The 70,047-nt window shown below is 45.5% G+C and overlaps 6 protein-coding genes across 10 annotated transcripts; 3 read left to right on the plus strand and 3 right to left on the minus strand.

Moving 5' to 3' along the window:
• Window positions 1–22,811: 22,811 nt before the first annotated feature.
• On the minus strand, window positions 22,812–26,036 carry LOC125536182 (Chaperone DnaJ-domain superfamily protein). Its single transcript, XM_048699352.2, has 5 exons — window positions 25,670–26,036; window positions 25,262–25,336; window positions 24,322–24,461; window positions 23,689–23,826; window positions 22,812–23,626 (listed from the first exon to the last, which is right to left on the minus strand). The coding sequence occupies exons 1-5, from the start codon at window positions 25,911–25,913 to the stop codon at window positions 23,402–23,404; spliced, it is 822 nt and encodes a 273-aa protein (XP_048555309.1). The 5' UTR covers window positions 25,914–26,036; the 3' UTR covers window positions 22,812–23,401.
• A 185-nt stretch (window positions 26,037–26,221) lies between these two features.
• Window positions 26,222–30,474, minus strand: LOC125536181 (uncharacterized). Its single transcript, XM_048699351.2, has 12 exons — window positions 30,201–30,474; window positions 29,991–30,078; window positions 29,605–29,704; window positions 29,445–29,518; window positions 29,173–29,241; window positions 28,982–29,059; window positions 28,562–28,686; window positions 28,059–28,131; window positions 27,609–27,667; window positions 27,141–27,518; window positions 26,821–26,923; window positions 26,222–26,734 (listed from the first exon to the last, which is right to left on the minus strand). Exons 1-12 carry the CDS (start codon window positions 30,302–30,304, stop codon window positions 26,522–26,524), a joined length of 1,464 nt encoding a protein of 487 aa, XP_048555308.2. The 5' UTR covers window positions 30,305–30,474; the 3' UTR covers window positions 26,222–26,521.
• A 3,246-nt stretch (window positions 30,475–33,720) lies between these two features.
• Window positions 33,721–38,586, minus strand: LOC125536180 (uncharacterized). 2 transcript variants are annotated; one of them, XM_048699348.2, is made up of 6 exons: window positions 38,448–38,586; window positions 38,066–38,144; window positions 35,741–37,395; window positions 35,139–35,327; window positions 34,898–35,049; window positions 33,721–34,521 (listed from the first exon to the last, which is right to left on the minus strand). In XM_048699348.2, the coding sequence occupies exons 3-6, from the start codon at window positions 37,377–37,379 to the stop codon at window positions 34,045–34,047; spliced, it is 2,457 nt and encodes an 818-aa protein (XP_048555305.2). In that variant the 5' UTR covers window positions 37,380–37,395; window positions 38,066–38,144; window positions 38,448–38,586; the 3' UTR covers window positions 33,721–34,044. The 2 variants fall into 2 exon arrangements, with proteins under 2 accessions (XP_048555305.2, XP_048555306.2); XM_048699349.2 differs by having other exon boundaries at window positions 38,312–38,569.
• A 174-nt stretch (window positions 38,587–38,760) lies between these two features.
• Window positions 38,761–43,085, plus strand: LOC125536179 (Ribosomal protein L12/ ATP-dependent Clp protease adaptor protein ClpS family protein). 4 transcript variants are annotated; one of them, XM_048699343.2, is made up of 2 exons: window positions 38,761–39,303; window positions 42,944–43,085. In XM_048699343.2, exon 1 carries the CDS (start codon window positions 38,801–38,803, stop codon window positions 39,287–39,289), a length of 489 nt encoding a protein of 162 aa, XP_048555300.1. In that variant the 5' UTR covers window positions 38,761–38,800; the 3' UTR covers window positions 39,290–39,303; window positions 42,944–43,085. The 4 variants fall into 4 exon arrangements, with proteins under 4 accessions (XP_048555300.1, XP_048555301.1, XP_048555299.1 ...); XM_048699344.2 differs by lacking the exon at window positions 42,944–43,085 and adding an exon at window positions 41,983–42,197; XM_048699342.2 differs by lacking the exon at window positions 42,944–43,085 and adding an exon at window positions 40,461–40,816.
• A 2,169-nt stretch (window positions 43,086–45,254) lies between these two features.
• TIM44-2 (translocase inner membrane subunit 44-2) lies at window positions 45,255–51,459 on the plus strand. Its single transcript, XM_048699341.2, has 14 exons — window positions 45,255–45,605; window positions 46,485–46,591; window positions 46,811–46,885; window positions 47,022–47,097; window positions 47,721–47,765; window positions 47,852–48,262; window positions 48,338–48,439; window positions 48,525–48,589; window positions 48,833–48,901; window positions 48,973–49,045; window positions 49,557–49,661; window positions 49,879–49,950; window positions 50,044–50,106; window positions 50,944–51,459. Exons 1-14 carry the CDS (start codon window positions 45,543–45,545, stop codon window positions 51,076–51,078), a joined length of 1,461 nt encoding a protein of 486 aa, XP_048555298.2. The 5' UTR covers window positions 45,255–45,542; the 3' UTR covers window positions 51,079–51,459.
• Window positions 51,460–66,517: 15,058 nt separating this feature from the next.
• Window positions 66,518–68,794, plus strand: LOC125536176 (heavy metal-associated isoprenylated plant protein 23-like). The gene is made up of 2 exons (XM_048699340.2): window positions 66,518–66,966; window positions 68,160–68,794. Exons 1-2 carry the CDS (start codon window positions 66,783–66,785, stop codon window positions 68,462–68,464), a joined length of 489 nt encoding a protein of 162 aa, XP_048555297.1. The 5' UTR covers window positions 66,518–66,782; the 3' UTR covers window positions 68,465–68,794.
• The last annotated feature ends 1,253 nt before the right edge of the window (window positions 68,795–70,047 follow it).

A 70,047-nucleotide genomic window follows, 5' to 3' on the forward strand; every position in this document is an offset into this window, starting at 1 on the left:
GATCCAAATCACCGATGACCAAGCGCCGAACGGACGGCACCTCCGCGTTCAACACACGTACGGGACGGGAGACGTCTCCTCCTTCTTGATCCAGCAAGGAGGAAGGAGAGGTTGATCAAGATCCAGCAGCACGACGGCGTGGTGGTGGATGCAGGGCATCACAGTAGCAGGGCTTCGCCTATACTACGAGGGAGAGATGTAACGGGGGGAGAGGGAGGCGCCAGGGGCTGGTGTATCAAGTCCCTCCTCTCCACCACTATATATAGGAGGGCCAAGGGGGGTGGTGCGCAGCCTAGGAGATCCAATCTCCTAGGTGCGGCGGCCAAGGGGAGGTTTCCCTCCCCCCCAAGGCACCTAGGGGTGCCTTCCACTAGGTGGACTCCTCCCCCATGGAAACCCTAGGCGCATGGGCCTAGTGGGGCTGGTGCCCTTGGCCCATCTAGGCCAAGGCGCACCCCCTAAAGCCCATGTGGCCCCCCGGGACAGGTGGCCCCACCCGGTGGGCCCCCGGGACCCCTCCGGTGGTCCCGGTACAATACCGATAACCCCGAAACTTGTCCCGATGGCCGAAACAGCACTTCCTATATATAATTCTTTACCTCCGGACCATTCTGGAACTCCTCGTGACGTTCGGGATCTCATCCGGGACTCCGAACAACATTCGGGTTACTGCATATACATATCTTCACAACCCTAGCGTCACCGAACCTTAAGTGTGTAGACCCTACGGGTTCGGGAGACAAGCAGACATGACCGAGACGACTCTCCGGTCAATAACCAACAGCGGGATCTGGATACCCATGTTGGCTCCCACATGCTCCACAATGATCTCATCGTATGTACCACGATGTCGAGGATTCAATCAACCCCGTATGCAATTCCCTTTGTCAATCGATATGTTACTTGCCCGAGATTCGATCATCGGTATCCCAATACCTCGTTCAATCTTGTTACCGGCAATTCACTTTACTCGTACCTTAATGCATGATCCCGTGACCAGACACTTGGTCACTTTGAGCTCATTATGATGATGCATTACCGAGTGGGCCCGGTGATACCTCTCCGTCATACGGAGTGACAAATCCCAGTCTTGATCCGTGTCAACCCAACAGACACTTTCGTAGATACCCGTAGTCTACCTTTATAGTCACCCAGTTACGTTGTGACGTTTGGTATACCCAAAGCACTCCTACGGTATCCGGGAGTTACACGATCTCATGGTCTAAGGAAAAGATACTTGACATAGGAAAAACTCTAGCAGACGAACTATACGATCTTGTGCTATGTTTAGGATTGGGTCTTGTCCATCACATCATTCTCCTAATGATGTGATCTCGTTATCAATGACATCCAATGTCCATAGTCAGGAAACCATGACTATCTGTTGATCAACGAGCTAGTCAACTAGAGGCTTACTAGGGACATGTTGGTGTCTGTTATTCACACATGTATTACGATTTCCGGATAATACAATTATAGCATGAATAAAGACAATTATCGTGAACAAGGAAATATAATAATAATGCTTTTATTATTGCCTCTAGGGCATATTTCCAACAGTCTCCCACTTGCACTAGAGTCAATAATCTAGTTACATTGTGATGAATCGAACACCCATGGAATTCTGGTGTTGATCATGTTTTGCTCTAGGGAGAGGTTTAGTCAACGGATCCGCTACATTCAGGTCCGTATGTACTTTACAAATCTCTATGTCTCCATCTTGAACATTTTCACGAATGGAGTTGAAGCGACGCGATGTGCCTTGTCTTCTTGTGAAACCTGGGCTCCTTGGCAAGTGCAATAGCTCCAGTGTTGTCACAGAAGAGCTTGATCGGCCCCGACGCATTGGGTATGACTCCTAGGTCGGTGATGAATTCCTTCACCCATATTGCTTCATGTGCTGCCTCCGAGGCTGCCATGTACTCCGCTTCACATGTAGATCCCGCCACCACGCTTTGCTTGCAACTGCACCAGCTTACTGCCCCACCATTCAAAATATACACGTATCCGGTTTGTGACTTGGAGTCATCCAGATATGTGTCGAAGCTAGCGTCGACGTAACCTTTTACGACGAGCTCTTCGTCACCTCCATAAACGAGAAACATTTCCTTAGTCCTTTTCAGGTACTTCAGGATATTCTTGACCGCTGTCCAGTGTTCCTTGCCGGGATTACTTTGGTACCTTCCTACCAAACTTACGGCAAGGTTTACATCAGGTCTGGTACACAGCATGGCATACATAATAGAACCTATGGCTGATGCATAGGGGATGACGCTCATCTCTTCTATATCTTCTGCCGTGGTCGGACATTGAGCTGAGCTCAATTTCATACCTTGTAACACAGGCAAGAACCCCTTCTTAGACTGATCCATATTGAACTTCTTCAATATCTTATCAAGGTATGTGCTTTGTGAAAGACCTATGAGGCGTCTCGATCTATCTCTATAGATTTTGATTCCTAATATATAAGCAGCTTCTCCAAGGTCCTTCATTGAAAAACTTTTATTCAAGTAGGCCTTAATGCTGTCCAAGAGTTCTATATCATTTCCCATCAAAAGTATGTCATCTACATATAATATGAGAAATGCTACAGAGCTCCCACTCACTTTCTTGTAAACGCAGGCTTCTCCATAAGTCTGCGTAAACCCAAACGCTTTGATCATCTCATCAAAGCGAATGTTCCAACTCCGAGATGCTTGCACCAGCCCATAAATCGAGCGTTGGAGCTTGCACACCTTGTTAGCATTCTTAGGATCGACAAAACCTTCCGGATGCATCATATACAATTCTTCCTTAAGGAAACCATTAAGGAATGCCGTTTTGACGTCCATTTGCCATATCTCATAATCGTAGAATGCGGCAAGTGCTAACATGATTCGGACGGACTTTAGCTTCGCTACCGGTGAGAAAGTCTCATCGTAGTCAACCCCTTGAACTTGTCGATAACCCTTAGCGACAAGTCGAGCTTTATAGATGGTCACATTACCATCCGCGTCTGTCTTCTTCTTAAAGATCCATTTATTTTCTATGGCTCGCCGTTCAACGGGCAAGTCAGTCAAAGTCCATACTTCATTTTCATACATGGATCCTATCTCGGATTTCATGGCTTCTAGCCATTTGTCGGAATCCGGGCCCGCCATCGCTTCTTCATAGTTCGAAGGTTCACCGTTGTCTAACAACATGACTTCCAAGACAGGGTTGCCGTACCACTCTGGTGCGGAACGTGTCCTTGTGGACCTTCGAATTTTAGTAGGAGCTTGGTCAAAAGTATCTTGATCATTATCATTACCTTCCTCTCTAGTCGGTGCAGGCACCTCAGGAACATTTTCTTGAGTTGCGCCTTTTTCCGGTTCAAGAGGTAATACTTCATCAAGCTCTACTTTCCTCCCACTTACTTCTTTCGAGAGAAACTCTTTCTCTAGAAAGGACCCATTCTTGGCAACAAAGATCTTGCCTTCGGATCTGAGGTAGAAGGTGTACCCAATAGTTTCTTTTGGGTATCCTATGAAGACGCATTTTTCCGACTTGGGTTCGAGCTTTTCAGGTTGAAGTTTCTTGACATAAGCATCACATCCCCAAACTTTTAGAAACGACCGCTTAGGTTTCTTCCCAAACCATAATTCATACGGTGTCGTCTCAACGGATTTCGACGGAGCCCTATTTAAAGTGAATGCGGCAGTCTCTAAAGCATAGCCCCAAAAAGATAGCGGTAAATCAGTAAGAGACATCATAGACTGCACCATATCTAATAGAGTGCGATTACAATGTTCGGACACACCGTTACGCTAAGGTGTTCCAGGCGGCGTGAGTTGTGAAACTATTCCACATTTTCTTAAGTGTGTACCAAATTCGTGGCTCAAGTATTCTCCTCCACGATCTGATCATAGAAACTTGATTTTCCTGTCACGTTGATTCTCAACCTCACTCTGAAATTCCTTGAACTTTTCAAAGGTTTCAGACTTGTGTTTCATTAAGTAGATATACCCATATCTACTTAAATCATCAGTGAGCGTGAGAACATAACGATAGCCACCGCGAGCCTCAACACTCATTGGACCGCACACATCAGTATGTATGATTTCCAATAAGTTGGTTGCTCGCTCCATTGTTCCTGAGAATGGAGTCTTGGTCATCTTACCCATGAGGCATGGTTCGCACGTGTCAAATGATTCATAATCAAGAGACTCTAAAAGTCCATCTGCATGGAGCTTCTTCATGCGTTTGACACCTATGTGACCAAGGCGGCAGTGCCACAAGTATGTGGGACTATCATTATCAACCTTACATCTTTTGGTACTTACATTATGAACATGTGTAGCATCACGTTCGAGATTCATAAAGAATAAACCATTCACCATAGGAGCATGACCATAAAACATATCTCTCATATAAATAGAACAACCATTATTCTCGGATTTAAATGAGTAGCCATCTCGAATTAAACGAGATCCCGATACAATGTTCATGCTCAAAGCTGGCACTAAATAACAATTATTAAGGTTTAAAACTAATCCCGAAGGTAGATGTAGAGGTAGCGTGCCGACGGCGATCACATTGACCTTGGAACCATTCCCGACGCGCATCGTCACCTCGTCCTTTGCCAGTTTCCGCTTATTCCGCAGCCCCTGCTTTGAGTTACAAATGTGAGCAACTGCACCGGTATCAAATACCCAGGAGCTACTACGGGCACTAGTAAGGTACACATCAATTACATGTATATCACATATACCTTTTGTTTTGCCGGCCTTCTTGTCCGCTAAGTATTTAGGGCAGTTCCGCTTCCAGTGACCGCTTCCCTTGCAATAAAAGCACTCAGTCTCGGGCTTGGGTCCATTCTTTGGCTTCTTCCCGGCAGCTTGCTTGCCGGGCGCGGCAACCTCCTTGTCGTCCTTCTTGAAGTTCTTTTTACCCTTGCCTTTCTTGAACTTAGTGGTTTTATTGACCATCAACACTTGATGTTCCTTCTTGACTTCTACCTCCGCTGATTTCAGCATTGAGAACAACTCAGGAATGGTCTTTTGCATCCCCTGCATGTTGAAGTTCATCACAAACCTCTTGTAGCTTGGTGGAAGCGACTGGAGGATTCTGTCAATGACCGCATCATCCGGGAGATTAACTCCCAGCTGAGACAAGCGGTTATGTAACCCAGACATAGTGAGTATGTGCTCACTGACAGAACTATTTTCCTCCATCTTACAGCTGAATAACTTATCGGAGACTTCATATCTCTCGATCCGGGCATGAGCTTGAAAAACCATTTTCAGCTCTTCGAACATCTCATATGCTCCATGTCTCTCAAAACGCTTTTGGAGCCTCGGCTCTAAGCTGTAAAGCATGCCGCACTGAACAAGGGAGTAGTCGTCAACACGCGTCTGCCAAGCGTTCATAACGTCTTGGTTCTGAGGGACGGGTGCTTCACCTAGCGGTGCTTGTAGGACATAATCTTTCTTGGCAGCTATGAGGATGATCCTCAGGTTCCGGACCCAGTCCGTATAGTTGCTGCCATCGTCTTTCAGCTTGGTTTTCTCTAGGAACGCGTTGAAGTTGAGGGCTACGTGGGCCATTTGATCTACAAGACATATTGTAAAATATTTTAGACTAAGTTCATGATAATTAAGTTCATCTAATCAAATTATTAATGAACTCCCACTTAGATTAGACATCCCTCTAGTCATCTAAGTATTACATGATCCGAGTTAACTAGGCCGTGTCCGATCATCACGTGAGACGGACTAGTCAACATCGGTGAACATCTTTATGTTGATCGTATCTTCTATACGACTCATGCTCGACCTTTCGGTCTTCTGTGTTCTGAGGCCATGTCTGCACATGCTAGGCTCGTCAAGTCAACCTAAGTGTTTGCATGTGTAAATCTGTCTTACACCCGTTGTATGTGAACGTCTGAATAAAACACCCGATCATCACGTGGTGTTTTGAAACAGCGAACTGTCGCAACGGTGCACAGTTAGGGGGAACACTTCTTGAAATTATTATGAGGGATCATCTTATTTACTACCGTCGTTCTAAGTAAACAAGATGCAAAACATGATAAACATCATATGCAATCAAATAATAAACGTGACATGATATGGCCAATATCACATAGCTCCTTTGATCTCCATCTTGGGGCTCCATGATCACCTTGTCACCAGCTTGACACCATGATCTCCATCATCATGATCTCCATCATCGTGTCTCCATGAAGTTGCTCGCCAACTATTACTTCTACTACTATGGCTAACGCGTTTAGCAATAAAGTAAAGTAATTTACATGGCGTTTCTCAATGACACGCAGGTCATATAAAAGAATAAAGACAACTCCTATGGCTCCTGCCGGTTGTCATACTCATCGACATGCAAGTCGTGATTCCTATTACAATAGCATGAACATCACATATAGATCATTCATCGTTCATCACAACTTTGGCCATATCATATCACAAACCACTTGCTGCAAAAACAAGTTAGACGTCCTCTAATTGTTGTTGCAAGTTTTACGTGGCTGAATTAGGGTTCTAGCAAGAACGTCTTCTTACCTATGTTAAAGCCACAACGTGATTTGTCAACTTATATTTACCCTTCATAAGGACCCTGTTCATCGAATCCGCTCCAACTAAAGTAGGAGAGACAGACACCCGCCAGCCACCTTATGCAACTAGTGCATGTTAGTCGGTGGAACCGGTCTCACGTAAGCGTACGTGTAAGGTTGGTCCGGGCCGCTTCATCCCACAATACCGCTGAAGCAAGATAAGACTAGTAGCGGCAAGAAAGTTGACAAATCTACGCCCACAACAAATTGTGTTCTACTCGCACAAGAAGAACTACGCATAGACCTAGCTCATGATGCCACTGTTGGGGAACGTTGCAGAAAACAAAAAATTTCCTACTCGTTTCACCAAGATCCATCTAGGAGTTCATCTAGCAACGAGTCATCGGATGCATCTACATACCTTTGTAGATCACGCGCGGAAGCGTTCAAAGAACGGGGATGAGGAAGGCGTACTCGACGTGATCCAAATCACCGATGACCAAGCGCCGAACGGACGGCACCTCCGCATTCAACACACGTACGGGACGGGAGACGTCTCCTCCTTCTTGATCCAGCAAGGAGGAAGGAGAGGTTGATCAAGATCCAGCAGCACGACGGCGTGGTGGTGGATGCAGGGCGTCACAGTAGCAGGGCTTCGCCTATACTACGAGGGAGAGATGTAACGGGGGGAAAGGGAGGCGCCAGGGGCTGGTGTATCAAGTCCCTCCTCTCCCCCACTATATATAGGAGGGCCAAGGGGGGGTGGTGCGCAGCCTAGGAGATCCAATCTCCTAGGTGCGGCGGCCAAGGGGAGGTTTCCCTCCCCCCCAAGGCACCTAGGGGTGCCTTCCACTAGGTGGACTCCTCCCCCATGGAAACCCTAGGCGCATGGGCCTAGTGGGGCTGGTGCCCTTGGCCCATCTAGGCCAAGGCGCACCCCCTACAGCCCATGTGGCCCCCCGGGACAGGTGGCCCCACCCGGTGGGCCCCCGGGACCCCTCCGGTGGTCCCGGTACAATACCGATAACCTCGAAACTTGTCCCGATGGCCGAAACAGCACTTCCTATATATAATTCTTTACCTCCGGACCATTCCGGAACTCCTCGTGACGTCTGGGATCTCATCCGGGACTCCGAACAACATTCGGGTTACTGCATATACATATCTTCACAACCCTAGCGTCACCGAACCTTAAGTGTGTAGACCCTACGGGTTCGGGAGACAAGCAGACATGACCGAGACGACTCTCCGGTCAATAACCAACAGCGGGATATGGATACCCATGTTGGCTCCCACATGCTCCACGATGATCTCATCGGATGAACCACGATGTCGAGGATTCAATCAACCCCGTATGCAATTCCCTTTGTCAATCGATATGTTACTTGCCCGAGATTCGATCGTCGGTATCCCAATACCTCGTTCAATATCGTTACCGGCAAGTCACTTTACTCGTACCGTAATGCATGATCCCGTGACCAGACACTTGGTCACTTTGAGCTCATTATGATGATGCATTACCGAGTGGGCCCGGTGATACCTCTCCGTCATACGGAGTGACAAATCCCAGTCTTGATCCGTGTCAACCCAACAGACACTTTCGGAGATACCCGTAGTCTACCTTTATAGTCACCTAGTTACGTTGTGACGTTTGGTATACCCAAAGCACTCCTACGGTATCCGGGAGTTACACGATCTCATGGTCTAAGGAAAAGATACTTGACATAGGAAAAACTCTAGCAGACGAACTATACGATCTTGTGCTATGTTTAGGATTGGGTCTTGTCCATCACATCATTCTCCTAATGATGTGATCTCGTTATCAATGACATCCAATGTCCATAGTCAGGAAACCATGACTATCTGTTGATCAACGAGCTAGTCAACTAGAGGCTTACTAGGGACATGTTGGTGTCTGTTATTCACACATGTATTACGATTTCCGGATAATACAATTATAGCATGAATAAAGACAATTATCATGAACAAGGAAATATAATAATAATGCTTTTATTATTGCCTCTAGGGCATATTTCCAACAATAACATGTATATCACATATACCTTTGTTCACCTTGCCATCCTTCTTATCCGCCAAATACTTGGGGCAGTTCCGTTTCCAGTGACCAGTTGAGTCAAGTGATTGCAGTACCCACACATCTTGAGTATATGCTCACTGACAGAACTATTCTCCTCCATCTTGCAGCTGTAGAACTTATTGAAGACTTCATATCTCTCAATCCGGGCATTCTTTTGAAATATTAACTTCAACTCCTGGAACATCTCATATGCTCCATGACGTTCAAAACGTCGTTGAAGTTCCGGTTCTAAGCCGTAAAGCATGGCACACTGAACTATCGAGTAGTCATAAGCTTTGCTCTGTCAGGTGTTCATAACATCCGGAGTTGCTCCTGTATGGGATTTGGCACCTAGCGGTGCTTCCAGGACGTAATTCTTCTATGCAACAATGAGGATAATCCTCAAGTTACGGACCCAGTCCGTGTAGTTGCTACCATTATCTTTCAACTTAGCTTTCTCTAGGAATGCATTAAAATTCAACGGAACAACAGCACAGGCCATCTATCTACAACAACATAGACATGCAAAATACTATCAGGTACTAAGTTCATGATAAATTAAAGTTCAATTAATCATTATTACTTAAGAACTCCCACTTAGATAGACATCCCCCTAATCATCTAAGTGATCACGTGATCCATATCAACTAAACCATGTCCGATCATCACGTGAGATGGAGTAGTTTTCAATGGTGAACATCATTATGTTGATCATATCTACTATATGATTCACGCTCGACCTTTCGGTCTCAGTGTTCCGAGGCCATATCTGCATATGCTAGGCTCGTCAAGTTTAACCCGAGTATTCCGCGTGTGCAAAACTGGCTTGCACCCGTTGTATGTGAATGTAGAGCTTATCACACCCGATCATCACGTGGTGTCTCGGCACGACGAACTGTAGCAACGGTGCATACTCAGGGAGAACACTTATACCTTGAAATTTAGTGAGAGATCATCTTATAATGCTACCATCATACTAAGCAAAATAAGATGCATAAAGGATAAACATCACATGCAATCAATATAAGTGATATGATATGGCCATCATCATCTTGTGCCTTTGATGTCCATCTCCAAAGCACCGTCATGATCACCATCGTCACTGGCTTGACACCTTGATCTCCATCGTAGCATCGTTGTCATCTCGCCAACTATTGCTTCTACGACTATCGCTACCGCTTAGTGATAAAGTAAAGCAATTACATGGCGATTGCATTTCATACAATAAAGCGACAACCATATGGCTCCTGCTAGTTGTCGAAACTCTATTATAAAACATGATCATTTCATACAATAAAATTTAGCATCATGTCTTGAACATATCACATCACAACATGCCCTGCAAAAACAAGTTAGACGTCCTCTACTTTGTTGTTGCAAGTTTTACGTGGCTGCTACGGGCTGGGCAAGAACCGTTCTTACCTACGCATCAAAAACCACAACGCGGTAGAGTGGTTGCTTTTTGATCTTCAGAAAGAACCCTGTTTATTGAATCCGATTCAATTAAAGTTGGAGAAACAGACACCCACTAGCCACCTGTGTGCGAAGCACGTCGGTAGAACCAGTCCCGCGTAAGCGTACGCGTAATGTCGGTATGAGACGCTTCATCCAACAATACTTCTCAATCAAGAATCAACTAGTGACGTCAAGCAATATGTATATACTCACGCCCACAACTCATTTGTGTTCTACTCATGCATATAACATCTACGCATAGACCTGGCTCTGATACCACTATTGGGGAACGCAGTAATTTCAAAAAAGAATCATACGCACACGCAAGATCCATCTAGGTGATGCATAGCAATGAGAGGGGAGAGTGTTGTCCACGTACCCTCGTAGACCGTAAGCGGAAGCGTTATGACAATGCGGTTGATGTAGTCATACGTCTTCACGATCTGACCGATCCTAGCACCGAAGGTACGGCACCTCCGCGATCTGCACACGTTCAGCTCGGTGACGTCCCACGAACTCTAGATCCAGCTGAGGTCGAGGGAGAGTTTCGTCAGCACGACAGCGTGCTGATGGTGATGATGAAGTTACCGACGCAGGGCTTCGCCTAAGCTCTACAACGATATGACCGAGGTGAAAATCTGTGAAGGGGGCACCGCACACAGCTAACAATCAACTTGTGTGTCTATGGGGTGCCCCCCTCCCCCGTATATAAATGAGTGGAGGAGGGGGAGGGCCGGCCCTCCCATGGCGCGCCCAAGGGGGGGAGTCCTACTCCCGGTGGGAGTAGGATTCCCTCTTCCCTAGTTGGAGTGGGAGAGGAAGGAAGGGGAGAGAGAGGGAAGGAAGGGGGGGCGGCCCCCACCCAATTTGGATTGGGCTTGGGGGGCGCCCTCCACCTTGGCCGCCTCCTCCTCTCTCCCTGTAACGCCCTCGATGCGGCTATATCTCCCACGTGTCGAAGCACGACTTAGAGGCATAACCGCATTGAAAGCAAAGTCGTAAGTGAGGTAATCTTCACACAACCCATGTAATAAATAAGGGAAAGAGATACATAGTTGGCTTACAGTCGCCACTTCACACAATACATGAATTTAACATTACATCATCCAGAAACAATCAAGGTCCGACTACGGAACCAAAATAAAAGAAGACTACCCCAAATGCTACACAGATCACCGATCGTCCCAACTGGGCTCCACTACTGAACAACTGAAAAACGGAACAACATAACGAACACGGTCTTCATCGAGCTCCTCCTTGAGCTCGGTAGTGTCACCTGCACGGTTTCATCGGCACCTGCAAACTGGTTTTGGAAGTATCTGTGAGTCACGGGGACTCAGCAATCTCACACCCTCGCGATCAAGACTTTTTAAGCTTATAGGTAGGGAAAAGGTATGTGAGGTGGAGCTGCAGCAAGCACTAGCATATATGGTGGCTAACATACGCAAATGAGAGCGAGAAGAGAGGGAAAAGCATGTTCGAGAAATCTATGATCAAGTGATCCTAGAACAACCTACGTCAAGCATAACTCCAACACCGTGTTCACTTCCCGGACACCGCCGGAAAGAGACCATCACGGTAACACACGCGGTTGATGCATTTAAATAAGTTAAGGTTTCAGGTTTTCTACAACCGGACATTAACAAATTCCCATCTGCCCATAACCACGGGCACGGCTTTCGAAAGTTCAAATCCCTGCAGGGGTGTCCCAACTTAGCCCATCACAAGCTCTCACGGTCAACGAAGGATATTCCTTCTCCTAGGAAGACCCGATCAGGCTCGGAATCCCGGTTACAAGACATTTCGACAATGGTAAAACTAAACCAGCAAAGCCATCCAAATGTGCCGACAAATCCTGATAGGAGCTGCACATATCTCGTTCTCAGGGCACACCGGATTGTCCAAGATTCCGGTAGGCCAGCCCAAAGTTGCCCCTGGTGGCCACCGGCAGCTGACAGGTTGAACCAACACTCAGAGGAGCACTGGCCCGGGGGTTTAAATAAAGATGACCCTTGGGTAGGCCTACCCAAGGGAAAGAAAAGGCTAGGTGGCAAATGGTAAAACCAATGTTGGGCCTTGCTGGAGGAGTTTTATTCAAGGCGAACTGTCAAGGGGTTCCCATTATAACCCAACCGTGTAAGGAACGCAAAATCCGGGAACATAACACCAATATGACGGAAACTAGGGCGGCAAGAGTGGAACAAAACACCAGGCATAAGGCCGAGCCTTCCACCCTTTACCAAGTATATAGATGCAATAATTAAATAAGAGATATTGTGATATCCCAACAAAATAACCATGTTCCAAACATGGAACCAGCTCCAATCTTCACCTGCAACTAACAACGCTATAAGAGGGGCTGAGCAAAGTGGTAACATGGCCAAACAACGGTTTGCTAGGACAAGGTGGGTTAGAGGCTTGGCTTAGCAATGTGGGAGGCATGATAAAGCAAGTGGTAGGTATCGTAGCATAGGCATAGCAAAAGAGCAAGCAACTAGCAAGCAAAGATAGAAGTGATTTCGAGGGTATGGTCATCTTGCCTGAAATCCTGCAAGGAAGAAGAACGAGTCCATGAAGAAGATAAACGGACGTAGTCGAACGAATCCTCACAACACGATGTTATCGGAACCAACCTGAAGAAGCAACACCAGAAAGAAGCAAACAATCATGGTAAACAACCATCACATAATCATGGCATGATGCATGTCCGGTTTAATGAAGCATGGCATGGCAAAGTGCACAAGCAACCCTACAAATTAAGTGGAGCTCAATATGCAACTCCGTTGCATATTGACGAAACACCACGTGACTTATTTAGTTCGATCTTGTTTATGTACCCAACAATATTAAATGTTGTTAAACATGGCAAGAGGGAGAAGCATAAGAAAACTACCTATGTAGGCAAGTTTAAATGAGGCCGGAACAACAAACAACAAGTCCGGAAAAATCCCCATGTGCAATTTAAGGATTTGGTATTGTTCTGCCATAAACCATATTTTAGAGTTGTTAAACATGCAAAGTGATGCCACCAAGTTAAACTATGCATTTTTCTACCCCATTTACATATAAAGTTTGTTAGGTTTGGAGCTATGGTTATTTAGTTATCAATTAAATCATTTTAGCATGCCATATGAGCAAATTTAAACAAACATCATTTTAAGCATTTTAAACATAGATGAAAATGACATATTATGAAACTAGATGAAAAACTAAGCATATTTTATATAAAGTTTGTTTTAATCCGATGCATGGTTAATTAGTTATTAAATGCATGAACAGCAAGGGGTAATCTGTAAATGTGCAGTTTTTCTGTAAATAGCAAAATTCGTTCATAGCAGAAAAATATATATCGGGCCGAATTTGTTCTTAGGCCAACAGAGAGGCGCTGGGGAGCAGCTCACCCCTTGGCTTCGGCCCGGTTCGCCGGAGAGGCCAAGGCAGGCCGCAGAGGGGTGCTGGCGCGCTGGGCCTTGCGCAGTGTTGGACCTCGCAGGCCGGTCCAACGTGCTAGCGATGCAGGGTGTTGAGGCACTCGTCCTCCTCATGTCAGGCACAGGCGCAGGAGCATGAGACAGGGACGGCTGCGCCCGAAGTCAACGACAGGGCGGCAGCGACTCCGGCAGGCGAGGGCAACGAGGAGGACCGGAGAGGAACGGATCCGGGCAGATCCCGCTGTGGAGGCTCCATTCCCGGCGACAGCGAAGCAGATCGGCAGGGTACAGTTGGAGCCATGGCTACCTGCGGGACAGAGAAGAACGAGAAGATTGAGAGACCGGGAGAGAGCAGGGAAAGGAAGGAGGCGAGGCAGGGGCGGCGCGACCTGGCCGGAGGCGGTCTGGTGAAGGTGCTCGCAGGCGGGGAAGGCAGCTCCGGCGAGGCGAGGCAGTGACGAGGTGGAGGTGTGGGAGCTCGAGGCGGTTCGGGGCCTGGTGCAGCTCAGGTACAAAGGAGCTCCACGCGGCTGCGGCTAGAGGTAGCGCTCGATCCACGAGCACTCGGGCTGACTGCAGTGGTGGATCGGGCAGGCGACGAGTGGTTGGTCCGATCTGGAAAACATGGAGAAAAGTGATGGCTTCGGTTGGTGGTTTGGATCGAGAGGGGATCCCAAGGCAGAGGAGATAGGCTGTGTTTGTTTAGGTTTTAGAGACTAGTTTCCGGTAGAAATAAGCTGAAGCCGTAACAAACAGCTAAAACGAAGTTGTTTTGGGCTCACAGTCCAAAACTGTTTCAGTCGTTTTTACGTGGTACTGGTTGAAGCGAGCCGAGCCGTGCTTCGACCCGGAAACTGTTTTGCCGCAGTGAAATTCCCACCGATGCCCTTGTTAATTCAGCCCAATTACGAAAGGAATGCCCCGATGCCCTGTTTCAGTCGATCCCCGTCTCGTCTCCTTCATCACTAACACACGCACGCCACCGCAAGAGCCGCCGCCGCCACAAGAGCCTAGGGTTCCGCCGCCACCACCGCAAGAGCCGCCGCCGCAAGAGCCTCCGGCCCTCCACTCTTCGCCGCCGCAAGAGCCCCTGCCGTCGCCGTCATCCACCGCCTCCACTCGCCGTCATCCGCCGCGGGAGCCGCCGCTGCCTCCACTCGCCGTCATCCCTACTCGTCGGTCCCCTCCACCGCCTCCACTCGCCTTCATCCACCGCCGGCCTCCGATGCCCACTCCCTCATGCACCCATGTCATCGGCTGTGGTGAGCATTTCTTGGCGGAAAATTTTATTCTTTGTGGATGCTCTGCTTGCTGTATATGCTGCATAATGCTTGATGTGGATGCTCTGCTTGCTGTACATGCTGCATAATGCTTGATGTGGATGCTCTGCTTGCTTGAGGCTTGATACATGATGCATGCTTATTGTACATTGATGGGTAAATAAAGATTTCAAGCTTTCTGTTGCTATGGATGCTCTGCTTGATGTACATGCGGATGCTCAGTTTGCTTGCTGGACATGCTTGTTTGCTTGCTGCACATGCTTGTTTGCTATACCAGTTCTTCCGTGTGCTGGAGGATAAATCAGCGTAGCCTTGTTGCTTGGTTGCTATACATGCTGGATATTTTGTATGCTGGTATAAATTATGGTGAAAATGAACTAGATGGAGAAGACAGCGAAGAAGGCAGCTAGGAAGGCGGATAAGGGAGACAAGACAGACAAGGCACTTTGGGATGCATACCATACTAGGATATTTTGCGAGTTGTGTGCGAGGGAAGTTGAAGCAGGCCATAGTCTGGGGGCGTTCTTGAGTCCTAGAGGATATAAGAATTTGGGGGAGAGCTGGTTGCAGATAACTAAGAAAAGTTATGTGAGGATGCAATTCAAGAATAGATGGGAAAATCTCAAAACTATGTATTGTCAATGGAAACAATTGCAAATTGACGCATCTGGACTTGGATGGAATGCTAAGCTAGGAACCATTGATGCTGATACTGATTGGTGGAACACTCACCTAATGGTAAGTTCATGTTACTCATAGTATTTACATTGGGTTTTATATTATCTTAATTATCCATTTATCTGACCTTTTGTTCTTTTGCTATTTTCCAGAAACACCCAGAGCATGCAAAGTATAGGAATGCAGGACCACCCAACTTGGCTGAAATGGACCTCATGTTTGATGATCGTCATGTCACCGGTGCCGAGTCCGCTATCCCCGGTGAGATACCATTGGACAAGGAGGAAGTCACTATTGACGATGACTCTGATAGTGCAGAGGATGATGATGAAGTCATCAAAGCAAAACCAAAGAAGCAGCGCAAGACCAAGTCCTGTAAAGATGATTTTTCTGCTCTAGATGAGAAGAACCCATTTGTTCAGATGTACAAGAAGGCTAGTGATGCGATATGTGTAACGGCTGAAAGTATAAAAGAAGCATCTAGCTCCAGCAAGGCTCATCCTCCCCCTTCTCCTCCAGTTGCTCCTGCCCCTCCTCCTCTGGTTGGCCCTAGTATGTACGGATTATGAATTATATGGACAGTCTAATCCTTTAGCTCTCTTTTGTACGGATTATTAGTCATATGGACTATCTTTTGTATTGTACGGGCAATTGTGACTTGCATGGAGTAGCGATGTGACAACATAATTCTTTTACTCACTATTACTCTATGTATATATGAGCAAGAAAGTGAGAAAAATATTTTTATGAAAGATTTTATGCATTACCATAGAACAAATCATTCCATGTCAGTCAAGATACCATTTAAACAATCTATTAGCACTAAATCAACAAGTTACACTGATCTCAATACTCTAAGGGCATTTTAGGCTTTTCATCAGCTCAGAGTCGTTTCCACAGCTGCGTTGCCAAACAGCTAACCTTTACTACAGCTGTTTCCGTGGCACAGCAGTTTTCCCAGCACAGCAAGTCCACAGCTGAATCTGTTGAAACTGAAGCCCAAACAAACACAGCCATAGTGGGTTGGCGGCGGCGGAGGATGGGACAAGATCCCTAGTTTCTAGGGTTTGGTCTAGATTTAGACTAGGGAGTATATATATATAAGGAAAGAGGGGGAGTTTAGGGGCTAATCCGTTCCTCCGATCGTAATCGGACGGTCGGGAAAAAATAGGCTAGGGAGCCCAAACAAGAAAACAGAGATGTTTTGTAGATGTTTGGGGATGATCCGGACACAACGGTGACGACAGTCCGGGTCGGGTCCGGGACAGCTTTTCGGACGCGCGCGCGAGGAGGTCCGCGGACTGACGAGAGAGCCTAGGTTGGGCCTAACGGTAGGCAGTGGGCTGTGCAGAAGTCCTCAGGCTGAGAGAAGAGAAGAGATAGAGGCCCGGCGACTGTTTCCAGAGACCGAAAACGTTCGACGATTTGACCGACTATAATGTCGCTATAGTTATCCGTTGGGGCGTCAAACGGACTCCGAATGCGATGAAACTTGGCAGGCGGCCTACTGACAACATAACAAGATCGCACGCCAACTCTCATCCCATTCCGAGAACCTTTTCCGGCCACTTATAAAATACTATTTCGGACATGCCGCGGGCGCGTGCAAGTGTGTCTGGACTCAGAACGGACAACGAAAGGAACTGGGAGACCGGGACAGATGCAAGTTTTGAAAAACATGATGATGCAATGCATATGATGACATGATATGAAATGCATGACACGCAAGCAAATGACAAGGCAACAACAGCGAATAACTGGAAGACACCTGGCACATCGGTCTCGGGGCGTCACACTCCCACTAAGGCCCAATAAGGCACATACACTCCCCGGGGGGTTCCGGTAACCCCCCGGTACTTCGGTAAATGCCCGAACTCACCCGAAACCATTCTGATGTCCAAACATAGCCTTCCAATATATCGATCTTTATGTCTCAACCATTTCGAGACTCCTCGTCATGTCCGTGATCACATCCGGGACTCCGAACTACCTTCGGTACATCAAAACACATAAACTCATAATACCGATCGTCATGAACGTTAAGCGTGCGAACCCTACGGGTTCGATAACTATGTAGACATGACCGAGACTCACTTCCGGTCAATAACCAATAGCGGAACCTAGATGCTCATATTGGTTCCTACATATTCTACGAAGATCTTTATCGGTCAAACTGCATAACAACATACGTTGTTCCCTTTGTCATCGGTATGTTACTTGCCCGAGATTCGATCATCGGTACCTCAATACCTAGTTCAATCTCGTTACCGGCAAGTCTCTTTACTCGTTCTGTAATACATCATCCCGTAATTAACTCATTAGTCACATTGCTTGCAAGGCTTATAGTGATGTGCATTACCGAGAGGGCCCAGAGATACCTCTCCAATACACTGAGTGACAAATCCTAATCTCGATCTATGCCAACTCAACAAACACCATCGGAGACACCTGTAGAGCATCTTTATAGTCACACGGTTACGTTGTGACGTTTGATAGCACACTAAGTGTTCCTCCGGTATTTGGGAATCGCATAATCTCATAGTCATAGGAACATGTATAAGTTATGGAGAAAGCAATAGCAATAAACTAAACGATCATAGTGCTAAGCTAACGGATGGGTCAAGTCAATCACATCATTCTCTAATGATGTGATCACGTTCATCAAATGACAACTCTTGTCCATGGCTAGGAAACTTAACCATCTTTGATTAACGAGCTAGTCAAGTAGAGGCATAATAGTGACACTCTGTTTGTCTATGTATTCACACATGTACTAAGTTTCCGGTTAATACAATTCTAGCATGAATAATAAACATTTATCATGATATAAGGAAATATAAATAACAACTTTATTATTGCCTCTAGGGCATATTTCCTTCACCCCCTCTGGTGCTTTCTTCGCCCGATATTTTTAATATATTCCAAAACTGACTTTCTGGAGTTTCAGGACTTTTGGAGTTGTGCAGAATAGGTCTCTAATATTTGCTATTTTTCCAGCCCAGGATTCCAACTGCCGGCATTCATGTAAACCTTGTAAAACAAGAGAGAAAAGGCATAAGTATTGTGACATAATGTGTAATAACAGCCCATAATGCAATAAATATCGATATAAAAGCATGATGCAAAATGGATGTATCAAGGCTCGTCATGGTGGTAGTCAAAATTTTCTTTCATTCTTGAAGTGTTCTTCAAGATTCTTTCTCGAAGTTAAGATTCGGCAAGCTATACTCCTAAAGATACATGATGTTGAACACATGTGTTGTTTTCAGAGTTCAAGCAGTTTTCATCTTGCATTCTGAAGTGCAAATTCTCTCTCCTTTATCTTTTGATGTGGTGGGATATCATTCTTGATTCACGAGGAGGCACGAAGAGAAGAACAAGTTATAACGAAGCACCAATCAAAGCTCCCAGCAGGATCCAGGGCGATGGCGGTTGCAGCCCGCCAGTGGCAATAAATGGTGCCCCAAGCTCTAATCTTGGTGCAGGAGATGCGGGTTGATCACCCACAAGTGTAGGGGGTCAGAACGGTCTTCGAGGGTAGTATTTCACCCAAATTTATTGATTCAACACAAGGGAAGTGAAAGAATATGTATAAGCCTTAGTAGTTGAGTTGTCAATTCAACCACACCTGAGAATCAATTCCCTGTAGCAATTTTATTAGTAACACAGTAATATGATAGTAGTAATAGTAGAGCAACAGTAACAGTAGTACTGTAGTAGCAGTGGTAGCAGATTTGTAGAAGCAGCAGTAATAGTAACTTGAGTAACAACAGTAGTACTAAAGCGTAGGCCGTGGAGCAGCGATGGATATTTGGATGAAATTCAATATGTAACAGTCACAACCTAGAGCGATATACAATAGCTCCAATTCATCAATCATGTGTAGGCATGCATTCCATATATAGTCATACGTGCTTGCAATAAGAACTTGCATGACAACTTTTGTCCTACCCTCCCATGGCAGCGGGGTCCTATTGGAAAGTAAGGGTAATTAAGGCACTCCGTCTAACGGAGAACCAAAACAAAGCATTAGCAAATAGTAAATACATAAACTTCTCAAATTACAGTCATCCCTGAAGAGTATCACAATTATTGTCATTTTGGAGTCTGGGGTTCAAAAAATAGTATGTGCATATAACTTGCAGGTAAGATCAACATCTCATATAAATAATCCTGAAAAGCTAAGTGTTCAGATCGGAAATCATGGCACTCGGGCCTTAGTGACAAGCATTAAGCATGGCAAAGTCATAGCAACATCAATCTCGGAACATAGTGGATATTAGGGAACATGCCCTAACAAATTGACTCGCATCCATCTACATCATTGTCCAGCAAGCCTACAAAGGAATTACTTACTCCCAGCGGTGAGCATCATGAAATAGTTGATGGAGAAAGGTTGGTGATGACGAAGGCGACGAATCCCTCACTCTCGAGCCCCAAACGGACTCCAGATTAGGGCTTCAGACGAAGAACGGGAAGTGGCGGCGGCTCTGTATCGTAAAACATGATAAAGCTTTCTTTTTGATTTTTTTTCTCGGGAAGACAATACGTTTAGGCTTAAAATTAGGTTAGAAGAGGACCCGTGGGGCCCACAAGTTCACAAGGCATGCACTGGAGGGTGGGGCGCCCCCTGAGCTTGTGGCTTACATGTGGCCCCCTCCGGCAGTTCTTTGCTCCAGTATTTTTTATATATTCCATAAAATATCCTCGTAAAGTTTCATCCAATTCTGAAAGCTTTTATTTCTCCACAAAAATAACATCAAGGTAGTTCTGCTAAAAGCAACGTTAATCCGGGTTAGTTTCGTTCAAATCATGCAAATCAAAGTCCAACAAGAGAAAAATGTTCGAAAAAGTAGATACAATGAAGACGTATCACAGGTGAGGACAGACGAAGCTCTCCATGGCGCGAGGTGGTTGTAGGAAGCAAAAGTCATCGAAGATTTGGGTAGAAGGCGGGGCGGAACGGCGGGCGCGTTTTCCCTCCCGCCAAGTCGCGCGTGGGATAGAGAAAACCATAAAGAAGGGGAAAACTGGAGATTTGAGGGTTGTGGGCGATTTTTTTAGAGCTCCGCATAAAAGAGAATGCGGTGTTGCGACCGACCGAATATACGGTATCTGTTCGGGATGTTTTTTCCGTCCTGGTAATGTATATGGGCGGTTATTTTGTAGGTCGGGTGGATATAGCGGCTCTGCTAGAGTTGCTCTTAGCATCTTTTCTTCCTAGGGCATCATAATACTCTCTCCTCTTTTTAATTGTTTTGTCACATTATGTTTTTATTAGCATCTGTACACCATAAAGCAGCGGGAAGGACGTAAGAGCAAAGTCTGAATAGCAGAGAGACATGCGGCGGGGACAAGAGCAAGTGCGGACAAGAGAGTGTTCGCGTCACTGCTCTGTTTTAGCGAACGAGCTCACAGCTTTACGTGTCTCGTCTCATGTGCTTCAAGTCTAGTTTAAGATCCATGCACCTCACCAATGACAGCCAATGCATTCGCGTGGAAATCTCGCAGAACTGAAATATTTCCGAACAAAATTATTTGCCTGTCATACTATCAAAAATTGTCATACTATCAAAAATTGAGTTACCGAGGGAGTACTTAACAAATAAACCAACCAATCAATCAGAAAATTATCTATCTCCTTCTCATCCCCCCTCGCGTCGCCTCCCGTGGGGCTACCGGGGGAGAAACCCTAGCCACCACCTCCTCCATCCTCTCCCTCCCCTCGTCATCCCCAGATGAGGCTGCCGGGAATTCCCGTGCACCGCCAGTGAGGGGGACAACGGGGCCCTGGCGCCTCGCGACCATGGCGTAGTTGGGAGGGCTAGCGCATGGCGGCGGATCGGATCGGCTGCACGCCCTCTTCCTTCGGGTGCTTCTCCTGGCGGCGTGGCATTGCTTGTTGGCGCAACGTGAAGGGTGGCTTCGGCAAGGGAGGCGTCCGATCTGCGGCGCAAGGATCCTGGAGCGGCGGCTCCGAACATGGCGGTGATTCCGCCCCCTCCACCGGGGATGATGGATCCGGAGGAGGCTCCTTGTGGCGGCGCCTAGGAGCGGTGGATCACGGGATCCCGAACCCAGGTTCATCACAGGAGGTCCTCGTGGCGACGATTTGGCGGCGGAGGTGTGTAGATTTGGGGGATCTTTCGGAAACCCTAGGTTATGGCTCACCGCTACTTTTCGGCTGCCACCTAAAGATCGTGGCGATGGTTGTCAGTTGTTGTGGCCTGGCGCGAGCCGGAGCGGCGAGGCATGGGCGAGTAGTGCTTTCCCGCAGGCGGCGTCGCGGTTGCCTTCTCCTCCACTGTTCCGACCGGCGGCGTGGGAGCCTACTGGTTTTGCTTCAACAATGGAGGTAGACCTAGGGTTCTTCTTGCGCCAAGACGGTGTTCTGCTTGATGTCGGCCCTCTTTGATCTGGTCGTTGATGAGTTCCGGAAGGCTCTGTGGGAGATCTTCTTTGGGTGCTTGACGCCTGTAGATTGCTGGATCGGATGGGATTTGGTCGTGCCCGCCCCTATTTCAGCCTGTGTGGCTTCGAGAGGGCGTGACACGAAGCTTAGTTGTCTGTTGACATTATGGGACATGTCGGTATGTCAATTTCCATGGTGAAGACAGTAGCGGAGAAGATCATGGTGGCTAAGGTTTGAGGCCTAGTAATGGTGGATCGAATCTTCCAGGCGATGACGACTTTGCTTGGTGTTTCGTGACTTGTAGAAATGGCATCGGTAAGTGAGGCCGACAAAACAGGAGGAGTGCAGAAAGTCTTAGCTTTCAAGGTGAAAACCCAAGTACTGCCTTAATTGGATGAGCCTGGCAGTGACCTTGTTAAAGGCATTGTTTTTTAGAGCGTGGATTTTCTTCAGGGTGGAAACCTAATACCTATGATCAGGCGGCAACGGCGCTTGTGCACTATTTCTTTCTTGGAGGCTTCGCTTGTGGAGAATTTGGACTTCAGGTGTTGACCTTGTTGAAGGCATTATTTTTTAGAGCGCGGAGTTTCTCCAAGGTGAAAACCTAAGACCTATGATCGGGCGGCGGCGGCGCTTGTGCACTGTTTCTTTTCTGGAGGTGTCGCTTGTGGAGAATTTGGACTTCAGATGTTGTCTTGTGAAGAATTTGGACTTCAGGTGTTGTCTTCATGGTGTTTTGTGCTACTGTTACAAAGAATTGATCACTGTAGCAGGATCGTCCGCTTTTTCTTCTTTTTAGGTCGTGTGCATCTGTAATGTTTTTAGGACATTGCTTTGTCGTAGTGGCTCCGTGATATAAATATATTCTCTTTTGTGTCAAAATAAAATCAATCAGAAAATTTGAGAGGAATTGGAAGAAGCGGCAGGAGGTTTCACCATCAGACAGGCATGCGACAATGTGTATATTCACGTTACTAGCAATCACTTGGTAGTATTCATCATCATTCAGAAGCCTTCAGATTTTAACAAGGACGACAAGCGAATCATGCATTGTAGTACTATAACAGGTAATGAAACAGTGCCCGGCCACGGGAAGAATCTAGGCTGAAACACAAACCTGGCTGCTTCATCTGCCTTCTACAGTAGTATAGCACAGGGCCACGGTTACAAGCAGCTGGTAACAGCGCCTGGATACCACCTTAACATAATTACATCTTGCATGTAACAAGTATACACACCTGATAGTCGTAGCTCTTGCAAGTCTTGTATCCAGCCTTCGCCGATTACACTGCTGGCCTGCGGCAATCAGCACTGAAGAATCACTTCACATTCCTCCTCTTTCTGCTCCATGGGACAATCCTACATCTGCGCAGATAGGATTTTCCGATCCAACAGTTATCAATATACAACTCATCATGCTCAACAAGGCCGAATTTTCTTGCCTTATATACTTCAGTGCGATGGAAGCAACTTCAAGGAAACCTTCCAGGGCTTCTGGGACGGGGGTGGATATAATTGGCGGGTAAATACTGGATAGAATTACTTCAAGAAAGTTGTGTCATCATCATCTTCGTCTGTATCTAACTCAAGCCCCTCGGCAGCTAGAAGTCTACTGATCTCACTCATCTTGTCTTCCTCTTCTCTCTTGCGCATGATGTCCCTCTTCCGTAATACGAGGGTATGTCTTTTTAGAGTTGTGCTGTAGAACTCCATAGAAGCCTTCCTTTCCTTGGCGAGTAATCTCCTTTCCTCCTCTGGGTCAACCTGGATCCAGTGGTTCTAAGTAAACCATAGTACACCATGCAGGATAATTGTCTTATAATTACCTTCGACCTAGAGAGACGCCGCGCCCGAAGCGTCAATTCTCGTTGTTGTTGCTCGGCCCAAGCAGCTACCGCCATGTCTCCACGTTTATCGAAAGCTTTTCGTTTTTTCATCACCCACTCCATCCATGCCTGAGAAGCCTGATTGACGAAAAACATATTTTTTAGCATTCAAGAATACCTCTTTTCTTTTCACCTCAGTGCTCTCAATTTCAAATTATCATAGTGATATAAGAATTTTGAATCCTTCTTTGTGTTCTCCTAGTTACACAATAGACAGTAGAATGTTTAATTATTTCAATATGGTACATGATTCCAGTTACAGACTTTTATTGACATCCATTAGTTCTTCCTGAATGCCATTATCACTGGCCCAGTTTAGGAACAATACATTGGATGATAATCCCCGCTCCAAGGGTAAAGGAGTTAGCTCACAAAGATGAAGAAGTGCTAGCTTTAATAAATTCGTTTTTTTTTAGAATCGTCTTAGAAGAAGAAAATGCTCTATGTAATTCACATTATGCGGTTAACACTAGTAGACCTACATGAATTTAAGACAATTAGCAAAAATCAATTAACAAACATGCAACTTCCTGCCAATCATCACAATAAGTAGTTGACCATAGAAATTCAGACCTTCATTGGATTCACAAAATGCTCTTTATCGTATGTCTTTCTCCTTTCGTCATCGATCAACAGCTCATATGCTGCTTGGATTTTGATGAAACGGGCTTCAGCGGTCTCTCCTTCCTCAAGGGTTCCCTTACCATCATAAACTTTGAGACAACAAAATAATCAGATAGAATAAATTAGCTTATTATTTGGTTATGCATGCAAAATAGCATGAATTTTAAAAAACGGTGCCCAGTATATTCTGACGGCAAGAATTTCCTCCATGGTTCATTGTTAGCTGTGGCCTATCACAACTTCTGTTTATGCAGTTTCGTACACATTTCCCAGTCAATAGCTATGAGTTGAGGAATCAGACTGTTGGTCCACCAAAATCTGGAAGTCCTTATATTAAAAAAAAAATTGGAAGTCTATTTATAGTATCAATGTGATCTATACACGGTGTAATTGATGTTTTATGGCTGAATCCACATCATACAACAATATAATTAAATTACTGAGTCAATACTGTAAACTAATAAATAGTCATCAACGTGCACCTATGTGTAAAGCTTACACTATGGCAAACAGAATTCATTCAAAAACAAGCATATGCCCACATCCTACTTTTTTGTGCATAAACCCACATTTTACTTAATAACACGACACTTACTACTCCCTCCGTCCCATAATATAAGAACGTTTTTGACATTAGTGTAGTGTTAAAAACGTTCTTATATTTTGGGACAGAGGGAGTAGTTACCAAGTCTGAATAGTAAGGGCGGATGAATTACTTAGTGATCTAAACACTCTTATATTTCTTTTAGTAGGGAGTAACAAACAACATATTCGTCGGAATCGTGTGAAATTGTAAGTACAGAAATACTGCCTACAAAAGTTAATGTGTGGAACGCAGTTAATAGAACGACCACATTGTGCGGATACATAAAAGGGTAAAGAAGCAAACCATCAGGGTGATAGAACTTGGCCAATCTCCTGTACGCGACCTTTATGGTCTCCTCGTCAGCATCCCTTTCCAGCTCTACAAACCACAACAACACACATTAGCTTCACACAGAAAATTCTAAGACCACTATAGCCATCTCACAAGGACACATTATAGTGCTACTACTATGAGAAACACACAGTTTTGGACCGAACTACAGAACCACCACAGCAGCAAGCTCCTCGAACGACCAAATCTAGCAACAAATTCCCAAATTTTGAATAATCGAAGCCCGGCAGTATTGAAGGATTTGGCAGCTGAACTGATCAGCAACTCATGAAAAAGCAAAAAACAGATATGCTAAATCATAATTGCAAATCCATGCATGCGCTTCTCTCACTAGCATCATAGGCCATAGCTTCGTCGTACCGAGCGTCTCGTACGGGGACTTCTCGGAATCCCAGCTGGCCGCGCGCGTGGCCGCCCTCCTCCGCACGCCCCCGGCCGCCCTCGCGACCTCGTCGAGCACGAAGGCGGACGACGCCTTGGACGGGACGCGGAAGCCCACGCGGAGCCGCGGCGCGAACCCGAGCCGCCTGGCGCCGCCTCGGCCGGCGGCGGCGGAAGAGTAGTAGGTGTGGAGGAGGGCGGAGGTGGCTCGGAGGCTGCTCATCGCCGGCGACCTGGGGCGCAGGGGTTAGGGGAGGGGGACGAGCCGGAGCTCGGAGCGGCGGGCGGTTGTGTGGTGGGAGCTGGAAGGGAGGGAACGCCTCCCGACGGTGACACGTTGATAAATTCTCGTCTCAAAAATTTGTACACTGCCAGTGGAGTATCTTTTTCGTCAGTGACACTTATATGTTGCTAAAACACAAACAATCCATCTTCCAAATCTTCCGAGTCATCTCTCAAGCAAATAATTACAGTACTTTACTTTGCAGAAGATGCTTTTGTAGAGAGGTGCAGCAACATAAGAGTCTTCAATTTCTGATACAGGAAAGAGCAGCAGCATTTCAGCTGGTACTATATTTATTCATTGCCAGTAAATGCTATGTATACAGCCATACAGGTATATTTACAAATTACAGGTGCTGTACAGGGGGGCAGAGCTGATCAGTTCTACCCTACAATGCCCTTCCCTTCTGCATAACTCATAGGCCATGGTTAGCTTTCTTCTATACATACACAAACCAAAACCATATGATCAGACATCCATCCACATCCATCCATCTATCCATCTAGCTGAAGCTTCTTGCGGTGTTCTAAAAGCTTAGGTTATGCAAGTCATTTCTTTTTAGAACCACTGCGAGCGTAGGTGTGCGCTCTTTCCCACTGCGCGATGTCTTCTATCTGGGACGGCGGGGGCGGCAGGATCTCACGCTCTACCATGTCCCAGCCGTCCACAATGCTGTCGGGTGCTCCGCCGTGCTTCGGCGGCTTACCGGTGTACAAGAAACTCGTGTTCGAGTTCAGGAGGAGGTTATCTAGAGAGCTCGGCTGGTTAAAACAGAGATTGTATTAGGCAATGCGATGCACTGAAAGTAGATCCTATGCGAGCAAAAAAGAACTAAGTGGGAGTTTACCATGATAGCTGTGTGCGTGCTGTCCAACATACTGCTGTTAGATGAGATGGCCGAGCTTGCCTTCCATATTGATCTGTTTAGCTGTTGTGCCTGCTTTTCTGATCTGCAAGCAGAATTGTAAGGATCATTTAACCATTTTTTTACTCATGCACCCCCTTAAAACGGCCTTTTATTATTTGCAAAATAGTGCTACAACATCTTTAGTTGTACACTTTCGGCAGTTTTAAGGAAAATAGATAGATACAATTTGCAAATTTGCGCAGATTATGGAAGAGCCAGAATATATGCTTGTCATTCTCTAAGAACAGTATGAATTGCACCTTGAGGCGATATTTGATTCAAGAGCAGCTCGAAGGGTCTTTGAAGATGATAACATATGGAGCATCTTTGCAAATGCGTCAAAAGTAGAAAGATTGGGTGGCACATCCAAGCCCAATGAGTTATAGTAGTAGGCAGTGATGGCAGAAACACTTGTCTTTAGCAAAGATATCCCTCTTTGCAAGTCTTGATGCCTCTCAATGGAGTGAGAAGATGCGGCTGAGAAGTTGAAGCTATTGCTTCTCTTGGAGTCAAAAAGGGATTTCTGATCCGAGTCCACAGAATCAACACCAAAGTTACCCGAACCACTTTCTGTCCATGAATTTTCCTCTCCAACAGAACAATTATTTTGCCTTGGCACAAAAAGTGGGTAAACCTTGCTGGAAAAAAAGAGAACAGTCTCACGTCAATAAAGATTTTAAATATTATTAATGAGACAGAGATATGTCGCCTTTTTCTTGACAGAGTACCTCTGGGATTGTCGTGTGCTCCAGTAGCTACTCCGCTGCCATACACGTGAACAAGAAGCCTAATACAAAACATATATAATATATTAGCCGCACAAAGTTACTGGATAACCAATAGAAAGCTCATGTTGCTACTCATGCTATTAGAAATCTAACCAGGCTGAACTTACAGAATATGTACATACTTTGCATACATACAAATGACACATGAAGGATCGCGCTGACTATGTATAAGGTTCTACGCTCGGCTTATACAAGTTATATATCCACAGAGATATTCACGACAAAATAACTACATTTACAGGACAAGAATGACCGTTGTTATTCATACTACTTAGAAGTTTATATTGTTTGACCGACAGGATTGAATGATTGTATCTTCAGATGTACTAGCATGCTAACTTCAAGAGTAAGCTTATGACAACAGATTAAGAGCACATAGTTGGATCTTACCCCAAAACCGGCTACATGAAGGGCTGGTGCGGATAGGATATGAATTGCAATGCTGAGGACTTGCAACATGTACCTGTCACAAAAAGAAAATTATGTTACCCAACATTCAGAACCAAATGCACACAGTACTAAATGCAAACTGTTCTCAAACAATCTGTCTAGCCCAATAAAATAATATTACAATAACACAAAACATGTTAGTCTTGTTGGTCACAACTCACAAATAGGACTGTTAGACTCCATATGTAACTCCTTGCCCTGATTTTTCACTTGCATAAACTAATGAAAATCAAATGCATTTCTCTATGTTCTACGCTCTGATTTTTTTTTAGAAACAAACAATCTTATATAAGGTATTTACATGATTAGACAGAATGAGGAAGGGTGCAATTTACTTACGACCATGAATCATAAAAGAATGGACATTCATTTAATCATTCTGGTAATCAAGAGCATAATATCAGAACAACTAATAAGTGGTAGTTTGAGGAAAGAAGTATAACCCCAAGGAAGCTGATAACTCCTCTGATGGAACTGAATGTGGATCGAGACCACGAGGTAGACGAATACCACATATAACATCGTACGGATCACTGTGACCATCCTTCTTTTCTCCATCTATAATAGCCTACAAATTGAAAATTGTGTATATAAATCTTTGTCTATGCATGGTAATTCAGGTAGCATTAATATCAAATTAATCATTTTTTATGTGAAAAAATTTAGTAGGTGAATATGCAACAATTAAATTATTAACATATAAAGCTGGTGTGTGAAATATGTAGAAGTAAATTAGTTACAGTCACATGCTCTAAATATGAGCAAAGTTGAATGCAACTGAAGTTCTCACTAGGAATCCCAAAATATACATATATAGGAAGAAAACACAAAGCCACTAAAACAGACAAGACCATAATACTTACTCGCCTCATTGGGAACAACCTGCAAAGCTGCTTTACAGCTTTGGACTGACGTTTCAGACGTTCGGAGGTTGTTGCCATCTGCCACGAAAGTGTATTTCAATTCCAGAGAATACCAAAACCGACAGACATAATCGCATAAATGATGGATATTGGATAATAAGTAAGAAATGAAGAGGCATGTTAGGACTTACAAGACCCATCTGTGCTGCTTTCATGGCATTGGTGTGCATCGTTGATGAATCGGTTTGCTTCGTTTTTAGCTGAAGATGGTGGAAAAGATATATTCAGGATCAGTAATTTCTTAGTACTCCCTCAGATCCGTATTACTTGTCGCTCAAACGGAGGTATCTAGCGCTGAAATACGTCTAGATACATCCGCTTGAGCGACAACAAATATGGATCAGACGGAGTAGTGAATTTCACATTTCATCAAAGAGAAACACAGAGAAAGAAACAATTTTACCGTGATAAAAGCCACATTCAATGTACCACTTTTCACCTTGAGATCACTTGATGCCTGCTTGATCTTCATCTTCTCTGCAAACACATTAATTACCACAACTCAGTACCGCAAACTGGCAAATGGTAACAAGATACAATCCGCAAGAGTGAAAGAGATTAACCTAACGCAGTTCGACTCTTCAACTCGCTGAGCCGATCCCTCAGCTCCTTGATGTCGTGAGCTTTGCTCAGTTTCCACATCCTCTGCTCCTCCGCTTTCCTCTGCCAGAAATAGGCGAAACAGGCCAAAGTTATACTCTGTCTGTACAACTTTTCATTCGAAACATATAATATTTCTGTATAGTTCTCCAGCACCAATTGTATCCAATTGTAAAATGATTAAATGTGAGCTACAAATCACTCTAGGTTCAGGCATGTGCCGGGCAATAGATTCCAGACCCGAGGCACAAACACATGGAAATTGCCAGACTGAGAGATGGAAACCCAAACTAGTTAGCACTGAATTGGAGGACTGGCGAGTCGGGCACAGCGAGAGCGACGGACCAACCTTTGCCTCGAGGCGAGCGGCGATGCGGGACTGGAGGGTGTCGCGGAGGTTCCTCCTCAGGCGCAGCGTCGCGTGGTACTCGAACAGCCTGCGCAGACAAAAAAAAATCCGACGCCGGGGCGGGGGGCGGGCGAGGGTCAGGCAGGGGAGAGGGCGAGCTTCGATCGAATCGGGGACGGACGGGCGGCGGGGCGGGGCGGAGGGGCGTACCTCGTGTTGACGCACGCGGCGCAGCAGGAGGGGAGGTTGGATCCCTCGCAGAGCGCGCAGCTGCTGCTGGTGCTGCCGCCGCTGGCCCGCCGGGAGGTCATCATATCGCGGCGATTCGAAGGGCGGCGGTCGCGGATTCCTGGCTGCCCGGTGCGCGGTGGCGGCGAGGCGACGGCGAGGTCGTGGCGGGGGTAAGCCGTTTGCGTGCGTGGGGAAGGGGATGCGGGGTGGAGAGGAGAGGGGGAGAGAGCTAACTTGCGTCGTGGGTGTACAGAGAAAGAGTCGGCGAAGTGGACGAGCCTTTTCCTGTTACAACTATTATTGGGCTGACCCACCGTGGCCCGTGAATGAGTACTTTTCTTGGCCCAACATGACTCGTGAAGTTTTTGCCACTAAAATAACAGATTTTTCGCAAAAAAAACTAAAATAACAGATTTGCTCCCCTAAAAAAATAAAAGATTTGCTTTTTGAGTGAGAGGACAATCCCTTTTGCAGGTTGCAAACTCACTTGTAATGAAGTTGGTAAATCACCTAAAAGGCGTTCGTCAACCTTACTTGCTAAAATTAACCGACTCTGTTTCGCTCCGCGCAAGCGACACGAGTGGCGAATCCTACCCTACCCTGCACTGGGAAACCACCTCCTCCTTGCTGCTGTCGGGGCCAAAGCCCGTGTGACAGCAAGGTATCTACTCCATGTGTTTTGTCAACCCCTGGTCGGCTCATGCTGGTGTTGGCGTGTGGGTCGATGAGCAGGAGGCGACGTGTGGCCGCGACGTGGCGTTGTGGGAGTGCTTACTTGGCAATGCTGGTACAGCGGCATCGAGCATGTGCTCCTTTCCCTAGGCACTATAGTACCTTTTCAGACTCTATCTGTCAATGATATAACCTTTCGCACACCAAACATTTTGCTTTACCTGGCTGATCCGTATCTTGGATATTGTTGATCTCAGTATCCCCGCATCATGCTTCTCCTAAACATCGTCTCTAGTCGCCTCCCTCTCTATAGCTATAGCTGATACATGTAGTCCTTCTCTCTCCTATCTTTTATGCATGCGAGAGCTGGACATGAATGGACTTGTGGCGTGATGGTGGGGATGAGAGAGAGAAATGCCAGAGATGTGTGTTATGAGAGAGATCGATGAGGGAAGTGGGAAACAGTATTCTATTTCACGTGTGGGTTGCTGGAAAACGAACTTTCTCCCACTTATGTTTTTTCTGCTTTTCTTTGTCGACTTACAAGTTATCTTTCAGTTCTTTCTTTCTCTATTCCTTTCATATTTTCTTTACCTTTTTTGTCTTTTTATTTTAAAATTCATGAGAATTTTTTTTTAAATAAAGACATTATTCTTAAAATCCTTGTCCAGGCCTAGGAGCAGGTCGTCATAGGAGCGCAACACCCCTATTGCAGGACATCGACCCGTTCATGGGCCTGGTTAGGAACACGGCACCCTCTCAATCCCAACGAGTCACGTGTTGGGTGTCCGACAGGGACATCTTTTTCTTTCATTTCTTTTTCACATATTAATTTGTGCTTTCTCTATTTTTGAGGATTGCTCTAAAAAACAAAATAAGTTGTGTTTATACTTCTAATTATTAAAGAAGTTCATGAAACAAAAAAATGTTCGTGGATTTAAAATTTGTTCATGAATTGGAAAAATTGTTTGCATAATAGAATATTGTCTATGAATTAGAAAATAGTCACGACTTAAAATTTTGTTCGTGAATTCAAAAAAAGTTGTGAATAATAATGTTCAAGAATATAAAGTTTGTTCTTGAATTCAAGAAAAAACACAAATTCAGAAGAAAAAAATTCACAAATATGAAAAACTTTATTGAATCCGGAAAAATATTTGTGGATTCAAAAACAATTCTCAAAATTTAGAAAGTGCACAAATTCAAGACAATTCACGAATTTTAAAAATATCTTTGAATTAATAAAAACACATATATGAAAAAAGTATTTTGAAAAATTGTTCATGAATTAATAAACTCAAAAATCAAGAAAATGAGAAAAGGCGGAAAAAAGGAGAAGATAAAAACTTTCGGGAAGATTCCCAGAACTGTTCCTGGTTCTGGACGTGAATAGCTCCAGGTTACGAAAAAGCGACAAGGGTGCTTAGTGGACCGCAACCCACGTAGGACCGCCAGTTGACGAGCCCTTACCTAGTGCTATAGTAATGACCAAGACGCAACAAAGTTAAGAAGAGAAGCTTGGTTAGATGGTTCTTCTGGATCGTCCAATAATGACCGAGATGCGGCATCATGGAAGTTGCTATGGAAAACACCAGTCCCAGGGAAGATACGTAAGTTTCTTTGGAGACTAGCAAAGAAGTAAGTTTCTTTGGAGACTAGCAAAGAAGTCACTGCCAACGGAGGATGTTAGAGCTCATCGGAACATGTGCATTTATGTGGAGCTGTGTATTCTTTGAGGCATTCTCTTCTTGAATGTACAATGGCAAGGTGTGTTTGGGCACTTGTCGATGGGGAGCTAGCGGAACACTTGTATGAAACAACGGAGCCTAGTGCGAGGCAATGGTTGTTTCCAATGATTAAGAGTTTGAGACACTATCAAATGGATCCTTCGTCAGGCTCTCGGTGACACTATGGGCTATTTGGTGGGCAAAACGACAGATTATCCACGAGGAAGTTTATCAACACCCTTCGGCCACACTTTTTCATCAACTGGTTCATAGCAGACCTCAAGTTAATCTTGCAAAAGGTGGTAAGAAACCGAGTTACACTTAGGGTCGCTGCTGCTGAAAGACCAAAGGCACCTCCGCCAGGATATGCGAAGATCCATGCAAACGCCAATCTAGCTCGCAATGGCATAGCGCGCTCTGCAGCAGCAATGTCAGGGATGCAACTGGCATTTTCCTTGGCTGTTCGGCCCTTACCATCCATGGAATTAACAAGGTTGCAGCGCCGGAAGCGATAGCCTGTCGTGAACCCTTGTGCCTCGCCAATGATGCTGCTTCAAAATTTCATTGTTGCATAGGACTCAAAGATGGACATATCATTAAGGAAATATAGCACCAAGCAACAAACTACAACTATATATTCAACTTTGAAGGGCGAGCTGTGAACACAAATGTAGATAGTTTAGCTAAATTTGCGAATTCTTTGGAGAGGGGCGCCATGTTTGGTTCACCCTCCACGATCGAATTTGTATTCCTCTCGATGCTACTTTTGATCAATACAATTTAGCTTATACCCCCTAAAAAAACCTAGTGCTACAGTAGTCATATCCCTCGATCGTGGTCGATATGTGTGGCTATTACAGCCGTGGGACACTGCCATTGTACATTTGAGCATTATACTCCCTCCGGAGGGAGTAGTTAATAAAGAGACCAAGTTCCCTCAAAAAGAAATTTCAGAACCATACATGACTGAAACTCACGATTACATGAGAAATGCTAACTTGATACCGCAACAAGAGCAACCAGCAGGAATCGTAAGCATCAACGGTTATGAACATACACGCAGCACATTGCCCAACTGATCCAAAGGATGACTGGGTCGGTGATGGAAATTCACGTGTGCGTGTTAACAGCTAGGCAGACAAGCGAAAATAGAGTTAGCTCAATTTACAATACGACTACTCAGTTATCAAGAGTTCCAAGACCAGAATTTCAAAAAAAAAAAAAAGAGTTCCAAGACCAAGACCGTGCAAAGCTTCGCAAAATATCACCAACCATTACAAGCAGTAACGACAGCCTTCATGTTAACTGCTGCAATACCAACGGTCGGATATTGGGAAGAGAATCCGCTGGCCATGCCGGTTGTGCCTGAATAAGAGATGAGCAAGGCACCAACATACCGGGCACGAGCAGCAGGTTTGAGTCCCCTACCGTCTCCAATTTCGCCTGCGGCGTGCTGCGAGCTTGGCTGCCACCTCCTCCTCCGATAAGGGCAAGTAGTAGATCATCGGAGAGGCCTGTGTCCTCCTGAAGAGATCATCAAGTGTCTTGATAGTTGTTTCCGGTTGCTTTGGAGAAGGTGGAAGCACCTCCCTTTCCGACCTGGGGTTAGATGTGGTATACAACTTTGTATGAGGCTGTGGAGTAGGTGACAGACCCCATGCGGCACCAGCGCCACGGTGAAGCATGGTTTGGTTAGCCTCCGCTTGTTGGATGGCTGCTGCATTTGGCGTTGTATCCTTGCCGAGGCTGGTAGGCAGTGGCAGTGGGGGAGGGTGTTCGATTTTAAGCTTCACCTCAAGTGGATCAACAAATTCGGCAGCTAAGTAACTGCCATTGTTTAGGGGCCATTGGAGGTTGTAAACGGCATTCCTGGTAGCGATAGCTTCATCCACTGAAGAGTACTGTGTATCAGAAATAGGACAAGCAGGCAAGTCAACACCATGACGTTATCAAATAATGCATCACGAGATTCTTTGAACCAATAATAAGGCACGACAATGCTAACATCTCAGGTTTGCATCCTTCATACAGAGGAATACCAAGAACAAAAATTAACCCCTACCAGGGCCACGTAAAAAAGCACCAGAATATTTGTTAGCAACGACAGGCTAAAGCACAAACTATTGTTGTTAACATTTAGCAAATTTTAGCTGTAACACATGAAAGGCAAAACTTGGGAAGGCCTGAAAAGGTCATAGAAGGCGCAAACAAATGCTGAAATGCACCTCTAACAATATTCCGCACAGGTAAAATAAGACAATGAAGTTAGCGACATACTGTAACATAGCAGTGGGTCTTGATATCATCCATCCAGAAGCTGCAAACAGATCCAGTTCTACCAAGAAGCTCTTGCACAGCTTTCAAAGTAAATGGGCGCACAAATCGGTCAACTCTCAAGGAAGTTGTTGCAGGCTTCTGAGGAAGTGGCACTGAACAATGAATACAGAAGGGGAAAAATTAGATATGATGTACAGTGCAATAGTGAATCTACTTTACTAAAAGAGCCGAGAAACCTCACCTATCCGCTCTTTGTGAGAACCTCCACTTGCTGTTGAATTAGACCTGCCAACAAAATGTTTTAGAGCAGGCCGAACCACAACCTTTGGAGAATCAGAGCTACTTAGTTTGGATGTTTGTTGCTTAGGAATTTTGAGAGTATCCACATGGCGCTGACGTTTGATGGGCTCATCCGCGACAACTTCTTGGTCTGCATTTAACAGTGAGTTAGAACAAAAACATGACATGATTTCTCCATTTAAACTATTGATAAATTGTTACCAAATTTATTTGAGGAATGTACAATGTGAAAACAAAGGCCACAAATCTTACTAAAGGACTGCAAAAAAAAAATTGTCCTATTTCCCAAAACCGTACAAGAGCAGAATATATGAGGTACAACTGTTTCATGCAAGATTTACCAAAGACAGAAAATCCACAATGACAAAGATTACGCAATGCGGACAATGAACTTTACACATGCACACACATACTGATACATAAAAAAATGCCACAGAAAATGATATACTTTAATGAAGAAAACAAAAACGCTCAAGATATTCATATAGGAAAGGTATACAAGAAATGATCCAACACTGTATGCGTAGGGGGGTGAAGACAAACCTTCAAGTTTCCTCTTTTCAGATGAAGTTACTAGCTTCTCTTCATGAACAATATCCATTGTCTCCACAGATGAATCATTGGCAACAGTATTAAAGAGGATCACCTCTTTTACCTCTTCATGGTCTGAGGTAACCGCAGTCTTTCCTCCAAGATCATCAGATCTGATAATGGTATCAACATGCTTACTTTCCATCACATCCTCCTCTATCGAGCTCCTGTCTAAATTTAGTTTTTCAGGAAAAGCGCCATCAGGACTGTCCTCTTTCTTGTCCAAGATCATATTGGATTTAGATTCTATTTCTTGCAATGGGGTCCCGTTCTTAGACAACTCTTTGTCATCGTCCAATGCCTGCAAATCATCACCTACGGAGGGAATGTTGCATGGTGGTTTGACCATATCCCTCTTAACCTCTATTTCCAAATCAGAATTGTCAGCATTCAGGTCACCTTTTACATTAGTTGATATATTGTCATGCGGAATCGGAACATACTTGATTTGAGAACCTAGAACAGGATTGACCTCAGTTACCTGGTCATTTGTCCCTGCCACGGTTGGTTTGCAGGTACTGTTTGTGCGCCCAGAATCTTCGAGGTCCTTGCCATTCATCAAAGCATTATCACTCAAATCTATCACAGGAATCAGGGTCTCAGCATTTTGTCCTGGTGCAGCTGCAACAGCATCAACATCCAATGGATCAACATGTGACGCACTAGCATCTGGAGGTGATGATACTGCATCTTGCTCTACAATATCAGCATCTAACTTGTCTTTAGCAGAAGTTGCATCTAACTTGACATCAGTACTGGCAACATCACATGGTAGATAATTAGCAATCACTTTCTTGATGGTGCCTTCTTCTGGAGCCTTCTCTGCAATAATCTCACTATGACGATCAGCTTGTGGAGATGCTTCCTTCACTACATTACTGCCACTTGGAGCTGATTCTAGGTGATCTCCGTTGGTTGCCACTGCGTCACTTGGAGAAATTTCATCAGCTTTTGCCATATCAACAAGAGGAGCATCACTAACTTCAGTAGCAGCAACAAGAGTTGTCTGACTAACTTCTTCGTTACTAACTACAGCATCCTGACTAACTTCTGTAGTAGCATCGGCACTTTTCTCACTAGCCTCTGCAACAAGAGTTGTCTGACTATCTTCTTCGGTACTAACTACAGCATTCTGACTAACTTCTGTAGTAGCATCGGCACTTTTCTCACTAACCTCCGCAACAAGAGTTGTCTGACTAACTTCTTCGGTACTAACTACAGCATCCTGAATAACCTCTGTAGTAGCATCGGCACCTTTCTCACTAGCCTCTGTAACAGAACCAACAGGATATCCTTCCAGGGTTGCAACCTGAGAAGGACCTTCATCAACATTTTGTTCCACCGCAGCCTGGCAAACAGATGCATCAACCGAACCAGGGGTTTCGTCCTCTTTGAGATCATCATCGGGAGGAGATCCACCAACTGGCCCTTCTCCACCAAGTATATCACCCTGAAGTTCCTCAAAGAGCCTTTTCACAAGATCATCCTTCAAGCCATCGGTAGGTAAGTTCCTCCTAGAGAGCTCATCCTTCAGTTCTGCAAAGTTCCACTGATCAATTGGCTGGTCATTCAGCACAGGATACGTCGTCATTGTGGCTGGAAAAATCCTGCAGTCTCATGAAATCAGCTACACCATTAAACATGAATTTTTACCAGCATCACGAAACAAAAATGTAAACAAATTTCAATTTATCAAGTGAAACTGCTTCCTTCTTAAGTTGCAGTTACCAAATTATGCAAACTGTCAGAAGACATGAATGCATATGTTTTTGCATTTTAGGGAGTAGGAACTCTGATAGAATAGCAGTTTACATGCTAAACAAAGATATTCTTCAGAGACATATAGCTACCAGACGATTGGTGGGTAAAATTATAGTCAGGTGAAGTGCTCCATGTAGAAACAAAAGGTTTCACACTGTGCATCTGTGTGATAAGTCATAAGTGTGAAAAACTGTCAATTGCAGTCCTCAAAACTGAAAATTCTGGATAGGTCATTCATGCACCATAAAACAAAATTGCATAGGCCATTCATGCACACAGCCGGCATACCGAAACCACAGAATTTATTTACTCCAGAGCATACCGAAACCCCAAAAAACACCCGAACCGAAAAACGACAATGGCCACTATAATTTCCTCTCACCGAACAGACCTACGCCTAAACCCTTCATAAACCCCCCTCAAATCCAGCGTGCTAATGCCTAACCATCTGAGCAATGTCCAAATCGCACGGGCGCATCAAAACCCTAGGAGGCGTGGACGGGCGCGTGAGCTCACCTCGCGACGGCCGCGCAGCGAGATCCCCAAACGGTGCCGGCCGCAGACCGCCCTTCAGCGAGCCTCGAAATTCAGAAACCTGCAGGCATGCAGGCGCACCAGATCAAAAACCCAAGCCACAAAACCCTACTGGAATTTTGCAGAGCACGCGACGGAACGGCGACTGCACGGACCGGCCGCCGCGGACCCGCGGAGACCGCGCGCCCCCCGGAAGGAAACAACCCAAAAAAAAGGAGCGCCGAAAACCTCGCAAAAAAAGTCCCAAAAAACCGCAGCAAAAGGGAGCGGGCGGGAGAATCTAGCAGACTACGACTCCATGGGAGGGGGAGGAGGAGGCGGGGCGAGGAATCGAGTTTCGCGTGATCGGGACCCGTGATTCTACCCGCCGCGGCGCCGATTCCGACGAGGGCTTTGCTTTTGCCCCGCCGCGCCGCGGCCAGCGAGGAGACGGAAGAGAATGGCGTGGTGGTGTTGGCGCTGCAGAGTGTCTCCTTGCTGTTGGTGGGGTCATATGGTCAGCTGCTATCCGGGAAGAGCAGCGGCCAGCGGGTGCTCGATGGTCGCTGACAAGTGGGGTTGCGAATGGGTGAAAACGCCTCTCACATCCTTTACAAAAATACGCTTTCGTTGTGAATGGACGAACTTTTCCTTTACGTTTTCGTGATCTATCTATAATGCTCTCGTGGAAGAGGCAAAACCCTACCGCCCACCCCGCGATTCCCGAAATTTACCGAAATGCCACTCTTCTCCTCCAAATTCGCACCGCTGATCCCCCGCCTCCGCCGCCTCTCCACGGCGGCGGCGACCGCCGGCGGCGAGGACCCGAAACTGTCGCGCATCGCGGACGAGCTCCTGGCGCTCTCCTCGGCAGAGCTGGATGACTACTCGGCCCTCATGCGCCTCAAGCTACGCCTCTCGCTCACCTCCAACCCAGCTGCCGGATTAGGTCCTGGCACGGCCGGGGACGCGGCCTCCGGGTCGGCGGGGGCCGAGGAGGCCGCGGTGGTGAAGACGGCGTTCGACGTCAAGATCGAGAAGTACGACGCGGCGGCCAAGATCAAGATCATCAAGGAGGTGCGCGCGATGACGGACCTGGGGCTCAAGGAGGCCAAGGAGCTGGTGGAGAAGGCGCCGGTCGTCGTGCGCGCGGGCCTGCCCAAGGAGGAGGCCGAGGCGCTCGCCGCCAAGCTCAAGGCCGCCGGAGCTGCCGTTGCGCTCGAGTGATCCAGAGCCGTAAGGTGTCCCCATTTTCGATTCCTACCGTTCCTAGAGGATGCAACTCTTATGTGTGCGTTAATTTGTTTTGAATTGGAGTTTGTTGGGATTGGAGCAATTAGGTAGGGGTATAAGAAGATGTAGGGTTTGCTTGCATTGTTGTAGCTTATGACTAGCCTCCAAGCATAATCACTGATATATCTTCCTGGATCACGCAATAAGGTGTTGGTGTGGTGTGCTCTATCCTACTGGTCTGGATTAAACATTTCAATAGCTACATTGACTAGTGTGAAAGTATACAAAGATGCTGGCATTACTGTAGCTGGGATGCCATTCTTGTTGGCATTACTGTAACTGGGATGTCATTCTTGTTGCCATTACCGTAGCTGGGATGCCATTCTTGTTGGCATTACTGTATCTGGTGGTTAGAATATGCTAGTTTCAGTTATTTGTTGATCTGGAATGATGCCAATATGAGATGGCATCGATTCTATGTTGAAGTACATGAAACATTATCATGAGCACATTGGTGAGGACGAAGCATAGATTCGTCTGGATGGACAAGATGTGCTCACTTGCTTGAAATTGATGTTTGTGAAGGTGAAGTTCATATACTTTGCATGATTATTTTCCCACGAAACTGAGATGTGTTGTTTGTTTAACGGATGGGCTTTGATTGGAGATGGAGGTATGGGTAGCGAAGTTTTGTAGTAGCGCACTTGAATCTAAGACATCTGATGCCATGGCCAGTATCTGAAATTTAGCATTTGTGAACTGTTTGAATAATCAGTCCAAAGACCCATGGCTTATATGACGGTTCTACTGTGACACAATAAAGCAAGAGATTGTAATCATGAAGATGATGTATAATTGATAAAGGTCTTGTTGACCACTTATTTTGATCTTGAAATGTTTATCCCTTTATATGTGTTTGCCACTTTATAGGTGTTGACGCGCTATAGAGTATCGGCGTGGAAGAAGTTAAAGATCGAATGCTAAGTCATTAGCCGTTGTCTTATTGAATTAACCTGAAAGGCAAGGGATTTAGTAGTTAGTAATGGCTAACTGAAAATGTTTCCCTAGAATGTAGATATATGAAGTTTTCCTTCGTAAGAGTTTGGTTGTGTTCTTATTCTGCTACAAGGCAAGTATTTGAAGCATCTGCATCATTTTGGTGCAGGATGATACACTGTCAGGTCTAGAAGCTGGTATGCGGACCATATTTCATGGTGTATGTATCAGCATATCAGGGAGCTTATACAAAGCAAAATAGTTGATACCTTCAAGCATTCACTAGTTGAACCTTCAAATCTGATTTTCTTACAGTTGGTTTCGTAGAAGCGAACATAGTTTTTGTGTGTCGTTATCTAGGGAAATCAAGTTTCTTGAATAAGTTGTATGAACATGGAGAACCAAACCTTGTGCCATTTCTTGTAAATCCCATAGTGTGCTTTATAAAAGCTCGAAATTAAGAATGTTGAATGAGATTAGGCCTTCTGCTGTTCAAACGTTCTATTGGTAGAATGGTTATTTCAATGGCATGTCTATGCTCAAAGTAGGGGCCTGGTGGGTGATTATTTAAGCTACATGGTCTTGGAAATTAGCAAAAAAATTGCATGTTTTAGACCACTTAGCATTGACATGGCCTTGTAAGAGTTTTAGTTGTATTATTATTCTGCTACAAGGTGAGTATTTTAAGTATTTGCATCATTTTGATGCTGGATGATAACTATTGGGTCTAGAAGCTAGACAGCCTATCAGGTTTTTTTTTACAAAACAAAAGAATTCGTAGATTCAGCCGTCCACTAGTTCAATCTTCAAAGGTGATTTTGTTACAGTTGATTCCATAGACACGGACATACTTTTTGTATGTCGATATGTATGGGAATCAACTGTCGACTAACTTGTATGAACAGCATGGAGAACTAGGCCTTGTGGCATGTTTTGTAAATTCATAGTGTGCTTTATGAAACCTCTAAATTAAGAGCGTTTAATGAGATTAGAATTTTTGCTGTTCAAACTTCTTATATTACTACAATGATTATCTCAGTGGCATATCATTGCTTATGCTTAAGTAGGGGCTAGTGTGTGGGTACTTTTAAGTTACATAATCTCGGCAGCAAAAATTGAGCTGCCAATCTGTTGATGTAAAGTAATTTCTGGATGTCAAACCTTGGAAATTAGCAAAAGTTTGCTCGTCTTAGATCACTTAGCATCAACATTATCATGTGAGCATGGCGCTAAGCCCAAAGGTTTGCTATGTTAATCCTGAGAGCGTGTGTGCCAGCTATTTTTGATCCATGACACCGGCTTTTACAAGCTAATCTGCCGTCGTTTGAGGTCTCCTTTCACTGGGAATCTATTAAAACTGGTCAGCTATTTTTGCAGCATTGTGCTTTTGCTCCTTTTCACTGAGAATCTATTGAAACTGGTTAGACATTGTGCTTTTATCATGTTAGGTAATATTGCCTACCTGTAGCTGTTCATCTGTGTTGGATTTTTTTTGCCAGTTTGGAATGAAAAATCTCTAGGTGGCTAGTTTTTTAGTTGGTGCTGCTGTACTTGATTTTCTCTTTTCGTGGTGCTGCCTGCGGCTCCTATTCTCTATACTGAATCAGAGATGTGTTCTTGAGACATAGTGATCCGATAGTATCCTTCGTACTGAAATTCAGAGTTGCAAAATCGAACATCTCTGATTTCAGGGCTGCAAAATCAAATATCTCTGATGGAGCCAACAGGGGAACAGCATGCAACCTGTCTTATATCTACGGCATGAACATCTACAAGTATGATCAAGTATTGTTGTCTTTGTGAAATCGCAGTGCAAAAGATTCTGACATCCCAATGCCATGCGTTCCTTGTTAAACAAACTTGTTATGGGATATAATAAGCACAAAATGGTGATGGATTATGGTCTGTATAATGTACTGTAAGTATGAGATTTCAGTATGTTTGAAATGTTGGAATTTCATCGAAAACAGGCGGTCCAGTAGGTGATCAGTTAGGCCTGTACTTGTCACCGGGATGCTCCCAGTACTCACGACCCAAAAAAATCATACCATTGTAGTTATAAAAAGAATCCGCAAAAAATGTTCTACCATGAGGGTAAAGTTATACTATGACACAAAATTTCAGATTTAAAAAGTTGAATACAAGTTTTGTTGTGATTGAACAGTACCAAATTCACACTGGGCTAGGAATACGGTCCATAACACTACCATGAACACTAAATTTATCTTATTTTTGTTTCTAGCTACTGCTTTAGATCGAAATAAAATTTGATTTCTATATGCCATGGTGGATGGATATTCTGTCTATGAAAATTATAGAACTTTTTAGGGGTGATTTTTTAGTCGGGATACCAACTCAAAAGTGACAAAGTTTTAGAAGTAAAATAGTAGTCTTTGGTGAATGCGTACATGCTTTTCTTGACATGGATATATTTCTCTTGAGCGGTGCTATGTGGACGACGTAAATTGGACGACCAGTGCACGACGATAAATTCCAGCTGGGGATCTCCTCCACAGCCGAGCAACGTCCGTTGGATCGTTTATCATGCATAGGTCGCCCACACTCTGTCATGTGTGGAGCAATTTTTCTTTCTCTCCCAGTCCCACTTATTTTGAGACGAAAGGAGTATCATCTTATCTTTTTTTTATGTAGCCAAGAGGAGCATACTCACCTCACAGGTGCCATTGGTGCTATATTCAAACTATGTGGGGTTCTTTTTTCCGCCATGGAAGCCCGTGAGCATGGACGGCCATGGAGCCCTTGACGATCAAGCACAAGGAGCTTATTACACGCCTTTTTATGGTTACTTATTCTCTTTGAGACGTGTCTTTCTTGTGTTGTTGTTACCCTCAATTGGTATCTTTTATTTTGTTTCGTCGTCATGTAGGAACTAGCTCTTTTTCTTTTTGTGCTTTCTTTTATATTCGTTGTTGTGAACTTCTAGTTTTCTGAAAGAGACTTGTTTTGTGGTGGTGTTTGCTTTATTTATAAAGCGGGCAAGAGCCTTCATCGATAGTAGGAGAAAAATGTACGGTGGCTAAGGATAGCTAGGGATAGAAATAAAAGGAAGGGAGAAAACATAAATAAGGAAGGGCAGACCCTGCCCTCCAAGGTAGTATATATCTCGCTCATCTCCTTCTAGAGGCGTAAGTCATCTACAATCAACTTTACCACCGTAATCGTCAAGGATGGTTTTCTACCAAAGGTTCTTAGGTTTCACTCTTTCTACGGGTGGCATGCAGCATAGCACACTATCGACAAGATGATATTTTCTCTTGGCTTTGGGCGTTAGCCGCCGCAGTCCTCTCCGCCACTCCCCTATGGTCATGGTCGAGGCTCCAATTGTTGCCACCTCATGGCAAGAACTTGGGAAAAAAACCAAAATGTGGGGCAAACAGGCAAAGGAGCAGTAGATGGACCGGCAACTCGTGGTGTTGATTGCAGAATTTGCACATGGGTTCAGTAGGCCAGTCCCTCGTATGCAGTTTGTCCGCCATCCGTCACAAATGGAAGCAGACTCTGACCTTCATGATCAATCTGTTCGTGCTTCTAGCATCGTTAGTAACCTTTAGGAGTTTGGTTTAGCAATTGTTAAGGCGCAACATCATTGCACGTTTGTAGTCAAGTCGTCAAAGTCGACTCCACTGAATCAATAGTTATCTTCTCACCGAAAGATCGGGACACCTTCGCCCTGTCACCCCTCATCTAGAAGCCATTGTCCATAGCATCCTTGACAGAAAAATGGGTTTCTTCTTTGATAGATTGAAAAGCAAGCACACCATCCTAGGCCGGAGAGAGGCCATCCACCTAACCATCTTGCCAGAACTCGGCCTTGTTACCATCGCCGATCGTGATACTTGTGCAGGTAGCAAACATGACTCTGCTCGTGTGATCACAAGGAACCGGGGAACCTTTCCAAGGTCTGGTTGAGTCTTCCATTCAGACTAGAGCCACCTTAGTCGTGAAGCTCTTACAAAGCATGACAGATCTTTGATCTTAACTTGTCCCATAGTTTTCGATGAACACATACGCCTCGAGTTGATCATGCATTTTTTCACGTGAGCTTCTTCATCTCCGGCCTCGAGGAATCCTCACATGAATTTATCAACCTTTTCGCCCGCCCACGCATTGAGGACCAAACTAGTCAGGAAGTAAGTTGTCGAGAAGGTCAGCACCATATCGATGAGCACTAGTCTTCTAATTTTGTTCATAAGCTTTTCTTTCCACAACTTAAGCTCGTTGGTGATCTTTTTCAATTAGTGGCATGACCTAAACTCTTTTTAACTCCCAAAGTATCACAATGAAGAGTGCCAACTGACTCCTAGAAGCTTCAGAGGGTGTCCATCATGTCAATTTTGTCACAACTTTTTTTCTGTTATGTGATGGCACGGTTCATCCAATATCTTGATCGCCCACCTGCCTTTCGACACCCCCCCCCCCCTCTTTGAGGGGTGTTGTCCGATGGCAATGAGACACCCAAGCTCAAAGCACTCTTGCCTTGCTTGGTCAGTCGAACATGAAAGTTGTAGTTCTTCCTCATGTTGATTGGGCGGGCGGGATCTGCGATAACAACCTATGATCATTCTATCCTTGTAGATCTTGTGTTGTTCTTGATGTGATATGTCGTAATCATCTCTTCCTTGTACTCCCTTGTACTTGCTCGGCCGGGTCCTCTTTTAATAAATGTTTGTAAATGAAAAAAAAACTTGTGGAACAAGTCATTTATTCTTTTTTTGAGGGGTCATTTATTCTTATTTTATTTCCCGTGAGCAAACAACTAATATCAGGAGAGTAAATTCAAAGCCGTGGACGAGGGCTTTCTTTTGCCCCAAGAAAATATCATCCTGCTCCCTAGCAATACAATCCGACGTGTTAATTAACAATCCGTTAGTACGATTAACCCCCTCTCGTCCGGTGAGCAATTTACCTCGTGGCGTTACGAGGAAACGCGCAACTTTCATTATTTACAATCCGGTCCACAGCCTCGACCTCTTTTCTCCTTCCTTCAAACCTTCTCCCTCTCTCTTCCGCCTCTCCCCAGACCCTAGCAGCCGCGGCGGCCGGGGCCAGCAGCCAGCAGCGCCGCTCCTCCACCTCCCCGGCGCGCCTCTCCGCCTCCAGCCTCCGGCCCCACTTCCTCGTATCCCCCCTCCCTGCCCCCTCCACCTCCGGCGAGCCGCCGCCGCCGCCGTTCCAAGAGGCCGCCGGGATCCTACCACTCCGTCGCGGTGACCCGCTGATTGCTTCAGGGATGGCGACCTCGACGCTGCTGCGTGCTCTGAGGCGGCCCTCGTCGGTGGCCGCGCTGCGATTGGTGAGTTCGATTCTCCTAGGGGCATTGGATTGAGCGAGGGGAAAGTAGATTGGGGTTCTAGCGAAGGTTTTTCGCATAATATGCTCGGTTTGTTCCGTTCTAATTGCATGTCCGTGGTGGAGGCATGGGAGGGGGAGTGCTGGGGTGGGGCAAAAATTGTAGCCTCAGTGTATTGGAGAAATATATGGGAGAGTGTTTGGATGAGATCGAGGTTGTGGTTTTAGTGCATATTTGTTGCCAGTATTCATTCTAATTGATTGTGATCTTTCAGTTGATGTTGTACACATCAGAAGGTAGTGTTGAACTGTGTGCAATATTTTTTATGTGATCGCTGAATAGAGAACGCTGGGATGATCAACAAGGATGCTGCTTTTAGATGAAGCACATGTCCTTCCAACCTCCAGCTTGCGATTCTTGGCATTGTTAGTTCAGAACCGATGGAGTATAGCCTGATGTGTCTATAGGATCATCAAGGGTTATAGTTACCACTACGGACTAAAGTTGTCAGGGAGGCAAAAGACTTACGATTATTTATTTATGGTTTCAACAAAAACGAAAAGGGAAACAGAGGAACCTTGTTTCTTGTTGTTCATGTCACATTCATATGTGCGTAGTTAAATAGTACCTGTGTGTGGAATCTCATTTGATTAAGGCTTCATACCAGAGTATTTTCTATGGTGCGGTAGCAAAGGAATAAGTAATTAATCTGATGTAGAAGTCTGAAAATAGTTCCGTGTCTTTGTTCTCCAATATGAAATGTAGTCAATATAGAATGTTTCTGGATTCTGTTTCCTGCACACTCTATTTCATACTGTATTCATCGCTCTATATTATTGCATGTGGTTAACTGACTGCCATCTATTCTTTAACGTGGTATAGGCAACGACTGCCAATGTGCAAGCCGTTACTGGATATAGGCATCTGAATAATCGGAATCTAAGTGTGTTCAACGAGTTCTCAAAGCAGCTGAAGGGTGAGGCTAAGAGGTATGCTTTACTCTCTATGGTCTTCACCGCCACCAAAATTAAAAGGAAAATTTAATTATTTTAGCAGCATGCTTAACACATACTGTACTTGTGGCTAGCATGGTATGTACTTACTGTACTTGCGCCTTTGGTTATGTACAACCATGATGAGCCATTATGCTTGTCAACACTGCTCTTTTCTTTGCATTTTTCTTTATTACTTCAATGTTTCAACTGCAGTAATCCTGAATTCCAGAAATCTATGAAGGAGTTCAGTGAGAAACTTGGTGTGGTAAAGGAAGATCTCAAAGTAAGGTATAAGTTGATAAAAAGACTGCACTTCTTTCATTTTAAGTCGTATACATATAGCACTTCATTGAAACCTTTGTATGTAATAAGTTCTATATATTTTAGAGGCTTCTTTGAACATATTATAAAATGCCCTATGCAGAACTCAGAAAACAGCCGAGACAATTTCCAAGAGTGTTGAAGATGTTATGACTGAAGCTGAGGCAACATCCAAAAAGGTAAGCGGATCTGGCAATGGTTAACTGTTACCCACGTCCCCGTGGTTAATTATTCTATTAGTGGACGGGGATGTGTTAGCTTTAATGCCCACGGGGAAGCTGGTGGGTCAAATACCTTACCCAGCGCGCAAGACAGGGATGGGATATTACCCGCCTTACCCGTGAAGGCCTTATATGCGGGCTCTGAAATTAGTAGACCCAAGGTAATTCCCGCCCTTACCCACCCAAATTTCCACCCATCCCGTCCCTTTGGCCCCAAAAGCCCTAAGAAATCCCTAACCTAGCCACAACATATTGTTTATTATGCTGAAATGTTGTTTTTTATATTGAAATACTAGCGAAGGTTGTTGTTGAATGCGTGTATGGGTTTCCCCATGGGGATAAAAAACCGGACGGTGATGGGGATGGGAAGATTTTCATCCCCGCATGCGGGTATGGGGATGGGAATGGGCATGGGAGGGCTGTCGCGGGGACAGGGATGTGAGTCCAATACCCGCCTGGGTAATCCCCATTGCCACCTTGTCAGCCACAATTGCCTTCAAAGACAATCATTTGATCTTGCAAAACATGTTTTCATTTCTTTCTCTTTTCAATGTTCAGAATTTTGTTTTGTTCTCTTGCAGGTTACTGCAAATGTTAAAGAAAAAATGTCTGCTGCTACAGAAGAGGTAGTGTTAAGTGAATATCAGTAATCCAATATGGATCTTGCTTTCCATCAGAGAAGTTTTTTTTTATTTAGTGGAAATCATTACAGGTGAAGGAAAGCTTTGGACTAGGAAAGGAAGAAACTTCAAGCTTCAGAGATGGTTCACATGGAACTTCAAATCACGGGAAAACTGAGGCGTCCTCACACTCAGATGACAAGTCCCAAGATGCCACAAGTGCCTATATGTTGTTTGATAAATTAAGGTCAACATTTTCATCAGCTTCACCAGTTGTGTCTGGTGCATTTGCAAAATTGAAGGACACAAGAGTCTCAACTTTAGCTAAGCAGGGATATGAAATTGTCAAAGATGAACTAAGCTCTAGCTCTAGCAGAAAAAAGAAAAACCATATTAGGCAAGCTTATTCTGCAGCTGTAGAGAAGAGTACAAGAACTGATATAGTTATTGTACCAACAAAGAAGTCAGTGGTGGGTGAAAAATGGGAAGCAATCAAGAATAAGGTATCATAAGTGGAGACTCCGCCTCCTTATTTTTTCACACCGGTTTTCCATCTAAAACATTTTCTCTGTGTAAAGATGCGAGGTCATCCAGTCTATAAGAGGGTGAACGAGTACACCAAACCTGTCGTAACAAAGGTGAACGAGTACACCAAACCTGTCGTAACAAAGGGACAAGAGGTACCATCAGAAAACCACAGTTTTTTTTTAATTAAAACTGTGGGTCATGTGTTTTCACTTTTATGTTGTGTACTTACAAATGCAGGTAGCTGAGGATGTCCGAGAACGATGGGAGACAAGTGACCATCCAGTAGTTCAGAAAATTCAAGAGTATGATTGCACTCCATTATAAACTTTTATTTGTTCAACCTTGACTGTATGCTATTTGTTTTATCCCATTTCTTTTTTCTTTCTAAACTCCGTGCTTCCACTTTTAGCATAAATAGGGCTTGAAACCTAATGTGATTATCTATTCCTGTTGTTGCAAAGCACTTGATATCTTTTCTCTTCATTTGTAATATTTAATGCATCTATTGATTATCTGATTGATTTGTCTTTGCTCCTTCCATGCAGTATTAATGAAACTATTTTTGAAGAGACCGCTACTGCAGCATCTTTCAGGGAAATTCGGCGACGTGACCCGTAAGACATGCAACTCTACTTTGAGAAGTTTCAGAATGTTGCTGAACTGTATTCCACCATTTTGCCCACAGATCCTTTTCATTATCCGATTTTATTGGTGATGTTCAAGAAATGATCAAGCCTGTTCTTACCGCATATTCAAAGGTAACCTTCATCTAGCCAAGGAAAAACAATCTCTCATCATTTTCTTGAGAAAAGAATTAGGTGCTCTGTTATTCATATAGCTTGGAAAGAAAGTCACAAACATTTACCAGAACAAGTCTTACCTCATGGCGATAATCTCACAAATGTTTGAACAAATGAATGATTTATGCCCAGTTTTCCCCTGGATGAGCATGGCAACCCCCTTGGTGCTCTTTGCCTTGCTCTGGACAATCTTTTGATTTATATCTTTCTACACACCCCACATCACATAAACGAGTTGATGAGAATGCTAGGGAAGCCTCTTTTTTGCTGCTTGCAATCTTGTTTAGATTTTGATTCCACCAACCATTGATGGAGCATGTTAGCTGTTTTTTTAATTATGTGTATAAGCATGGAAGAAAGTGGTGCCAAACTATTCATTACATGTTGTCTAATTTACATACGAAATAATGCGCACATTGGTAAATATATAGCGATTTTATTATCTCAAAGTTACTTGTTATAATTTCAGGGTGATCTGAAGACTTTAAAAAAGTACTGCACCAAGGAAATACTTGAACGATGCGAAGGAGAGAGGAAAGGATATGCATCACAAGGCATGTTTTTTGATCACAAGGTAGGTCAACGTTTATCTATATTTTTCTTTGATTCCTTTGTAAATGTTGTCAGCCCCTCTGTAGATTTTAGTTCACTTGTACAAACTATGTTCTTCACAACACTATAGTTTGATGCTCCTAAGCTGGAATATATTAAGAAAAAACTGCAAAATAGCTCCTCTCTTTGTAAAATAAAAATAACATTTTTCTTCTTCTGAATTTCTACTGCCTTTGCAGATTCTTCACATATCTGATGCTGACGTAAGGGAAACAAAGATGTTGGGATCAGCACCCATCATTCTCGTGATGGTTAGTGCCTAGTGGCATATTGATTCATTGTTTTTTTCATTCTTGTTATGTGTTCTGCTTACAGTGTATCCTTGTTTCCAAACTCCATTTCAGTTCCGAACACAGGAGATTCATTGTATTCGTGATAAAGAAGGACAAGTAACAGAAGGAGGACAGGTAGGCTATTTACTAGGGCCATATGTAGCTGTGCACTTTGTTTGTATGTATTTTTTATGTGTGGTAAGCTCATAGAAGGTAACACCATTGCTAACTCAGAAGACGCCGCCCTTTAGCATTCGTATTATGCTAACTAACATGCTTGATTGAATTTACTTGTGCATGGATTTTTTTTTCTCAGTTAGTGGTTAGCGACCTTTTATTGCATTTAAGTATATGACAGAGGCAACATCTCCTGGAATGCCTGAGTGTGTACAATCTTTTTAACTAGTATTATTGTCAAGCTTACAGAGTAAATCATGTCATGTAACTAGAGTTGTCTAGGTGAAATAGCTTCATGTTAGCTCCAAAACTTGAACTTTGACCTGATTAGAATTTGATGTTGTAGTCGCTAGCAGTTTGTTGAATATCTCCTGTAATGCCTGAGTATGTGCAACTAACTATTATTAACAAGGCTAGAGAGCAAATCGTGTCACTAGAGTTGTCTAGGTGAAATAGTTTCATGATGTCTCCATAACTTGAACTTGGACCTGACTAGTACTTCATTTCATAGACGTTTCTTTCAATTTTCGAGCTAGTGCTAGAGCTTTATAGGCGCAAGCAATTTGTTGAGTATGTGGTAGGCTTAAGTTTTCATTTATTCTAATATGTGGATGCTCGGAAGTCTATATTAGCACAAGTCACACATGATCGGGCTGCACTCAAACAATTCAAAGTGTTCAAGGCATATGAAGTGCTCTTATTAGTTTCTTTTAAGTCTTAATATGTGGCGACAGCCTAGTCCGTTTCTGTTGATAGATGAAGTGATGCACCCGTTTTTGTCTTGAATTATGCCAGGATTCAATTCGAACCGTCTACTATCAATGGGCAATGCAACTCATGGACAGCGATGAGTTGCCAGAAGAAGAATCCTACTACGCAGTTTGGCGGTTGCGTGAGATGCATCAACTTGGTGTTAAGGCCCTTATATAGAGTAGCACTTTGCTCTTTCTTCATTCCACTGGTGCGTTGCCGTTCGGAATGGAAGAACCTAAATGTTCCAAGTCTGACTGCTCGACAAACTATGCAGGCAATTTTCCATAAGTTGTTTCTCTAGTTTTAAATACTGACAGCCAGTCTCCCTGCTTCTTGCCCCATTTTGTTTGGTGATGTGTATCTAATGTGTACGACATTTGTAAAATCAGCTCCCCCTTTTAGCAAGTTGGCTGAGAACGGTTGTAGTGCTGATTGTTCTTGTTCTGAGTTGGAAAAGCTCGAGGCACCAAACAAAAATGCAGTTTACTCTTTTCGCTGGCAAACAATGTTGCTGGTGAGTAATAATTTTTGAAGGAGAGGAACCACATTTGAGTACTCTATCGTTAAATTTGCAACTATGCTAGCGTTTGGTTGGTGAGTGCCATCTTGTTGGCTGCTGGTGAGAGGTTTTGCAATTCTAACTTAACCAATTGTTGGAATAAAAGACATTTTGTTTCCAAGTAGCGTTGAAGTTCAGAGACGTTTCATTTCGTTGCTTGTACTGTTGCTTCAGTAGTTTGATATTGTTAGATAATAAAGAGAAATAAACAAGACAGAGACACGGATTTTTACGTGAAAACCCTTGCGGGAGAAAACCATGGAAAGCACAGCGGCGTATCACTATAATTGGGAGGAGTATTACATTACATGAGAGGACAAACCCTCTACGTGCTAATCTGGTGGAGATCTTTCTCTCATCTATTCTATGACTAGCTGGTACTATATAAAGTGGCAAACAACTCTCTTCTTGGTGGACACGAAATAGAGTTATAGTCATGCTACGTCTAGCACGGTTGACATGCCATAGTCCGGTAAGACTCCATCTGTAGTACAACACTTGTATGGGATTCGGAACACAATAAAATAACACTCCACCTTGAGACGAAATCCCTTACAATAATCATAGATAGCATCAACTCCTCAATTAAAGTCATCACAAGTAAACCTTGTGCCTGGAAACGTCCATTTAGGACTAATAAACTTTTCATGAAGTCACATTAAGCAAATCAATCGGTAGGTCGTAGTCAACAAAGCAGACTAACAAAACTTGGTCTCCCAATAAAAGTCCGAGTCTGTGCCACTGACCTTAAAAAACTGAAACTGCTCAATCATCAAATAACATAAGTCATCATATCTCCAGTGGTGCCTGAACGAGCGCATAGCTCATAGTGCAACATCTTGATGCACATCGCATTGTGAAGAACTCATCTCATGGAATTTGAACGTGCTTCAAAACTGAAACCACACACCTCGGCAAACAATACTCATGCAAGAGCATATGGTACGGACAACATCGCGTGCACCCAAAAACTGCCGACTTGTAGTGGTTAATGAAAAATCCATGACATGGTCATAAACTGCCCTTGTAGAACAACTGTTGGATGAAGGAACCATCTTAACATACAACGGAGTTTCAACTCTGCAATAGACCCCTCTTGAAAGAGCAAAGACAACTGAATTGCACTTGAAACTTAACAGCGCTAAATGTTGTAGTATCTAGCAGAAACAAATCAATCTCCTTCTTGCACCTCAACTGATTCTCGTCATGAACATGAATATCAAATAAAACCTTCACATGCATAACAGCAAAATACTATGGAGAGAATAGAGTATATGCTGGCTACCAACAGGCTTGATAATTACCTCCTCCATACCCTTTTTTTTCTTGATAACTGAATTGTGTTCTTCAAATAACTGCAGCAATATTGCATCCATTATCCCGACGGACCATAATCCCCAAAACTTCACCTTGAAGAAAAATACTGAGTGCATCCTGATAATCGGCGTGTGCCAACAACGCTCACATCTCGACTTGTTATAGGGTAAACTTTGTGTCATGATCCAACAACGAAAAGGGTAGTAAATCGATGAACACAAGTAGTACAAGCCGAAGAAAAATTCCTGACAGAATTTAATTTGCGGAGCAAAGATCAGAGTAAATAGCACCTGATAGTATTAGACAGTGGACGTAGTAGATGAACGAAGAACAAAACTAGCAGTACTAGCCTCACGTAGAGTAGTACTAGTAGCAGATTAGATCAAATTAGGTTTGCACCTCAAGGCTTGAGCCTGGTGATCCCACGTGGAGTAGCAACAGCAACCTTTGTGAGCAAAAGCAACTTTGGTTGATGTACTAGTAGCAGCGTAGGCTTGGACGTGGAGCAGTAGACAAAACAAAATCGCAGATAAATTAACTTTTGTCTTCCTGTCTTCACGTGAGAAGTAATGGTACTGCTTGGATCAATTGATGTGAAGCAACGGCAGCAACAGCGTAACCTGGTCGGGACTTGATCCCGTACGTGGACAGGAAGAGGTGGCCGCGATGGAACACCAGTAGCGGAACAGCGGCTGCCTCGGAGCTGATGCAATACGTGGAGCAGCACTGGAACTCGGCGACTTGCGATTTGACAGCAGCGGCAACATGGCGGGACTTGTGGTGGGACAGATCGCCAGCGAATCCTCTTGAACTCCTGTCGGTCTCGGATAAGCAAAGGCTGCAGCGGAAAAACCAGTCGATCTCGGCGACTGGCGGTGGCGCACAGACGTGCAACCCTAATCCTCTCGCTTTTCAGTCTACGAACTTGGCTCTGTATACCACTTGTTAGATAATAAAAAGAACACTTCTTCTTCAGTACAACCCCTAGAAACATCAACGGTCCAGATCGTCCTATACCTCTTCGTTTGAAAACTTAAAAAATGGTAGGATAGTCATTGCTTCTGCCCCTCTCCCAGTCCCGCCCCCGCAACGTACCCGCGCGGCCCGTCGACGTACGTACGTGTACGCTTTTTTTTCTGTGGCGACGTACGTTATTTTTACCGCGTCGGTGGTCAAGCGCGTCGGTGGTCAAACCGCGCGTCGCCCGGTGAAAGCGCGTCGTGGCGCGTGAACTGCGGCCCGCCGCCCCGTCCCGTCCGTCCCCTCGTCTGCCGCCCCGCCGCCCCGTCCCCTCGTCTGCCGCGCCGCCGCCCTCGACTGCCGTCGAATTGATAGCCCAACCACCCGTCCGCCCGCTGCCCCGCCGTCTCCCTATAAATCTCACCCCCGTCCGCCCGTCGCCGCAAACACCGCTCCTCCCCGCCCGTCGCCGCAAACACCGCTCCTCTCCCGTCTCCACCTCCCAAAAGGCCGCCGGCGACATGTCGTTCCACGGCGGCAGCAGCTCCGGCACCGGCGGCGACGACGGACCCATCGCGTGGCCGTCGAGTCTGAGCACGCCGGAGACGGAGGAGCTTTACCGGTTCGGGCTCCTCGTGCCGCCAGGTTGCCGTCTTCCGCACGACTGGAAACTCGACAAGGACGGCTACCCGACGCGCGGGCCCGGCGCCACCGCGGAGGAGAAGCGGACCGGCGGCCGCAACAACATCACCGGCCGTCATGCGTTCTGGGACGGCAAAGACTACGTCGCCGTCATCGGCGCGTACCGGCTGGCGGAGTCCGGCGTCACGCCTGACCTCATCGGCGACCGTCGCCGCCTTCTTGTCCCGCGCCCCCGTCCAGCAGCGCGCGGCCGTCGGGCTCCTCCACCACCTGCGCCGGCGCCCGCCGATCCCCCGCCCCGCCGGAGGTGGAACTGCCGCCGGAGCAGTTGGTTCTTCGGGAGGACGGCGATCCCGACGATACGCCGGGTTACCTCGTCGCCCTGCGCGCGTCGGCGGCTGCAGCGGCGGCTGCAGAGGCGGCGGCGGCTACAAGGGAGGCCGCCGAGCAGGCAGCAGCGATCTAGGCGGCGGCGGCGATTCCGCCAGTGATCCCGCAGGCGGAGGCGGAGGCGTCGGAGTCGTCGGACGACGACGTCATCGACTGGGAGCGGTTAGCCCAGGTCAGCGACGACGATGACGACGACGGCGAGGGTGACGGCGGTGACGGCGCGGAGGTCGTCGATCTGTTGGCTAGCGACGAGGAGGAGTAGTTTTTTTTAAACGTTCTAAGTATGAACTATGTATAGTTTAGGTTCGAAAAAACTCATTTGGTTTCGGTATTGTTGAATGGACTATGTAAAATATCTCTATGTTCAATCTAGTTTGTTCGAGTCTTGTTTAAATTTGTCTTCGAAGTTTGTTCAAAAAATTAGCTAAATATTGAACGCTTATTTTGAGAAAAATTGAAAATTTTCCAACCCATGCATAAAAATGTTCACAATATATTTAAAAAATTTGCATCGAATATACATAGCACAGAATAAGGTATGCAATTATCGAAAAATTGTAGAATAAAAAAATCATGAAAACACATAAAATAAAAAATAAAAAGTGTATCTAAATGTTTATAAAGTGTTTTAGAAATGTTCAGATTTTGTTTAAATATGTCCATATAGTAAAGCCGGTGGATGAAAAAATTGAAATTTTGAAATAAAAAATACAACAAATAAAAAACAAAAAAATTAAAAAGGTGAGATATTTTAATTCATTAACATTTTCTGAAATATTATTAAATTCATTAACATTTATGAATCAGAGAATATTTTTAAATTCATTAACATATATGAATACAAGAATTTGTTATATTTTTTGTTTTATATATGAATAACAAAATTAAAATATATGAATACAAGAATTTATTTTTTATTTTTTTAACATATATGAATAAAATACAAGAATTAAAAAGGTGAGATATAACAAATAAAATACAAGAATTCATTAACATATATGAATACAAGAATTTGTTAACATATATGAATTTGTTATATATGAATACAAGAATTTGTTAAATTAAAAAGATTCATAAATACCTGAGGGTTTGACGGATTGCACCCAACTTTTGCCAGCGCATGTGGGGCCCCACCCGGGCACCCCACGGCCAAAATGAACGAAATCCGACAACGAACGCACGTTGCGTCACGTCCGGGCAGTATTTTCTGGGTTTTCGGCCCGGAAAATCGTAGAAAATCCATACGGACTCGAAACGGGACAAATTTTTGCGTGCGTGTCCTGCTAGGGCACAGTAGCACGTGGAAAAAAAAATTGGGCACGTTTGGCGGATGCGAAGCGGAGATGTGCGATCGAGGGTCCCCTCCGGCCATACCGAAACCACCCCCTTCCACAGCAAGTACCTGAGCGGTTTGACGGATTGCACCCAACTTTTGCCAGCGCGTGTGGGGCCCCACCCGGACACCCCACGGCCAAAATGAACGAAATCCGACAACGAACGCACGTTGCGTCACGTCCGGGCAGTATTTTCTGGGTTTTCGGCCCGGAAAATCGTAGAAAATCCATACGGACTCGAAACGGGACAATTTTTTGCGTGCGTGCCCTGCTAGGGCACAGTAGCACGTGGAAAAAAATTGGGCACGTTTGGCGGATGCGAAGCTGAGACGTGCGACCGAGGGTCCCCTCCGCCCATACCGAAACCACTCCCTTCCACAGCAAGTACCTGAGCGGTTTGACGGATTGCACCCAACTTTTGCCAGCGCGTGTGGGGCCCCACCCGGGCACCCCACGGCCAAAATGAATGAAATCCGACAACGAACGCACGTTGCGTCACGTCCGGGCAGTATTTTCTGGGTTTTCGGCCCGGAAAATCGTAGAAAATCCATACGGACTCGAAACGGGACAAATTTTTGCGTGCATGCCCTGCTAGGGCACAGTAGCACATGGAAAAAATTGGGCACGTTTGGCGGATGCGAAGCGGAGACGTGCGACCGAGGGTCCCCTCCGGCCATACCGAAACCACCCCCTTCCACAGCAAGTACCTAAGCGGTTTGACGGATTGCACCCAACTTTTGCCAGCGCGTGTGGGGCCCCACCCAGGAACCCCATGGCCAAAATGAACGAAATACGACAACGAACGCAGGTTGCGTCACGTCCGGGCAGTATTTTTTGGGTTTTCGGCCCGGAAAATCGTAGAAAATCCATACGGACTCGAAACGGGACAAATTTTTGCGTGCATGCCCTGCTAGGGCACAGTAGCACGTGGAAAAAAATTGGGCACATTTGGTGGATGCAAAGCGGAGACGTGCGACCGAGGTCCCCTCCGGCCATACCGAAACCACCCCCTTCCACAGCAAGTACCTGAGCGGTTTGACGGATTGCACCCAACTTTTGCCAGCGCGTGTGGGGCCCCACCCGGGCACCCCACGGCCAAAATGAACGAAATCCGACAACGAACGCACGTTGCGTCACGTCCGGGCAGTATTTTCTGGGTTTTCGGCCCGGAAAATCGTAGAAAATCCATACGGACTCGAAACGGGACAAATTTTTGCGTGCGTGCCCTGCTAGGGCACAGTAGCACGTGGAAAAAAATTGGGCACGTTTGGCGGATGCGAAGCGGAGACGTGCGACCGAGGGTCCCCTCCGGCCATACCGAAACCACCCCCTTCCACAGCAATTACCTGAGCGGTTTGACGGATTGCACCCAACTTTTGCCAGCGCGTGTGGGGCCCAACCGGGCACCCCACGGCCAAAATGAACGAAATCCGACAACGAACGCACGTTGCGTCATGTCCGGGCAGTATTTTCTGGGTTTTCGGCCCGAAAAATCGTAGAAAATCCATACGGACTCGAAACGGGACAAATTTTTGCGTGCGTGCCCTGCTAGGGCACAGTAGCACGTGGAAAAAAATTGGGCACGTTTGGCGGATGCGAAGCGGAGACGTGCGACCGAGGGTCCCCTCCGCCCATACCGAAACCACCCCCTTCCACAGTAAGTACCTGAGCGGTTTGACGGATTGCACCCAACTTTTGCCAGCGCGTGTGGGGCCCCACCCGGGCACCCCACGGCAAAAATGAACGAAATCCGACAACGAACGCACGTTGCGTCACGTCCGGGCAGTATTTTCTGGGTTTTCGGCCCGGAAAATCGTAGAAAATCCATACAGACTCGAAACGGGACAAATTTTTGCGTGCGTGCCCTGCTAGGGCACAGTAGCACGTGGAAAAAAATTGGACCTGTTTGGCTAAGTTAAAAAAAAAGAGCCTATTTGATTAAGTTAATAAAATTGGGCACGTTTGGCTAAGTTAAAAAAAATTGGTTAAGGTAAAAAAATTTGATACAGTTAAAAAAAATGTGCCTGTTTTATTTAGTTAAAAAAATGAGGCCCTGCACAAAAAAAACGCCGGCCGTCTCGCTAACCGACGCGCATGTGTGCATGGGGCCGTCCCACTAACAACGACGCCGCAATCAGCGCTCGGGCGACGTCGTTAGCCGACGTGCATGCAAATTTTCCTTCTACGTCAGCCCGTCTCGCCGCCGCCGCGATCTGCACGTGCTGCCAGCTTACGACGCCCGTCGCCCCACACTCCAAAACGGCGCTGGTGCGGCCGCGCCGGCCTGCCCTAACCTGACCCGTCGCCCTCTATACGCTGTCGGTGCCTCTCCCACCGTCGCCCCACCGTACAAACGTCGTCGGTGCGCCCGCGCGGGCTTGCGTCCCCTGACCCGTCGCCCTCTAGAGAACTCGTTGAGGACCTGGTAGGTTTAACTTTCAAATGTGCATTTGGTAACATTCGTTTTCTTTAGTACACTGAATGACATTCTTTCCACCATGTTTATTATATCTTTAGAGAAAACAACTAGCAGAAGATATCCAAGAAGCAAATGCAACCGGAATTGTGAATTATCCGGATGTTTCCAATTGGCCTATTAAAACGTATGACATGCCAAAACAACATGATGGGTGAGTTCTTACTCTGACAGAATGTCGGTCTTGTATATACAGTAGATATTTAATCTTCGTAAATTGTATGCACTAGGAATTCGTGTGGAATATTTCTCCTTCGATGCTTTCAATATTGGGATGGTGACAAATGGACAGGCTTATTTTCACAGGTACGCAAGTCATGTTTGGACTACGATGTACAATGAACGTTGTGCTAACACCATTTTTTTTTCAGAGCTCAATTGATGATTCGAGAGAGTTAATGATTGCGCAACTTATCTTTTCGGAAAGAAACAAGCTTGATGAAGTGAAAAACAAAGTTATTCGGATATCAAAGAAGAAGAAATAGATGCGGCACGGAGGAGTTTTGCATGTGATTGGGTGGTACTGGAAGACTATATTTTCCAAACGCTTTGCGCACTTGCTTATAAATTTTATGTAATAGACTCTGCTTCCGAATAGTTATATGTAATAGACTCGGCACTTTTCCAAATGTTTTTTATGTCCACATGATATTTTGTTTCATAAATATTATATAATCAGTCTTTTTTTTGTTTACATGATTTTTTTGTTTACATGATTTTTTTGTTGCCGAATAGTTATATGTAATCATGTAATCGTGTCGTCGTTAAGTTTTTGTACACTAAACTATGGCAGCACATTGCGTGTTACTTTGTTAGCAAAAACTTGGTTTACAGCACACTGGGTGTTAGTCTAGTTTAGAAAAGCATAAAAAATATTTTACATAAAAAATATTTTATATAATCAGTCTCTTTTTTGTTTACATGATTTTTTTGTTGCCGAATAGTTATATGTAATCAAGTAATCGTGTCGTCGTTAAGTTTTTATACACTAAACTATGGCAGCACACTGCGTGTTACTTTGTTAGCAAAAACTTGATTTACAGCACACTGGGTGTTAGTCTAGTTTAGAAAAGCGTAAAAAATATTTTACATAAAAAAATTGCCTGCCTGTCCACAGCGTGTCTTAGTAAGCCCGTCGTTATCAAGCCCACCGGGCGATTACAAAAGGCGTTTCGGAGCACGCCGTGGAAAACGGGCCCAACAGGGCAGTATCGACGCGCCACATCGACGGGTAGTAATCAGAGGAGTTCAATGTGCCGACGGGAGCTGAGTATATAAGCTGGTCGTCGTCCCCTTCGGCCGGCGAGGTGGGACTAAACTTGCGTCGGCCGCGGGGCGACGTGGACACAGCCACACGCGACGTGGGCCGGCCCAAAAAGGCAATGGACGGCGCGGTCTTCTCGACGGCTCGACGCGCCGTGGGCCGGCCCAGTTACCCCCGCTGAGACGCCGCGCCAGGGAAACTAACTAGTTTAGTCCCACCTCGCCGGCCGAAGGCGACGACGACCAGTTTATATACTCAGCTCCCGTCGGCACATTGAACTCCTCCGATTACTACCCCGTCGATGTGTCGCGTCGATGCTGCCCTGTTGGGCCTGGTTTCCACTACGTGCTCCGAAACGCCTGTTGTAGTCGCCCGTTGAGCTTGATAACGACGGGCTTACTAAGACACGCTGTGGAGACGGGCGGGCATTTTTTTCATTTTTTTTCAACAACAGTTCGCAGAGTACTTCTCTTATTTTAATATATTTGACAGCCGACGGGACTGTAGTAAATACATGCAGAATTCATAATATAAACAATGAATAGTGAATATTTATATCAACAACAATGATGTCTCAACATAACAATTGTCACCACAGTAATTTTATTGTAGTGGACAGAAAATAACAAGTCTCAAATGACAACGGTCTTCTGTAGGCAATAATCTTGTTTCACACATATAAAATACTCAACACGAACATAAATTTAACAAATGTTTTTCATATAAATGGAAGAGGTAAAACACTTGCATCGTCTTCACTTGAGTCTTCAAGCCCAGCTACTGCATAGAATAAATAAAAAATTATGAGAATCAATGTACGGTAGATGAATCAACGGAACTAACATAAACAAAGCAAAAAGATGTACAGTTACGTACAAATGGAAGTAGTAAAACAGATGCACCGTCCTCACCTTCTGTGTTCAAGCCCAGTTGCTGCATACAAAAAAATATGAGAATCAATGCACCGTTAATGAAACAACAAAACTGACATAAGCAAATAATAGACATACTCTTCATTTTTGCTGCATGTGCTCCTGTTATGACCTGAGCCGCTGCATATGCTACATTTTCGTCCAGATTTCTCGTCAAATGCTTTAGGCCTCTCATTTTTTGTCACATCTGGGCCACCCTTACCGTGACCTCTACTGTTCTGCTTAGGTGTGCCCTTGGTGGAAACCTTTACTGGATCACGAACCAGAATATGATCTCGATTAGGCTCAAATGGATTATTGTTCACGAAGCTTCGCTGAATATCATCTTCATTTCCCTGAATGTCCTTATTCACTATAATATCATCCAGAGCTGCCATCAACTTGTCGAATAAGAAAGGATTACTGCATGCGGCATGACATGCTTCTGAAGATTTGATGGTCAACTCACTATATCTAGCTCTGTCCTCACCACTCGACCAACCCCACGCAAACAAATCGCTGGTGCGCTTCACGGGCAGTCCAGCTCGTGCTTTTTTTGAGAATCTTCGCAGGACACAACACTTGGGTATCACAGGTAAGTTCAGTGCATTCAAAACATGAATAATATGCTTACAAGGAAGCCCTTTGCGAGTCATACTTCGACAACTGCACTTTATAGTTTCTGCCGAGTTACCTGGCGTATAGTCCACATTAAATCTGTGATCCCTGTTATTCTTCCACGCAACCACAAATCTCTGACTATCGGTCCCTGTCAGTCTATCAATTACCTCAAGCTCCTGTACCTTCTTCATATCTTGTTGCAACATATAAAAGTTTGCCTGCGTGAATGCTTTCGCAGCATACGACTCAATGGCCTGACACTCAGTCACTGTTACTGGAAGAGTGTGTGAGGCCGTGTAGTCATCATAAGCTTCATTCTCACGGAGGCGAACAATACAATTCTCGTAGTGTACAATCATGTCAACGATCGTCATACCATAGTCAAGATGAAGGTGTAGGCTGGAGTTCAGACTCTCACTCCTCTGATTACTGCGCATACCAAGGAAAAACCCATCAGACAAATATGATGCAGCCTAAAGCGTCCTCTTCCTGTACATCCTATGGAGCCATGTTTTCGTTTTCTCCGTCTGCCATTTGCGCACAAACGCGGCCCATCTCTCCTCAAAAACCTTATGTGTAGTGGCATAGTACAATAATGCCCTAAACTCCTTCAATGACTTGTGGTTGAGGTGTTTCTGCATATTCTTTTCAATATGCCATGAACATAGACGATGCCACATGTCAGAAAGCACCTTCCTAATAGCCCTTATCATCGCTGCATCTCCATCTGTAATTACAGATTTGGGCCTCTTCTGACAGTTAGCTTTCAAGAACGTGTTAAGCAACCAAACATATGTAGCCTCAGTCTCGTCTGAAACAATGGCGCAGGCGAATACCGTAGTGCAACGGTGGTTGTTCAGACCCACAAAAGGGATGAACGGCATTCCATACCTGTTCATCTTGTATGTGCTATCGAACACAACAACATCACCATAGTCTAGATAATCCCGGCGTGACTGCGAATCACACCAGAAGAGGTTTTGGAGCCTGCCTTCAGCGTCAACCGTGTGCTCAAAGAAGAAGTCTGGATCTATGTCCTTTCTGGTCAACATGATTCCTACGGTAGTATCAGCATCACCTTGTGCAAGCAATTTCATCTTCTCCCTATAGCACATGTTATACAGCTTTGTCCTCTGAAATGGTGACTTTGCATACGACCCATACCTGCTAATGATGTTGTCAAAAATGATATGTTTTCTTATCCCAGCTCCAGCCATAGCTAAGATCTCAGCTCTCTCAAATGCTTTGATCTGATTATGAGATCGGAGGAAAGGGACTTCGTCCGGTCGTGCAAGAGTGTGGTTGTGATCATCGAAGAAACTGCTGACATACCAAAGATTGAGCTTTTTATCAAGCTTAACTGTCAAATGGGCTTCGCATAAGAATCGACTCTCCGGTCTAAGCCTGCGGGTCCGGCCTTCCATGGTACAGAACTTGGCCTGTCGTTTTCCTGCGGCGGAACAGAGATACCTCCTCACGCGCGGAGTCCTTGCGCGATCCTTTGAAAATTTTAGCGAGTCCTTCCTGATGCTGAACCCACGTTCTCTCGCGTGCTTGTTGTAGAACGTGTACACCTCGTCTAATGACCTGAATGTCTTTACCATCACTGCCCAATGCCTATCAAGTGACTCTTGCTGATATTCATCATAGCACATGTCAAGGTCAAACTGATCATCATCGCTGTGCTCATCATTCCCGCTAGGACCATCAACACCTCCCTGCAAAATATGACATATAACCTTGCATGTCAATCTGTTCTTGTATTGTTACTAACCATAAATAATGTAAAGAACTTACTTGGCTACCGCTCACACTACGAGATGCATCGACCTCGCTCTCGGCATTGTCATCATCTATATTATTACGCTCATTGTCACCATTAGCATTTATCTGTGCACATGTAAAGTAACATAAGTGGTCATACAATTTTAATGTCAATCATTTCTCTACAATTTTTTCAACATACCTGGCTCACACTATCTGCATAAAATTGTTCATCTATATCATATTCCTCATCGTCAGCATTGCCATGTAGCTGTACAAATTTAAAAGGACATGTTAGTATCAAATAACTAGTTTGTATTCAATATGTTTTGGTCAACATTGAAGGCACTTACATTACCACTGTACGATTCATCCTGACTCATATAGTTGTCTCCCAGAGGTTGGTTCGCATTCAATGACGAGGATCCATTATCGCTACCGGAATCATCACCGGCGTATCCGGTTACTTGCTCCATCTATGCACATACAAATAAGGTGTGAGATCAATGCCAACATTCCACAAAACATCATCGCGAATACAGTAAATTCGTCAGCAGTGACATGACTATGTGGCATGCATACAAATTTGAACATACAAAATCATTATGAGGTCATTAAGAGGTCACTACTCTCCTCTCTTATTTACCTAAGTAGGGAATCATTTTGCATAAAAATGCACAAAAATGCAATGGACAAATCAAAAAAAGAACAAAAAGAGCCATCCTAACCTACTGTGCGCCGTCGAGGGGTCCTCGCCTGGGGTCGACGCCGATGCGTTGCTGCCACCCACGTCGTGGAGGGCGCGTACCAGGACAGAACGTTCACGGGAGCGCTGGGCGTTTCACCGGCGACACGGCGTGTGGGTGACTACGGACGCCGTCGGTGCTCGCGACTAGACGGGCACGTCGGGGTCGACGTCGTGACGGCGGTGGACCACGGCGGCGTTGATGCCGCTAGGGTTTCCTAGGCGGGGATGGGGTGTCGGTTTCACGGCGCGTGGGTGACTACGGACGCCGCCCGACATCGTGACGGCGGTGGACCACGGCGGCGTTGATGCCGCTAGGGTTTCGTACGCGGAGATGGGGTGTCGGGGTGGGGCGTACTTTTTTTCCTTTCTCGATCGCACTACCGAACCGCACGCGTACGACGCGGGAGTACGGGGCGCGACGTACACGGGCGGCCGGCCCTACGACGGACGGCGGGTGCACTAATACATAATTTAGTATGGACAATACTACCCCTTATACGTTTATTGGGGGGGGGTTGTACCGAAGTCCTTCTCTAAAAAGAAATAAACAAGACAGAGACATGAATTTTTACGTGAAATTCCTTGATGGAGAAAACCACGAAACGCCACAGCGGCGTATCACTATAATTGGGAGGAGTATTACATTACATGAGAGGACAAACTCTCTACGTGCTAATCTGGTGGAGATCTCTCTCTCATCTATTCATGACTAGCTGGTACTATATAAAGTGGCAAACAACTCTCTTCTTGGTGGACACGAAATAGAGTTGTAATCATGCTACGTCTAGCACGGTTGGCATGCTCTAGTCCAGTAGGACTCCATCTGTAGTATAACACTTGTATGGAATTCAGAATATAATAAAATAACAGATATCATTGCACATGAGTGCGTGACAGCCTCAAGCCTCTACTGCCCCTTTTAGGCTGATGATAGTGTTCAAATAGGCTGTCGCTTCCCTCATCACCTGTCTGTTCTCTCTCCATTGCCTCTCTCAACTTTCTGTCATCGTGCATACGTTTGGTACTGGTGTGGTATGTTGGGCGCCCCTCGGATATTATTACTGTGTCCATCCTAGGTGTGTGCATTCACTCACCAGTTGCTGCATCGCATCGAAATGCGACGCGGTGTGATATGTCGCCAGTCGCTGCGTCTCCTCGTGGACGCACCGCGCCGATCTGATCTGATCTGATCCTTTGCAGAAAGGTGCATGCGATGCAACCGCAGAGCGAGTTGTGTGGTGTGGTGTGGTGTACCGTGTCCGTGTGGGTTTCGGTTTCGGGCGCATTTGCGTCACGGTTGGTGCGGAGTCAATTCGTCCCCAGACCTATCTACCATCCCAGGCGCGCTGTTGCGCTCCGCTCCTTGGAATTTTATGTCGACACATGGCCGTGAAGCCCCCTTGTGTCTTTTAGTCCGTGTCTCTCTCTTTTGGCCTGCAGTGCGACCAAAGGTGGCGATGCAATGCTTCTCCCGGCCGCTTGCCCCGTCGCGTCAATGATGTTGCAATAATCGACGTACGTACCAATACCATGCACTACGGCTGAATCTCTCAGTTCAGTTCACGCCCGACATTGTTGTTGCCAAATGCCAATAATTGGTTGCGAACAACCGACCGATCATTTGGTACTACAAACCGGCCTACTGCAGGCGGATCCATCGCGACAGCGCCCTACCATTAGAAGCTAGAGGGGGCCAAAGGCCACAGATCACGAATGTATCTTGCACGCATTTTTGAGCACACGGGAAAAGAGTATCTGTCTCTCGTGCATTTTGAACCCACGGAAAAGAATCAGAAACCCGGGCTGGGGCGCCGGAGTGGAGCAAAGAGCAGAGGCGGAGCAGCAGCGTCAGCGCCGTGCCGTGCCGTGCCGCTCCCTCGTCGTCATGGACGGCGCGGTGTCCATGGCACCGAGCACGCAACCGTCCACCACTGGAACCAGCCAGCAGGACATGGGATGGGGCGTCTCGTCACCATTCACCAACCAGTCGGCTACATGCTGCGCGCAACGCTAGGTTCGACAGCGACGCGCCTCCCCATTTTAGCTCCACGTCTCGGTGGCGTGCCCGGCGCCCAGACCCGCCCGTCGCTGCACAAGAAACGTATATCAGCACTTGAACAAAACACAGCTGGTGAGAGAGCAGGTAGTACGCTCTTGGAAGCTTTGCAAGAAATATCTTGGGGCCAAGTACACTGCCATTATCATCCAAGTACATTGCCATTATTTGTTTCTTGGTTCTACTGTATTATTTCCCCTTCTATCTTTATTTATTACTACCATCTCTGAAAACCTTTCTGAATCTGCTCTTTCAGAAGTCCAGAGAGCCTTTTTCTTCTTCTTCTTCTTTACCTTTTGTGCAGGGCCAGTCCTGGCTGTGGCTATGCGCTTTTCCAAAGGCCTACAGGGTCAGGAGAGCGCATGCATGCATGCACTGATGCAGACATGGCTGTCAAGACAGGCAGGCCATAGATAGACAGAGGCATAGCCACCCTAGGTCACTGTGGCTTCCAACTTCCAAGAACCCTCTCACCACCCTTCGACATTTACGCAGCTAGCTCCCGTCCTATCCCTTTCCTCGCACCATTGATTCCATCTCTTCTTATCAACATCAACGCAACCACTGTCGCGCGAGAGAAAAAGGTCTCACATGGTCCTTTTGCAAGCCTCTCTCCTCCCCCGTCGTCTGCTGTCTGTCACTGCGCAAGGCGCAGCACACGCAGCTGCACTGCGCTGCGTGTGTATAAATGACCGCCTTGCTTCCTCCCATTCATATCTCACATCTTTGGTCAGTGACATTGAGAGAACCATCTTTGGTCAGGAGCCTTCTTGGTTGGTACTTGAAAGCTTCTTCTTCCTCTTGTTCTTGCTGCTGCTGAGAGGTTGTGAGGGATTGCGATGGGAGTGGGGGGCACCTTGGAGTACCTGTCCGGGCTGCTGGGGGGCGGCGGAGGCCATGGCCATGGCCACGGCCACGGCAACAGGAGGAGGAGGAAGCAGATGCAGACGGTGGAGCTCAAGGTCAGCATGGACTGCGAGGGGTGCGAGCGCAAGGTCAAGAACGCGCTCTCCTCCATGAAAGGTTCGGTCTCTGTCTCTCTCTGCTCCTTTGCTCCTCTGCTCCTCTGCTCATCTTCTTAGATCTTCTTAGAAAGAACAGACAAGGCGTTCGCACGCTTCATAGTGCATCTTGTTACAGCACATCCACATTTTAATCTATCCACTCAGTTCAGTATTCACATTAGGAGGCATGCATGCTCCGTACAATAACACAGTTTCATGTCCTCGTTAAGTATCAACTGTTTAAACCACAAAGAACTCTTCTTCTATCTATAAATGCTTTGATCTGTTGTTCTACACGCGCCTTGATCCGAAAGAGGTTCCCACAAAGCAGGTATGATATGATTAGCGCCTTACTAGAGTTGCAGTTGTCACGTCCTCACAAGAATGCTGTTTACCCAAGAATGCACAGTAGGTTTTAGTTTGCTAAAACCCCTCACTGAACAAAATGGAGGCCAATAAATCCCTAGCTGATTTTCCGAATGCAGGTTTTAGTATAAGTTCAATTTGTCAGGAGCTGCGTTTTCAGCTCCTTGAAAGGTTCTACTTCTATCTCTGCTCTGCTCCTCTGCTCGACTGCACAGCTAGTTAAAACAGAAACATGATGAATCTTGCTGCAGCACATTTAACTGTATTCATTATTCACATCCAGCAGCATGCTCCTTGAAGCACAAATGCTCTATAACACAGTTTTGCTCCCTACATCTTTTGCAGAGACCATCTGTTTACCAGATGAGTAGGAGATTTTTCTTGCGAGTATGAGTAGGAGTTCTCTGACGAAGATTTTTGTGTGTGTGACACAAACCAAAACGGCTATGAACACAAGAATATATTCAAAAGTGTACTACATCTGCATGTAGGACGATGATATCAATTTTCCACATGGAGGGTTTAGTTTACTGAACATAAAACCCACACACATCAATGATGTCTCTACATGCAGAAGCTGCATCAGATGGACTCCGATAATTTTGCCTCTTTACTTTCTGAAACATTTACAACATCATCTGGAGTAAGACTTTCGTTCTTGTCGGCACATCTGATTCTGAACCATAAGCTAATAGGCGTATAAATCAATAACGTCGACTTCAGACTAGTGGATTAGCAATTGGATTAACTATGAGCTTTGTATTTTTTTTATTTTTTTTTGAATGTTTGCAAAGCTTGCCAAATTCATTGATCAGGAGGAGATAACAATGAGGTTTGTAATTTCAGGGGTCCGATCAGTGAACATCAACAGGAAGCAGCAGAAGGTGACGGTGGCGGGGTACGCGGATGCCAGCAAGGTGCTGAGGAAGGCGCAGTCCACGGGGAAGAAGGCCGAGATATGGCCCTACGTGCCCTACAGCCAGGTCAGCCAGCCCTACGTCGCCGGCACCTACGACAAGCGGGCCCCCGCCGGCTACGTCAGGAGCCAGGAGCCCGGCTACGGCAACGTGTCCGGCCAGGTCAGCAGGCAGGACGACCAGCTCACCGACATGTTCAACGACGACAACGCCAACTCCTGCGCCGTCATGTGATGTGATGAGAGGAAAAAAAATAATAACCTGTGCTGATGTTCTGCATGCGGCTGGTGATCCCTGGAAGGAAGTGTTGGACAATGTTTGTGAGTTCATCTCAAGTAGTAGTAGCGAAACTACTATGTAGTAGTAGTGCTGAAGTATGAATGTTACTACTAGTAGTAGTTTGGAGTGCTGATTAGGATCAGTGTTGACGATCCAACCCTCGGACTGTCACGGGTATGAGTCGAGAAACCCATGGATCGTTTGGGTAACTTGGTCGTGCAGAAAGACATCTCAATGTTTCGCAAAAAAAGAGAGAGAGAAAGACATCTCAATGGCCTGATCCTCTGTCTTCGCGCCTCAGTTTGGTTGCGAGGGATCCCTGGAGAATCCCGTCGTTTCCCTGAGTGAGTAAACCATGAGTTTATTTCGGCCTGGTTTTCTCGCATGCCCATTTGGTGACAACTGGGAGTGGCACTCGTGTCCCCGATGCACTCCAATTCCTTGGGTTAAAACCAGTGCCAGAGTCAGAAACTGAATATAGAAGGGGCCAAAACATGTCATATAATGTTAGAGGGGACCAAATCATCTAAACCTATCTAATTTTATCTGACAAATGAAAGATTAGGAGTACATACAGGTGTATTTGTGAGAGGATGGGGGGGGGGGGGGGGGGGGGGGGGGAGGGCTTGGCCCTTGCCAGCACCCCCTGCCTCCGACACTGGTTGGAACCATCGCCTCCTCCCATCGAAGAAACTTCCCCGTCTCTATCGAGACGCTGGCTGCTACCTCCGCTCCTACACCGCGTCCTTTGCATCTGGATTATTCTTGTTGGACGGAGGACTTTTTCACCTCTTTCTTTGTGTGAAATGACGACGGGGAACATTCACATCTGTGGTTTTCTCATCCGTGGATTCTAGTGCGTCAGCAAAATCACTTTCATAGTTTTTGAACCCTGGTTATTATCTCTTGAACGACCAAACGATTTTTGGCAGGCCTAGCCAGAGTAAAACTTGTATCAGGTTCAAACATTTCGTGGAACACTTGTTATGCGCCTCTATGGCTAGCCGCCAATGGTGACCACGTCGGCAACGGTAGAGAGCACATAATCGACTTCTTTTAATTTCGATTAAAAAAGACCACACAGTCACCCTCCGACAACGATGGTGACCACATGCTGCAAAGGACCCCATCGATCTCGATCAAAATAGACTACACAATCACCATCCTACGGGCGCCTCTCATCACCTCTAATGCTTCCACAACCATGTCCTCCATGAACCACTTGGGTAACATGGCGCGGCCAGCGCCGAACCTGCTCTCCTGGAGGCCGTAGAAGCCCGCCAAGAACATGACCCTCAGCGCCAGGTCGCCCCCGATGCCCATGCAACAGAGCGGAGGATAGAACATTAAAAAAAAGAATTTGAACAAAAAGCCAGATGGTAATGTCTAGTACATGCAACCCAAGGTATGCAATTGCGCTTTTTTTTACGACTGTACCTTCATAGGGGATCTTTTCACTGCATTTGTTTTTGATCCGTGCGCACTTTTTGGTGCTGGGTCACGGGTTAGGCTCAGTGGCCTTTTTTATTTGTGCACTT

Source organism: Triticum urartu, chromosome 2A, assembly GCF_056163025.1.
Source record: "Triticum urartu cultivar PI428250 chromosome 2A, HENAU_Tu73, whole genome shotgun sequence".
NCBI classification, from domain to species: domain Eukaryota; kingdom Viridiplantae; phylum Streptophyta; class Magnoliopsida; order Poales; family Poaceae; genus Triticum; species Triticum urartu.

Bases quoted from the DNA above. Each gene is read 5' to 3' on its own strand.
- LOC125536181 (XM_048699351.2), bottom strand. From the start codon at position 30,304: ATGATGACCTCCCGGCGGGCCAGCGGCGGCAGCACCAGCAGCAGCTGC. The intron at 29,705-29,990 runs GTTGGTCCGTCG...TATTTCTGGCAG, and splicing joins CCGCTCGCCTCGAGGCAAAG to AGGAAAGCGGAGGAGCAGAG. The intron at 29,060-29,172 runs GTAAGTCCTAAC...CTTTCGTGGCAG, and splicing joins AAGCAGCACAGATGGGTCTT to ATGGCAACAACCTCCGAACG.
- TIM44-2 (XM_048699341.2), top strand. From the start codon at position 45,543: ATGGCGACCTCGACGCTGCTGCGTGCTCTGAGGCGGCCCTCGTCGGTG. The intron at 45,606-46,484 runs GTGAGTTCGATT...AACGTGGTATAG, and splicing joins CGGTGGCCGCGCTGCGATTG to GCAACGACTGCCAATGTGCA. The intron at 46,886-47,021 runs GTATAAGTTGAT...TGCCCTATGCAG, and splicing joins AAGGAAGATCTCAAAGTAAG to AACTCAGAAAACAGCCGAGA.
- LOC125536179 (XM_048699343.2), top strand. From the start codon at position 38,801: ATGCCACTCTTCTCCTCCAAATTCGCACCGCTGATCCCCCGCCTCCGC.
- LOC125536176 (XM_048699340.2), top strand. From the start codon at position 66,783: ATGGGAGTGGGGGGCACCTTGGAGTACCTGTCCGGGCTGCTGGGGGGC. The intron at 66,967-68,159 runs GTTCGGTCTCTG...TTGTAATTTCAG, and splicing joins CGCGCTCTCCTCCATGAAAG to GGGTCCGATCAGTGAACATC.
- LOC125536180 (XM_048699348.2), bottom strand. From the start codon at position 37,379: ATGACGACGTATCCTGTGCTGAATGACCAGCCAATTGATCAGTGGAAC. The intron at 35,050-35,138 runs GTGAGGTTTCTC...TTCATTGTTCAG, and splicing joins TTCTCACAAAGAGCGGATAG to TGCCACTTCCTCAGAAGCCT. The intron at 34,522-34,897 runs GTATGTCGCTAA...TCTGATACACAG, and splicing joins AGACCCACTGCTATGTTACA to TACTCTTCAGTGGATGAAGC.
- LOC125536182 (XM_048699352.2), bottom strand. From the start codon at position 25,913: ATGAGCAGCCTCCGAGCCACCTCCGCCCTCCTCCACACCTACTACTCT. The intron at 25,337-25,669 runs GTACGACGAAGC...TGTGGTTTGTAG, and splicing joins GTCCCCGTACGAGACGCTCG to AGCTGGAAAGGGATGCTGAC. The intron at 24,462-25,261 runs GTTTGCTTCTTT...GTTGTCTCAAAG, and splicing joins CAAGTTCTATCACCCTGATG to TTTATGATGGTAAGGGAACC.